General features: G+C 40.1%; 1 protein-coding gene across 2 annotated transcripts; it reads right to left on the reverse strand.

Annotated features, from left to right (window-relative positions):
* Nucleotides 1-4,836: 4,836 nt before the first annotated feature.
* On the reverse strand, nucleotides 4,837-47,101 carry SMIM14 (small integral membrane protein 14). Of its 2 annotated transcripts, XM_074154570.1 has the most exons (6): nucleotides 46,969-47,073; nucleotides 42,421-42,439; nucleotides 31,313-31,423; nucleotides 16,169-16,217; nucleotides 8,630-8,778; nucleotides 4,844-8,037 (listed from the first exon to the last, which is right to left on the reverse strand). In XM_074154570.1, the coding sequence occupies exons 3-6, from the start codon at nucleotides 31,385-31,387 to the stop codon at nucleotides 8,005-8,007; spliced, it is 306 nt and encodes a 101-aa protein (XP_074010671.1). In that variant the 5' UTR covers nucleotides 31,388-31,423; nucleotides 42,421-42,439; nucleotides 46,969-47,073; the 3' UTR covers nucleotides 4,844-8,004. The 2 variants fall into 2 exon arrangements, with proteins under 2 accessions (XP_074010670.1, XP_074010671.1); XM_074154569.1 differs by lacking the exon at nucleotides 42,421-42,439 and having other exon boundaries at nucleotides 4,837-8,037; nucleotides 46,969-47,101.
* Nucleotides 47,102-61,288: the final 14,187 nt, after the last annotated feature.

Raw genomic sequence — 61,288 nt, forward strand, 5'->3', positions numbered from 1 at the left:
TTTCCAGGTACATTCCTATGTGTGTTATTTTTGAATGAAAATTGAGAGAGCTGGGGTTCCATCCATCCAGAATTTTACATTTTAAAGATTACCGTTTGCATAATAATTTACCTGTAAGTAATCGATACGTCCGAGAACACTGCTCACTTACACATCCTGCTAGGAGATTATCTTTTCAGACCCTGATATTGAACAGCTTGAACTGTAATTTGTGGAAGCATCCATGTCCAAGAAAGGTGATTGTCATAATTCATACACACCTGCTCGAGGAGAACAGGCATTTTTAGAGATAGTTGTAAATTGTAGGCTACAGATACACATAGGACAGGGTTAATCATCTGGTCAATAGCCTAGTCCCAGATATATAAAATCTAAACACACTCAAGTTTTGACAATACATTTCCTTAGGTACCTAAAGGCACATCTTCTGCCTCAGTCTAATCTGCCCTGAGAATTTCAGTTGCTTGCCTCGTATCTGAACTTGATCTGATGCTGAAAATGAGCAATCCCTTTGCTATACACTCTCATAGACCTGACCTTAATGTGAAAAGTCTAATGCCAGCAGGATCAAGCAGCATGCAGCCAAAGATTTAAGACTGCTTCATTCAAAAGCCTTGGGCAAGGAAAGTTGTAATGTCTTTTTAATGTAACAGCTCAATGGCTAGAGCACGTACCAGCGTGAGATTGCACCCTGTGTTCTCCTCTCTGTGTGTGGGAAACAGGGGAGAGGGCTCAAGGCGTTTTCTCCACCTTTCCAGAAACCACCGAGCGAAGGGCGATCCGAATGCCGAAGGTGGGTGGATGGGACACTCTTCACACCTCGTGTATGAGCTGTTACATTATGCAAAAGAGAAAATGTGATTTATGAAGGATTTGGGGGGTAGGGGGAAGGGAAGAGAAGAAAGGGCAGGTGAGTGCATGGTAGCATAATCTCTTGGCTGGCACCCTGATGTTGGAGGTGAGAGGACAAGCCAGCATGAAAGAAGTTTTTTTTATCATATCTGTGGAGTGTTTAATATCAGACTAATTCCCCACAAGATTTGGCTGATCATTAACTAAAGGCAGCTGTGTTTGTGTAATCAGTTTGTGACACTGACATCTGACACAGATTTAACAACCACCACTGCCTATCTAGCCTTTCTTTAACTTTTGACACAGCACAACCAGGAGGCAATCCCATGCATAACGGGGAAATCTGAGCTACTCGGCAACACTCCCAGGCTGAGGCACAAAAATGCCCAGAAGACTGGCCTGCAGACCAGTTGGATCAGTATTTGAATCCGTGCTTTGTATTTTACAAGGCTAAGAGGAAGGAAGGAGACGCAGCTAAAGAGATTATGCAGGGATGTGTGGGACTGGGCATGCGTGTTCCTCTGGAAAAGGCTCCAACAGCTGCACAAAGCAAGCCACACACCAGTTTTGGACACGGGCAGCTGAGTGCCTGAGCTCCTACGTGTGCTCAGAGCCAACCATAACAGTTAACTGCACAGAGCCACAGTTACGAGTTGTTACGAGAGACATTTTCTGCCTGGCACATCCCTTCTTATGCCTTCTCCTCACCTCCACCTCTCACCAGAACTTGGACTTTGCTGTTTCATCTGACAGTTTGCCCAGACAGTTTATGATTAATCCAATATGATATTTTTGTTAGCGGCAACCAGCACACCAAACCGCAATTATTGGTAAAATCTGTTTCAAAAACGCAGTGAGTTTCTGGTCAGAGTCAACAGGCCTGTTTGTGTAGAGCCCACAACGTCTAGGCAATAATTTCAGCTGAACTCGTGAACAATATCGCAATATAAATAAAAACCAAAAGCCATGCAGGATTAAAGCAACGTTTAAAAATCAGAGGAAGGCCACCCTGAAAACTCTGATGAGAATTTCCTCTCAAACCTTCTTCTTTTAGTTCCTCCACAACAATGTTTTGTTTTCCAGTATATGACCTTCCTCTAATTAGATTATTTAAATCTCTTAGTATACACAGAAATTATTCACACTTCCTCCCAGGCATAATTACATTTGACGGCCTTATCTATTGTTTAGTAAATACCTCTTTTTTTCTTTTTTCCCTTTTTTTTTTCAAATTTTTTTCTCCTCTCTCTTCTGATGTGCTGGAAACCACACACATTACACCAGACATCAAAGCTGTTCCTTCAGCAGCAGTGCTGTGGGCAGCTGCATCGCTTTGCTGAACATGGAGCACACTAAATCTCCCGCCAGGAGAGCTGTTTCACGTGTAACAGCCATTCTAATAAAACTATAAGGAAGCCTTAAATGCCAAAACCGATGCAATGGAAGTAAGAACAGCCAGATAAGTCACTGCTTGTCATCACATCCCCCTTGGAGAGAAATCATCTTGTAGCATGACTTGTTTGAAGGGTTTTACTCCGCTGAGTTGTCCCATTGCCTTAACAGTTGTTCATTTAAAATAAGGTGAAGACTTGATCCGCTGTTACAGTGTAGCTAAAAGCAAATTTGGCTTAATCTCTTCCCCCCACATACCGAGGCCCGAAAGAAGCATACACCCAGAGGGGGTGTCAGAAACAAGACACATTTGTGATTCAAATTGCCAGCTAATATTTGATGAAGTGGGAAAAATGATTATTTGGATTTTCTATTTCATCTATATGAAACTGTGAATGGAAAACAAGGCTGCATGAAATCCCTAGGAGAGCTGAAGAAACCAGATTTTTACTCACCATCACCAAAGCAACAACAAAGCAGATTTCGATGTGTGACATGCAGTGCTTGGTGTAGTGTCCAGCCCTGCGGGGTCTTCTGCGGATCATTTTCTTCCCAATCATACTCAGTTTATCATTTATCATTTAATCTACAAGTTCTGCTCTAAACTGGGCTCCTACATCTTTTCTAAAATTTACTTTTTATATCAAAGCAGTGACTCTGACCTTTAGAATGTTGTACAATGGTGGGGGGTTTTTTGTTGGTCTGCTTAAGAAACATATTTTCTTGGCTCTGTTACATTCTAAGAGTATTTTTTTGCATCAGAAGATAATAACCTTCAAGAATTTTAAAACAGGTGTAAGTCTGAAAACTACTCTTTCATCATTTATAGCTTGGAGGATGTAATAAAACCCATAAATGCAAGACTTCTTTCTTTTAAAGCTTGCTGCTTATAATCTTTGACTAGAAATTACTACTGTATTTTCAATTAACATTGTATAAAATGTTTTATATCACTTTCCATGCAAGCAAGAGGAGTGAAACCTTTAAAAAGCTGGCTATATATATAGTAAATTAATATTTATTGTCATGTATTGAAATATATTTCTTTCAGACACCCTCTTTGACCAACACTCTTACCTGCGGATGTTAAAAAGGTAGTGTGGAAGTCAGATTCTTCTAGTTATTGTATTTAAATACAATGTGCCTGCTATGGGAGTAGGCAATAATTTTGATACAAGTTCAAGTAATGTAGGTTCAGTCATTCTTCTTGTATGAAAAGAGACAGATCTTCAGCTGACGTCCACTGTAACCCCCTGGAAGCCAATGGAGCTCTGCTGGTTTAGATATGAGGATGGGGTTCACTGTGGGAGAGTCCACTTCTTCCCCCACCCCAAGGCCCACGTCTTTGCAGTGAATTGCACCATAGGCTGTTGGCTGGTACCGAACAGGTAAGAGTAGAAGGAGAAAAGAATGTACGTTGTCCATTTTCGCAGAGAACCCTCTTCATGTTCCTGGAATGTTTTGCTGCAGTGATTTGATGTATTCCTCCCGAACATCCTAGATAGGATACAGCTTTTTTTCAGGCTTTGGGGCATAGTAATCTTCTCCACTTACCTGCTGGTCTTGAACAGCCAGGCCTCATGCAGGTCCATGCAACACAGTTAATTTAAATTTGTAGTAATTTCCTTTCTGCATCACTTTTCATAATAGGTGTGTGCATCCTTAGTGAACATTTTAAAAGTGTACTTTTAAGTAAAGTTTAGCTTAGTTTTAGGGGTTATTTATAACTTCACGTTTGAGTAAAAGGGTAAACCTTGATGAGCAGACATTAATGATCTCTGATTAAGATCATACAGTTTCTAAATTGACTCAAATGCCAAAAGCATTTGTTATTAAATTAGTATTTTATTATTATTACTACTACTACTAAAAATAAATTCAGATTTTACTTCTGATTCTCTGATATCTATTAGCACTATCTCTGGATAGCTGTATATTATTCTAAACCCTAATGTTTCCCTGGTATTTTCCCTTTCTTCCTTGGGTTAACACAGGAATCCCTAACGTGGGATCTCAGCTGCTGCTGAAGCAGTGCTCAGCATTTCATGCTCTGCTGCCGGAGGAAGAGGAGTGCTGCACCCCATGGGAACAGTGAGGAAGCAGCAGGTCTCTACTACTTCTACATGCTGCCTTGGGTCCGCTGGAGTGTCTTCCTTCCTCAGAGCAGCTCTGGGTCCACAACTGCCAAGGACTGGGACTAGAAAACAGACTACAAATCCCAAAGTAGTAGGATTTGATCTAAAATGAAGTAATGTAATTGGCATACTTGGCCTCTGGCATTACTTTTCTTACTGTAGTATTTCTGACTTCCAAGGTTGCACAATCACTTTGAAGAGCAAAAGGCAGAGACATCTGTGTTGGTCATCAAAGTGTCTTAAACCTTGGAAGATGATTATAATTCATTCTGACTTGCCCGAGATACAGCAGACAAATGTCCATTTAAAAAGTTAGAATTTATGTTTTAAAATTTATACAAATGACATGCTATTTTTACTGATACTTACTTTTAGATGATTTCAAATTACCTTAGAAATTGATGGGTTGGTGCAGTCCTATACAGAGACTATACATAAAGACTAAGAGACAAAGACAAAAGGTTACTAATGATTGCTATTTATTTTGTTAAGTCAATAAAAAGTGCATAGTACAAGCCCTTTATCCCAATCCAAGTACTCAGTAAAAGATTACTAGGAAACCGCAAATGGCACAGATGATTTTTTGTTTGGCGTAATTCAGACATTTTAAACCACCGATTTACATTAGGTACATCACATCATCACTCTTCCTTTTTCAATCATGAACATTACAAGGCTAAGTGATCTGCAGACAATACATGAATACATATGATTTCTCATTTCAGAGTATAATAATTGTGTTAAGCAGACTCTAAAAATACTATTGTTTTAACAAAGTTCTAAGCTAAGGTATAATTGTAAACTTCCCTCCACATTTCCCAAGTTGCCACAACTTGCATCTCTTTCTAACCAAGCTTAAAACTCTCATTACAGAATTAATCATATCCTGAAGCTTCACATACCACTAATCTCTTCCACATTTCTTCTCAAAATTTATCATAAACTTCTGTAACCATGACATAATTATTAATTATTTCATCATAAACAACATCACTAAAGGCCAGATTTCTGCCACCCTTACTAAAGCTGCTACTAGTACATTATCTCAGAGTAGTCCCACCAACTTCAGTGCAACTACTTGATGAGTAAGGCACTATTTAACACGAATAAGAGTGGCAAAATACAGTCCTAGAATTAGTTACTTTTGTTTTAATTAAGAGTGGTGATCTGAAGGTTGTATCTTGGAGAGAGTATCTGAATTTAAAAGGCATACATTTTGACATGGGATAGTGGCCTGGCTCTTTAGTAAAACATTTTACAATAAAATATTTCCAATGTTTTTTCTTTTACATAGAAAATTTAAAATAGCAATTTACATGAGGAAAGCATACACGTATAAAATCACTGGGACAATTACTTAGAGGAATTTCAAGCAAAGACAGTTCATTTAAATGTAAAACACAACATTACTCTGAATGAAAAGTTCATTTGCCAAGACTGTTAGAGCTGGGTGCACACGGTGAGTTTTAAAATACACAGATATTTAAGTAAAGCGAGACTGATCCTCACAAGTGAGGAGCATCTGCTGTACATCTCACCATCTTCCAGTAGGATGAGGAGTGGAGCTCTGGCTGAAATGAAGCCTCTCTCTGTTGGCTTTTAAATTGACTGGAAGCCTGTTTTATGTATCCCATAGTGAAGAAGTCTGGCCAAAATTTCTTGGAGAAAAGGTCATTGTAGGAGATTATATATATTTTTTCTTTCATGTTGGTTCGACAAAATGATGCTGTATTACTTGTTCTGTTCAAAACAGTATCCCAAACATAAATGTACACAGAAGGCAAAAAGCAAGCACAGTCAGATTGCTCATCCCAGTGACATCTTTACACAGTGTTTGTGGCCTGTACACCTTTAGACATAATAGGACAAATTCTCTCAGCTTCTCTGCTGCAGCTCCATCGCTTTACATGGCACTGCAGTGATGTCACTGAGAGCACCTGGCCCAATCTTCTTTTTTTTTTTAAATTTTTTATTTTTTACACATGCTCCTATGCCTGGGAGCACACTATTCCACAGAAATTCAAAGGGCAGTTACATCAAATTACAGAAGCCTTTCTTCAGGTCTATGCTGTACCTTTACGAGGAGGCTTAGCTGGCCCACCATTTACCCTGAGGAGGAAAACCCTGCGTCTGTCAACTATGGGATTTGATGTGAAATTTTTGTTAGAGCCTGTTAATACAAACCTTTATGCATCTTAACAGCTAATCCCTTCAGCTCGGTAACTCAAGTCCTCACGGAATAAAGGTTTGTAGAGTAAGGCTTTGAATTCCCATATGTCTGTTCTATTGACCTTTACGGAAAGAAGCTTCATGTTGGTAACATAAAAATGTTCTTTACATTATTCTCATCAATTTTTCAAATTGATCAAGAAAAATATACAGTGTCACTTTTCTGTACATCTTTAAAATGTTCTTAAATTAATGTACATAAAAAAGTCATTCCCATTTGCTACAATGGGAGATGTGCACAGGTATGTGCACAGCCACACATACACACATAAACACACCGCACATACACACAAATATTAGAGGGAAAAGACATGCCATATGTAGTCACCTGCAAGTTTGTTATTCTACAATTACAACCAGTAGATAAGGATGAAATGTTAAGAATTGCTGATAACATACAGGTGAAAAAACCTGAATATCCAGATTATGTTGTATACCAAAAGCTGGTAACCTCAGTAACTTCTTGGTATGATTTCACCCTGTCCAATATACATTGCACCATGGCTAAAAACTTAATACCAATTCTTAAAAGACTCTACCAGGACAGAAAATTCTACCAAGTTCTTCTCACTAAATTTCTCTTTTCATAGAAGTCTGTAAGTAAACAAATCTGGTTTTGGAATACATTTTTTGGACAACATATCAAATAAGATCCATAATTTATTATTGAATGAAATTAAATGAATTTCTTTTTTGGTGGTGTAATCTCTTGTGTAAAGTTCCCAATATAAATTTCAAAGCTTTGACAGTGGCAATTATCACATTCACTTCTTTGCACACGCACACACACACACACATAGTATAATTCTAGTGGACAATCCGTGCTTTTGCCAACAACCCTGAAAACTATGTCAGTGGTCCAAAGACCAGACTAAAAGCTGCTCTGAACCCAGGGCAAATATAAAATAATTTCAATTTTTCACCACATAACTAAGCTAATAGTTGCAACCATAATATAACTCTCAAAAGCATACCGGAGAAAAAATACGGATTAATCTGAAGAAAGGTCAGTAACCTTCCATTATTATAGATGCACAGGGATTTTCTTTTTCTTTCAATGCGTATCAAAAATCACTGCAAAGAAATTAAGATCATTGTAACAGAAAGAGACTGAGTGGAATGTCCACAGTAACAGTAACAATCAAAAAACCCCTGCAACGCCTCATCATTATTGAAATTACAATCTACTAGGAATTGTAATAACATACAAAGCAAAAATTTACTTAAAATTGAAGTCGCTAAAAGCAGTTCATGAAGATAACTGCTGGATGATAATTCTGCTCTATATAAATGAGAAAAGAAAACAGTATTGAATGGAGTTTAGGAGTAATCTGGTCACTTCGTTCATTTGGTCGTGCAAGGTCTTAGCTGCGGAACTTTTCCAATACTGAACGCTCTAGTCCACTGGTGGGGCTGGTGGTTCTTGTCCCTAAGGGGAAGGAAGGAGGAAAAGAAAAAACCAAACCACCACGTAGAGGATTAGAAACAGTGCTTCACGTAAGAGGATTTAGCAATTAAAGAAGAACTCCGAAGAGTTATATTGTGCTTTCTTTTAAAATCTTTCAGTATCTCTTTCAGTATTCAGAGTACATGAGCATCAAAGAACAGTACTGTTTCCTGCATCGATAGGGATTTTTCCACGATCCCACATCTAGGACAAAGATCACCTTCCTAGTTTCATGCTGTAATTTTGTCTACTGACTTTTCTCTAAAAGCTGTGATTTTCCCCTTGTACATAAGAAGGCAGGAGGCAGTTCCAGCCAGGGGCAGCCGGTGTCCAGAGGACATTATGACCCATACTCAGTCACCCATAGTGATTCCATCCCACGGCAGGCCTCACAGTCGGCCTTCGCGATTCTACTCGCACTTTGGTTTTACTCATTTGTGTTGTTAATGGAGTTCCGAGAAAATACAGGGAAAAAATGTAACGGAAAAAATGACTGTAAGATAGTCTGTATTAAACCCAAATACATATAAGCTATTGTAGAGTCTCCCTGCTGGGCACTTTAAGAGGCACTTACGTTATGTGGGCTGGTTGGCTTTCCGGCTGTGTTGGATCCTCTCAGATTACTGGGTCTCAGTAAGAACAAGACAAGTGCAATCACCACCCAGGCCATCATTATCATGGCAAAGCTGATGCCACTGTCACCGGAGGAATTTGGTCCTGGCACTACAAACAAGGAAAACTCAAGTTATAACACAGAGCTCTTTCCCCAAGATGAAAACAAAAATGCAACGTAAGTCTCAGAAAAAAACCTGACATATTTTTCAGTTGAGTTTTCCGATTAGTCTTTCCTTTTGGCTTTGAGATAAGTAATTCTTAGTTAATATTACACTGTTTTTTATCACATTTCTTATCCCTTTAAAAGATAATCTATTTCACAAGATTTCACTGGAATTCTCAGAATTACAAATATTTCTTAGTTCATATTAACTTCTAATAAACTAGAAATGATAAACACATGCTTTGTATTTAACAAATCAAACTTGATTTTTAAGAAATCAAATTTGATGCAAAATACATTTATATGGGAAAAAAACCCCCATCTGTATGTTGGTGTTTGGTTTTTGCCTCAAACAAACAAAAGAATAAGACTAAAGACATGAAAGCTTAGACTCCATCGTTAGGCCCTGCACAGAGAACATGCTAATTCTAGTAAGAAGGGAGCAAACTAATGGTTATAACTTTGTTGTCTACTGTAAGTTACTTATTGAGAGTTTGTGTGAACAAGTGTCAGTGTCAATATGCCAGATCTCCATGACTGATCAGCCAGGTCATTTGGTACTTCTGAATCAGGAAAAACTTATCTGTCAGGAGGGGAAAAAATGCTGACGAGATACATGAAAAAGTGAAGCCCAGGAATACAATATAAAATTTTTACACATGGCTGAGACATCAAAGCAGAGAAATAAAATTGAGAAAATCCCCTCAGACTGGAGACGGCTGGTTAGTCTTTTTGGATCAAGAAACTCTTGTGAATACCTGCATATTTGAAAACAAAAACTTTTATCCCCTGAAACATAATTTCAAATAATCAAATTGTAACTAATGTTGTCAGTGGAAGTGTAAACAAATGTATAGTTAATTACCTATGGTACTCACACGGCTCTTCAATTAATACAGAGCAATTAATACAAAGCCATAATGAATAACCTTCAGAAAGAGAAGAGCTATTCTGTTTTATTACTCAAGTTGACAACTTTAACACTCAGGGAAATTCCAGAGAGACACCCGTATCCATCGGATTTTTCAGTTAACTCATTCGGATCATCTCATTATTCAGTCAAGTCTGGGTTCAGTACGAGTTGGAAGTTGTTCTTATTTAACATTTGCTGGATACCCAGTGAACTGCTGGAGTCAGTTATTCCCTTGAAGGTTAATGCTGATAGCAAAGACCCATCCTCATCACTGTCACACTGGGGTAGCATTTTTAACAGAGGCTCTTCTGTGATTCCGTGAAGCGGTTTCTTCACGACGCAGCTCAGGCACAGCAGAGGGGCACTGCGGGGAAGCTCACAGCTATGCCATCCACAACACTGCTCTTCTGTAAATCAGATTTCATAGGTTGGGGCTGTTGGACTGATGTCCTTTACCAACACCACATGCACTCAAAAATGTCAAAGAAGAAAAAACCACGTATTTCAGAAGTTCGTGCTTCTCAAAGCACAAACACCACCATTTACTTTTATAAGCAAATAAAACTACCATACATCTCTTGCCTTCTAAATGTCCAAAATACATGTATTTCAAAACTCCTAAAGTTACTAATGTAGAGAAATTTTATGATTAGAAGTATACACAATTACAAGTGACAATTCTTTTGGAGATCTGAGTGAATAAAGAGTGTTGTACATGAGGAGAAGGTATAGTGCAAAGACAATAAATGAGAATGCTAAAGCCTCTAATTCATTAAACTCTAACATATAATTGATTCAGAAAGCATATGGCATTGTGCAGGTAGGAGTTTAGACCTGTGGTTGTATTGAGGGAAAATATTATTGTTACCAACATAATATATCAATGTTTTAAATCTTGGATGACCTTTATATATGCAATCCAGTAAACCATCTTATAATTTGGCATGAAAAGATCAACTGCTTTATTTTGGGTCTTCCAGACAACATTAATAGCTACCCTGAGACTACCTTCAGCAGCACATAAGACAGCCTTAGGTACCTACTTCGGCACGTATGTTCAGTAGAACATCAAAAATTCAGATCACCTGTTAGGCTGGGTTCCCCATACAAAGCAGAGAAAGGGGGACTAGTCAGGCTGCCTTCTGGAACTCTTGCTGAACCATAGTGCACTCAGGGTCTGTGGTTAAACAAGAGCTGGGGTAAGTAAATGCTGCTAGGTCAGCTCATGCTACAGGTCAAGGAAGGGAGCAGGAAGAACCACAGAGGGAAACCACAGGCGTTCATGCAAGACACATCTATTTCTATCCAGCCTGCACTGTAATACGGTTTGGATGGAACCAAATGTGCTGAAACATGTTTTAAACTAAAGTTAAGCAAGACAACAGCTTGGCCCCATACTACTTACTCAAAGCATGCCAGATACTCAAACAGCCACAACTCTATTTACACTATTCAAGTACCATTAAACCCACATCTCTCACAGCTGACCATGTGTTTTAATAAGGATGTGAGATATTTCAGAATCTGTTACTTTAATCTCTTAACATAAGGACATGAGGATAAGCAAAATCTCACATAGCTGGGGTGAATCACACTTTTCAAAGCTTTGCATCACAAATCAAGAGAACAGGCAAGAAGCTGTTTCAGCTATGGGGAGCAATAATATGTACAAGATGACAATCTCTTGCTACAAAGACCTCCATCACTGAGATCACAAAATAATCAGGTAAAACCAGCTTATGGATAAAGAACAGTTGAGTGAACCTGAAACCAAGCCGGATGGAATTTATGCTGATGGGCAGAAGAAAAAACTTTATTTTTATAAGTTCACAGCTAGAGTGCTTACGTATAATTGATATTTTTGCAAGTGGGCTTTTGATTCCTTAAAGAATTAAGGGCACCTAAGGATGATATTTTTTAGTATTTCCAGATGGCTAAAAGACTGTCCTGTTCTGACCTCACAGATGAATGTCCCTGCCATCCAATTTGATTGATGGATCTGGTTATTAATCTCCAGTGCCTGGGATAGACACCAACTAGTACGGAATGTAGCAGTACATATTCCCTTGTCACTGAGTGACGCGAAACTTACAGTCTCCGACCCACCTTTCCACACAACACCGAATCCAGCCCAAAGTCTTTATTTTCAGAGTACCTGATCCCCTGGGCTCAGCACACCTATATATCCACGTACTTCTGAATTATGCCTGTTCTGCCAGGTTTGAATTAAACCAGTTCTGCTCCTCTGGTTACCTGGAATTTATTTTACATCACGGTTGAATTATCTCCGTGCAGGAGAAAGCTTTATGAGGGGCTGGTCTGGGACTGCAGGATAAAGTCCCATGGGCGCTAATGACTATGGTGAATCCTATCTGTTGCTCCACATGCTACATACAGTTCTTTGGCTTCTTTTTTCCTATAGAAACAGAGACAAGGTCACAGAAACTAGTCTCCTCTCAGAGAGAAATGGGAAGGGAAAAAAAATAACCCTCTGTGATAGATGTTTGCCACCTCATTTAATGTTCTACTTGAAGGCAGTCAAAGCTACCAAAATCATGAGTTTGGTAAAAATAATTTCTAAAGAGTAAAGGTCAACCACCTCCTGATTGTGCAACTGAAATCTCAAGAACAAAATATTAAAATGAATAAACGCCCTTGTTAAATACTCCTCACATAAACTTAGTTCTCCTCTTAAAGTGCTATTTTGCATTCAGAGTGAGGTTGCACTCTAAAGAAAAAGAGGAAAGATTGCATTTCTTTGACTGTAAAATTATATTCCATGTGGTGCTTTTTGTCTGCCCTCTCATGGTAGAAATATCTCTTTTGAATCTTCAGCTTTTTACTGTTTAACATCTGCATGTGGGAAGGCAGAAGCATGCTCTCTGCCTTGTGCCTTCTTCTTTTCACGGTGTTTTTAGCCTTGCCTGTTCTCTGAAAGAAAGGCAGGAAACCATATTATGATGGGAGGTATCTTACAGATGAATCATCAAAGAAGACAAAGAGCCTGTGGGACCTTTAGCAGATAATCCCTGCAAACTGACACTCTCAAAGGCAAGGATTAGAAAACCGAAGAAAGCCAAAAAGGACTTGAGCGGAGGAAGGGAGAAAGGAATTACCAGAAAAGGGAGGGAAGAGTTGGCAGACATTTCACACCATTAGGTTATGCTGCTGTGACTCCCCTAGATGAGTACAACTCCAGATGAATCACAGATACGCATTGACTTTAAAATGCATAAAAATTTGGAAGCAGAGTAGACAGCATTTGAGACAGTCATCTCTGACCATATTACAAAATAGTAGAGCACCGGGAATAGTGTTGAAAATATGAGTGTGGTAAATCCAGGTCACAACATCTGGGAATTGCTAGAACACAGACAAAAAGCTCAGGCGGTGGCCCGTCATTTCCTTTGACATGGAAGGCTGACTGAAGAGCCATGAGCCATCAGAGCAGCTCAGCACCAGCTGCGGATCCTCCCTGGGCTGGATGAACCGCTGATGTTGCAACTGCAACACACTTCAGAGAAATCTTCCCTGCTCCACTTGCATTAGACAGAACTCAGAAAAGAATTATCGCTCTTATTCCTCATTTCAAGGGAAACTGTAAGATCTTCTGATTTGCTGAGCATAAACAATCGCAACAGAATATTAAATGTGCTGCATATTCAAAACTTGCAGCCTTTTTTTCTCCAAGGCACTCACTGAAATGGAGGGAACAGTCACCAGACTCTGATACATGCTTTACCGTCATAGCAGATATTCTGATGGAGAATCAGCAGAGGAACAGCCATCAAGCAGAGTGCCCAAATGCTCTCTGAAGCGGTGCTCATATCCTCCTGCATGTAGGAGTACAAATCCAAAAGCACTGGTCCTGAATTTGGCAGGAAACTCTCTGCAGGGCAGTCATTACAATATAATGGTGCCAACAACCATAAATAAGAATTTAGAGCTAATAACACAAAAATGCGAATGAGGGAGCCTTGGTGCTACTGCTTTCATCTGGCTCCAACAATCTAAAAAAGATCTGAAATCGAGGGTTGAGAAAACAAAGTGTGCTGAGGAAGAATCAACGCAGGGGTGTTTCTGAGAACCTCCAGCTGGTAGCAACAGCCCAACACATGATGCTGCTGTGACACTGGCTGAACCCAGCCCTGACGCTTCCCAAAACAAAACCACATACATCTCATCAGTTCTTCCACAACCTTGCAACTTAAGAATCTGTGTATGACAACATTCCCAGCTGCGCTTCCAGAAGGAAGACCAAATCCTGGGAATGAGCAAACGGGTGAGAGTGAAACAAGCTTCTTCATGTCAAGGTCCTGAAATAAGGAATCAAAGTCAGCAAGTAACAGGAAATGGAGTTGTGGGACCTAGGGAAGACGAGACCCACCTCAAAAATAAGCTCATCACGGTATAGCTCATCAGAACAGGATGAAGCTATGGACCTAGAGTTGTTTTAATCTGTCTCTGAAAACATCTCCAGAAGCTTCTCCAGGCTCAAATCTGTTTGTTTTTGCCTTTGACTCCTGGGAGTCTTACAGAGCTCATGTTGGCCCAAGCACAGAATCACAGAAGCATCACAAAATAATCTGACAAATAGGCGGTCAGTGTCATTGCATCAGCAGAAAAGTACCTTCGCTGGAACTAAATTTAAGGCAATATAATAACGTAGGAGAGGATTTACTCTATAATTTTTGCTTTGGTTTTTGAAACAAACCACTGGTTTGGAACAATTGCTGCCAAATTGCTTGCATCTGCACAGTTATTGCAAGGATCTCTTTCAGGATGGAAAGCTATTTGCCGCAAACCATTCACATCCCCACTGTACTATAGCTTGATAGCATGAAAGCTGTCCCCACAAGCTTTGTGCCCACACATAACAGAACTTACTCATTTATACAGTCTTTAGCCTAAGAGCTTCATAAATATTGAGGAGCCAAGAGTCCCAAGGCTTGAGTAAGAATGACCTACGATCACTTGGTTTTGACTGCGGACTAAAGCTCAGAAAGTTGCACAGCCTGTCTAATACAGACCATATTCTGCCACCTGTCACCTACCCCTTTCCCTCTCCTACATGCCTGTGATTCTTTTAAAAACCACACAAAGAAGTCTAATGTGTGGGAGACAAAAAAGTCCGCCTTAGGACAGGTGCATTTGGGAGAGGAGGGGTGCTGGAAGTCACAGACACACAGCAGAACTTGGAAAGCCCATAAAGAAAGAGTAAAGCCACCGGCACTGTTATGGCACATGTGTGCCCCACTATTTTTTCAGGGGGTATCTGGGAAAACTCATAGCTTTTTCCTTTCAGCTCAGCATGGCAATGATTCTGGGACCATTTCACACTGGAAGGGCACAGTGCAAGTGTGCTAGATGCTCATCTCTAAACAGGTTTTACTGGGGAGTGAAGAGGGAGGAACATGAGAGTGAATGAAGGCATGCTGTCTCCCCAAAATCCTGGAAACCTTGACTGCACTGCTCCTAGGCCTGTAGAAGACACAGGCACCAGCAGTTCTTGCATCCAGGAACGCTGCTGAGGTGCTCCTTGTTCCCTCCGAGAATTATGGTAGTCCTGATGCAGGCTAATTGTGTGAGTTCATAAGCTCAATCGGTAAAGCAATACAGGAAAAACAGATCCACTTCATTTTTATTTATAAGAATTTGGCAATGTTCCCTCTAGACTATGAAAAGTGTAAACACAGCGCCTCAGGGCAGGCTTACATTACTGCATAACCTCTGCACAGCTACGCTTCCCTGCAGATGCTGGTAACGTTTGACTGTCCTAGTTACATTCACCGTTTGGGAGAGGTTTTTGGATGTATTTCACAGCAAATTTCAAAGAAGTGTACACATCAGTACTCTGCTTCATTAACTACACAGCCGCTGAGTCAAACAGAAATGCAGTCACAGTGTACATCAACTTATCCGTCAGAGCTGGTGCAGAACCTCCTCTCCCTCGTGGTGGAGCAGAGGGTTCACAGGATGTTACGCAGCCCCAGCTGTGAACATGTGCACATGTGGGGGTCTGTGCTGAACACCCAGTCTTCACTGGTTAGTCTGCGATGGCTGTAAGGAGGACAAATAAAGTCCTCTCCAAATTTTCTCCTTAGGGAAAAACTGACATCATCCTATTTGGAGGCTAACGGTAAGATTCAGTAATGTGTGGGGCCCGATCAATGGTCATGCTGGTACCACCAGCCTTCTCACCATCACCGCTTCCATACAATGCTTCCAATGTACAAACAATCATCACAGATTCTCAGGAATTACCTCCCCCACATAGCAATTTCAGTACTGTAGTATTTGAGCCAATGTAATATGTTCCTATAACACTAAATCAACTGCTGCGTTTTAAAGACCAGTCAGACTGTATTTTAATTACTACTGTTTATTTTACTTCCATGCACCTGATCCCAATAATTACTCACATTCCTGAAGGCATTCTGTGTCTGTGCAGTACGACTGGGATTGTCTCAGCTGAAACAGAGGGAAAAAAAAAAGGCATCACACTTAGCAATGAAACTCGGTCAGCTTTTACCAAAATCACGATTTAGTATAACATAGTATAATGAGCACAAGTTCAAGACGATATTACAACTGATCCTTTATGCATCACACTTGGCTTGTGGTGTGTGAGGAATCCCAGGTACGGAGGTAGTTTCTGAATTCTATTTACACAATACCTTTAAATCACGTGACTATAGTGTTATTGCTTCCACACAGGTTTGCAGCTACTGCATGCCTTTTAAAATTCAAGTTAAAAATCTATAGTGATATAGATGTTGTTATATACAGACACGGTCTCCACATGCATTTTGGGATTTATAATGGATAGGTGTTACTATTGTTATCTAGATCAAGTAACATTAAAATACTCTGTGATTACACAGCAATAAATGATCAGACTGTGATAATGGTTATGCACAGAGAAGCGGAATTATAATTTCATATTTAAGCTTAGCACTTAGTATTTTTTCCACCTAGGATCTTTTTTTAAAAGCAGATTTTAATATGTATTTTACTGTTTTTTCTCTTTACTGATGGGTAAAATTTAAAGTGCTTTTAGCAACTGTAACGACCATTTGCATTTACAGACTAGGTAAGCTTGCTAAGTGCAAGAAAAGTCAGCACTGGCTAACCTGCAAATCAGTATAACTATTTTACAGATGACAGAGTCAAAAAAGAAAGACAAATATCACATTCTTTATCAAGCACAGAGAGGTTAAATGGATGGGATTTAATCTGCTGTATTATGGAAATAGATTCTATCCTCTGCTTAGGTAAACTACATGGATCCATAATAAAAGTTTTTAAAAGTACAGAATTGTTAAAAAGCCTTGCTTAGAACTGACATTTGCTTTTTGACAGGTTTCATGTCACAGTAGTGTCACAAATCCCAAGACTTGTCACAACAGGCTAATCTGTTTATTACGGTGTAAACATACAAATGTAAAAGAGAAGAAAAGATGATGTTCCTTATGAAAGAAATATATGAATAATTTCCACAAACCCAATTTCCCCTGGTATTGGCATAACTGATTTGCTGTGTGTAGTCATAATATTATGCAAAGCACATCAAGGAAACAGATGAGCAACTGAAGGAGGAAGACATTTGGAACAGACTAAGCTCCTTCCTTTATCATCATGATTTTCAATGACTGACGCATTTGAGAAATAAAAAAAACGTAACTGGAGATTGAGCACATTCATTCTTTCATTAATATATTAAGATCTGCTATCAAATTTACAGAAGTTCCTTAGGAAGTACCAGGAAGGCTGGATTTAACCTTTCAGCTATTTCTATAGTTAAAAACAGCAGCAGGGGAATTAAAACAAAAGACTTCTTCTTACCTTATTAAAAAATCTATCAAACTATGCATATCTCCTGTCCTTCTTAAATAAAAGTAAAAGCTCGTTTTATTTTCAAACTTTGGAAGATATTCTCAAAGGGAAGGTTTTATGTTAGCAATAGTACCAATTTGGAATATCTGACACCAAGAGATTCTTGAACTGGGAAAACTAGATATCGCTATACCCACATTTTGAAGAGATCAGAAACATAATTATCTTCTGTTTGTATAAGGGCTTAATTCTGGAGGGGGCTTAATTTATAATCTCTACTCTGTAAAACACAGTTTAATGGTATTCTTCAACACAGAATGATGCCCAGAATTAAAATGGGTAATAAGTATATGATCACAAACATCGTACAAGGTCAACAAGCAAATAGTACGTAGTCATCCCTCTGTCCCCAGCCTGGTTGGTTCTCATACAGCACATCCAGTTTGCCCAGGCAGGCAATGCTGCCTTGGGGTGTTCTAGTCACAGTATTAGTTATCTTCCATTCTAAGCGTTACACGCTGTCCAAATGCAACTTTTTTAAACCATACAATTAACATTTCTTTAATAGCCACCTCAAAAAATGGTGCATGTACTTTTTGTTGCCGTTAACATCCTGTTCCTTCACCTGCCTACCAGACAGGCTTCCACTGTTGCTACCACAGAAAACAGATGACAGAGCTCCAGTTTTGACTGACAGGAATATATTAACCACCAGAGAAGTTTGTTTAACAACAGAAAGATATTCTGGCTACAGCTATGCCTTTCTTGAAGAGGGGTCTCAGCGGTGACCATGATCACACCATGCTTTGTCCTTCACTGTCCCCTTGACCATTTCTTCATGAAAAGCCTCCACACTATCTGGAAGTGCCTGTTGATGTAGTAGACTACCTGATTAAGACAAAATAAGTATTAAATGCCTGAGATTTTATGGGCTCAGAGGCTGAACTCAGGTACTTTTATCCTACAAGCATTCTTCATGAATTCTCAAAAGACAGGACAGGCTCGAAGACCTTAGAATGAAAAGTACTGCTAGAAACACCAATGATAGACATATTACAGTAAGCAAGCAGCCTGAAGAAAAAATACCATTAGGAGTTGCTCTACAGATCTCTGCTGAAAAAATGCTCTTATAATTAGATTATATCCTGCCAATAAGGAAAAAAGTCTGTTTATGTATGGAGGAACAATGTATGGAGGAACATTTTCAAAGTACAGAGCCATCTGTACTTTGATAATAAGGCTGTGCTTTCCAGAGGGCTTGGACAACAAATATTCCATTTTTTCTCATGGGGATTTAGAAACAAGGTAGGTTTAGAAACCTCAAAGTGAAGCAGTTGCAAGAGAAAAGTATGAAAACACTGCATTTTTTATAATTTGTATGAAATTCCTCTAAACTGAAAACAACACGTAATCATATAATCATGCAGATTTAAAGATCCCACCTGAAAAAAAACCCAACACCTCACAGTCTCTGCTACATTCATATCCAGCGATACAAATAGTTCTTAGAAACAGTTCTCAGCTATTCCAGGTAATATAAAAATTTCTTATAAAAACTTCTTGTGCCAGAGAAGATTTAGTCAGAACAGGACCCCCCATAGACTCAAATAGGTTTTAAGAAGCCGTAGACCACATGATAAAAAACACACTCAAATATCTTCTGGTGCTCAGTTCACCTCTTGAATACAAGCACATGCAAAATCTCAGTAACCCACAAGCAGAAGCTGTAGGAGGGCTCCGTAAGCCAGGAAGCCGGCAACAAATCTGTTTTTAACAGTTTGGTGACAGTCTGTGTATTGTTCTCTTGGGATGAAACACAGCAGATGACGGAAAACAAGCAGCAGTGAAACCAGGTTTTTCTCAATTAGCTCGGGTGAATGAGTTCCTAACCCTGTAACCCAATACAAATCTGATCCCCTGTGGTCACTCTATTAGTCAACAGGGGAGAAGTGATTCTGGCACATGTATGAAATGCTTACGCAAGTTGAATGGCTGGGAAAGGTAATGCCTTTTGATGAAACAAGAACGTTCCTTCTACCAATTAGCTCTCTCTTGACAGCTACACCCTTAAGGGACATAGCAACTGTTGGAAAAAAATTGAACGTGAGACATTTCAATCACCAGCTAATTGAAAAAAAGCAATTATCAGGGACTCGAAATAAACTGTCCTTTGTACTCAGATTTTGGAGGGGGTATTTGGATGAAAGTTTGTGGAATAGTAGTAAAAAGTGGAAGCAGACTTTCCCTCTTTCCAACAAAACCCTCAAAAAGAGTTTTCAAACACACTCGATGTTTTTCAGGCTGGGAACACTACAGAGTTGATGAAAAAAATCTAAATAGAGAAGTAATTCTTACAGCACATTAACCTGTACATACTTAAAGGCAATATTATTAATGATGGGTTTGGTTTTACTCATATTTCAGAGATCTTTGTGTTGTCAAAAATGTGAATTTAGTGGAAGATTAATAGTTGACTAGCCAATCTGACACCTGCTAAAGTCAGGAACAGCTTTTTCATGTTTTTCAGTATATTCTGGAACAGGCCCTTAAAAAGAACACTGAAATTGAGTGACTGAAACATCAGGGCTTATTCAACAAAAGGACAGAGTGAAAAATGATACAAACCTAAATATTTATAGAAATTATTATTTTCTTCTATTTAAATGAAGAGGATTATAGCTGAATTTTAACATTCTGTGTGCAGTTTGTCATCCAAATCCAATAAATGGCTTAATGCACGTGAGCCAAAAAATGAACTAATTTATCTTTTATTGTCCAAAATGAAGTAAACACAAATTGTAAACAGCACTTAGCTGTAAACAGCTAAAAGGGAGCTAAAAAGGCTCAAAATTATCAGTTTTAATGCTGTGCAAACTTGCAGGCAATATAAGCAAAAAAACCTAATTATAAATGCACATTATTTAAAATACAACTATGAACTTTAATTCACTACAAGTACATTTAAAAACATGGATAGCTTAAGTTAAAATAATTTAAATTAATAATCCGCACACCACAAGAACTCTTGGTCAATATGAGTATTTGGTTGCTATGAAGTCCCTCATAAATTCTTGGAATTGGGATGCACCAGTGGCTGAATTATAGCAAATCAGTGTCCACTTACTGGTATATTTTGAATGTAAACCCAACACAATGTTAAGAAAAAAAGAAATAGAGTTACTTCTAGTGGAAAGAGAGAATCCGGCTTTTCCTCACTCTTTCCCCGTGGCACTTAAATTTAGCATTGCAAAAATAAAAAGAGCACATTTAAAATGGCTCCCCGTTCAAATTTGAAATAGCTCTTCCTTTCTTTCTTTTTTGTTTGTTTTCCAAAACACACAGCTTTTAGCCCCAGTTCACACTAACACAACAGTGTTTAGATCCTGCTCCTTTGACACTATACATAAAGTACACTTTTAACATGCCATCTTGTGGATCAACAGCATCTGCCCTGAAACCTGCCTGTGTCCTGCTGCTGCTCCTACAACAGGCGCCATGTTCCAAGAGGAGTCTGCAGAGTTTTGAGCAATGAGAGCCACTGCTTTTCACAATCCCCAGCTGTCAACAAAACGTGGATGGTCATAGCAAAGGGACACCGCTATCTGCCTCTGGAAATTTTCTTGTGAAGTCACTATATTAAGTCAAGTCTCTATTTTTTCATGTGCAAACCTACTATGGGCACGCAAACATGCCACTGTGTGGTGAGAGCAGGGTGGGAACCTTTACTGCCTGTTGGCTGCTCCACAGAATCCCTGAAGACCCAGTGAAATAGTAAGCCCAGTGAAACAGCTTCACCTAACTAAACAGAGAACTTGTTTTTTCCAGTACAGTGACCTCAGCCACTGGGATGATTTCAGTCTTCCCATGAAAGAAGTGAGGCTACTTTGCATTTACTGCTCGTGACAGATAGCTACTGTGGAGAAGAAAAGTCAGACTTCTGCCTACCTTCACAGTAACTTGTTCTTGTGTCAATTCCCTTGCTTCCCCTTCAGACGAGTTCTCTGAAACTCTTCAGATGAGTTTTCAGAATTTGCTACTCCAGAATTCAACAGGCCCACAAACCCTGTGACTGGTCCTGCAATCTCTGCTCAGATACAATTTTTTTTTTTTTAAATTAAAGTCAATAGCATCTTGCCTGAAAAAAGATTAAGAGTTCCTACCCAGTACGAACACTTTTTCTTTTTAAGAGTTAAGTGTATTATGTAAGAGTTAAAAAAAAAAAAAGACGACACCTACAAATATCAGGAAGATAGCAATGATCAGACAACTCACCCGTTTGCCACTTTTCAGAAGAAATGATGGCATAATCCCTGTCTGAAAGCACTTTCCAACTCCAGAAATGATGCAACCAAGAGGTAACAAAACAAGAAAAACAGGACTAGTGGCAGGAACACAGTGCGATAATTGATGAAATCTAGTATGAATGGCAGATGAGATTGAAGTAAATTATTCATGTAGGAATAATTAAAATAATTGCCTTTTAGAGTAACTTTTGAGACAGCTCAAAGCTGAAATAAGTCCTTGGAAAAGACATGAATGAAAAATTAGCAAGTTCATGAACCAGGCCAGGAAAAGATCTCCATACAAAAAAATGTGATGGAAGAAAGGCCAGAGAGATGTGTGAAAGAAACAGATAAATTAGGTACAAAGATAAGAGAGCAGAAATGGATGGTGGCAATGAAAAGAAAAGGATAGATAAGTAGGCAAGCAAGGACAAATAACTAACTTGATACAGTCATTTATCCCACAAATAAAAGTAAATTTAAAATGGAATCATAAAGACTGTTGATAGAAAATTTTATGCGATAACAAGGGCCCTTGTGAAAATACTTTTTTGCACTTTAGACCAGTTGTAAGCTCGGCTTTTTCTCTCCAATGATGCCAGAAGATGACAACACCATGGCATCCTCCCGGCTGCGTTCTCATGCTTCTGGGTAATGAAATCACTATTTAAGCATTGTTGGCAGCCACGTCTTTTCTGTCCAAAGTATATAAATGATTTAGTAAACAATGTGATAAATAAATTGCTATGGTAGGATAGGCCAGCCCTGAATACAAGCCAGGTTGCAAATTGAATTGTAGCATTATCCGCAGAGTTCAGATTTAAAGATGCAAAAAAAAGACACCTACATGCATTATTCTGCTACAAGCTGGCCAAGAGAACTAAAAGAAAAATAAGGGGAAAAGAAGGGCATACTGATGGAATTGAATTGTCTCTTAAACTACATTAGCTTCTCTTAGAGGAAAAAACAAGGGAAAAGGGAACATTCCCTTCCCCATTCCTACATTTTCTATTAGCACATGCAGAACTAAAATAAAATAAATGGTCGTTCATACGAGGACAGAACAACAGTCTGCAATAAAAATATGAAGTTTGGCCCTGTGAGGTGACAAGTAATTTTCTCTCCCATGGCAAATGAGAGAGGATAGTTGATACTTTTCCGAATAATATTCCTAGATTACAAAGCTATTCTTAAGACCCAGAATCATCAGCCAGTTATGACAGAGGGAGAACATTACTTTCATACTGAAAGATGAAATTTTATGGAGGAAGGTGCAGCAGATAAACAAGTCAGAGGGATCACTGCAAACAGGAGCCCTGATTCGGTCAAGAACTCATTATTGCCTTTATTCCTTCTTTTCTCCTGGGATTGCTTTTTCACATTGGCGTCACATAGATCCCCCTTTTCCACACTCCACTCCTTCCCTCACTTTCCTACAATTGCATGACTTCTATCCTTACTTAATTTTATAATTTTGCTGGCCTTGAGGACCTGGGATATCATTGACATCCTACTTTTAGTGAATGCAAAGCAGAATGAATTAGCAGAACAGGGAGAGTCAAGGAAAAGAAGATGAAGCAGTGTGATAGTCAAGATCATTGCAAGGAGCTCGCAGCACCTCTGACTACGTGAAATACTAGACAATGGATGAGATAGAACATTACAAAACAGAACTACAGAACTACAGAACAGAATTACATCTGAAAACATTCACGAACCACATACACGGATCTCCCAAGAATCCCAAGAGGGCATTAGCAACCATATCTAAAATACAGAAGCAGAATGCACATGGGTTTTTTGACCAAACATTTGAGTATCTTCTGCAAAATGATGCATATTAGCAAATGAAAAGGGTACTCCCACGTAGACAGCCTTGAGGAAAAGGCTTAGAACTAGGAGTTCCAACAGATAAGAACAGTTTGCTCTAAGTGTTGATTACATCCACATGTGGCCTGAGAGAAAAAGCACAATTTTCTCCTTTTTCCTCAAATGAGACAGCTATAACACAGCTCTGAGCACCAAACACAGTTCAGCCATTCATAATACAGGTTATAGCTATTAATTACTTCTGGAATATCAAGCTGACAGAATTTTCAATGCATAATTTTCTACACTGCTTGCAATTCTGTCACACTATGCATGCTTTGAGGCGGTCATGAGGCGTGACTGAAATACTATTATCTTTTATACATATATATATATATATACACACACTGGTTAAGAAGCAGCAGTTTCCAGAGCACTACAAAGCTCAGGAATGGGAAATGCAAAGAATGACAGGCACCTTCAACCTTCAGTTAAGTCCTGATACCTAACCCCTTATATGAAAAAATGGTCTCCATGGGACATAGACCCGAGTGGACACCATTTTTCATGGCTTTTTTTCTTTTTTTTTTAACATTCATTTACCTGTCTAGGAAATAGTCTCCATTTATACTGCTTGATCTAGAACTAGTTTCTAGGTTAAAGACCATTAGCAGTGCATGAGTTCTGTGATAAAGTTTTGGGGCCTTAACTTGTGGAACACCAGCACCCTGAGAACCCAGTGGAGGTAGGGAACTGGAAGTCAGTGGAGCGAGAGTGCTCAGGCACAGGCTCACACCCTGCCACTCCAACCTTGAGTTTTATTGTTTTGGCTCAGTGCCTCAGGAGGTTCATCAAGTCTTTTCCTCTGCATCTCAGAAGGATGGTACCTTCTCTGTCCTAATAAGCAACCTAAGGTTCAGCTGTTGGGAAAGGTCCTTTTTGAACCAGCTTGAACACCAAGAAATTGGGAATTGAAGTAGTAGGTCTATTTCCTGCTCTTGGGGTGGTTGACTAAGAAGGGCTATAGACTAGAAGCAGTAGCAACTGCTATTAAAAAAAAAAAATAATTAGAAGGCAAATGCTGCGGAATATGTGTAAGAAGTCTCCAGGGCAACCTCCGTATTTAGAAGGTCACTTGAAATTATCACGTCTTTGGTATAGTTCTGCTGTGCTTTCAGTAGAAGGCCACGCCAGTCGAGTAACTCACTTTTGCTGGTTGCCTGAGGGACTATTTAACTCGGGCTTAGCTGTGCTGACATCTTGAGAGGTTTTCAACCATTTGCAGCACACAACGCAGATCTATTTTAGTCATCTGTGTTTATTCTGTGCTGTTTGCACAAGGTCTCCCTCAGCCAAGATTCGTGGCTATGCTGGATACTATTTCAGACTATGCCAGTTTATATGCCAGTAAGACTCTAAAATGACCTGGCCAAGAGAATTATGTGGAAACTTGGTTGACAAGAGAGAGTTTGAATGAAATGTGTTGAAATAGTTTAAGAATTCGCAACTTTTGCTATAAAAATCTAGTCAAACCTCAAAATGCAAGGGAGATTAAAATAAAGAACGATTTGCTTTGTATTCCCCAGAGTTTTTGAGACATTCAAGCCTTCTGGTATAGGAACATAACTAGACATGGGCCATTACTTTGCAATTAGCTACAGAAGAACAAAACACAAGGTTGTAATTCCCACAGAGGTATGTAAGGCCATCAAATCTCTACAGTACAGCTGCTGGCAGTTCATCAAAATGGATCCTTATGTATTACAGAATTAGAATTGTTTTGGGCTAAAGAACATATTGTTCATTTTCATAGAAACTAGTATGAGAGAATTCTAAAGTCACGCTTTCTGTAAAGCAAATAACACTGTACCAGAAGGGAAAAAAAAAAAAAAAAAAAAAGTATGTTTACATCATGCAAAGTTACGTGTGTTACTGGCTTGCTTTGACATTTCTAGCCCCTCTAAATAGTCATACACAGGTCTCAGGCTTCATGGAAGATGCTCTACGTGTAATTATCTCCCGCCACCACATACACTGTGTTTTCAGTCTAGTTTCAGACTTGAACTGAGCCTTGGCCTAAGATACTCCATGAATCAGCCATGCTTACTCAGAGAGCATCAAAGTCTGGAGCAGTAACACAGTGCAATCAGATTTATTTTACAGAAAAAGTGGGGACAAAAAGGGAAATAAAAAGGTTTAAATGCAACTTCATTCTTATCCAGAGATTTGCTATCTTCTACCACAACTAAGACAGGAACCATTTCCTCTGGATACCACAGAATGTCCTTCACCATGAGTCTTTCAAACAACTAGCCCCTTGTCTGACAGAGTCCCCCCCATTAAAGTACTTGATGTTGTTTGTTGTTCTTCATTCTTGAACTTTGGCTCTTCTCGTCAAAATAAATTCTGCAGATGGAGGAGATAAAGCCATACAAGCTAACAGATCTGTCATTGTCTTTAAACAACTCTTGTCTATCTGCACAGGATGGAAAGTCTTGTGATGTTTTTCTTCTATGCTTACTTCCTCTTATGAAAGTTCCCAATTATCTGCCATAGCCACAGAGTAAATAGTGAGCCCAATATACAATAGTCAAATTGTTACACAACACCACCAAAGCATAACAGATGTTGCCGTGGGTATTACATACAAGCAATGATATTTATGAAGTCACAGCCAAAGACTTTAGATTTCAATTCTTTCCTAGGAATATTTGGAAATCATAATATTTGCTTATTAGTTACAGTGGTACTTGCTTATTAGTTACAGTGGCCATACTACATGTGAAATTTTCATATTTTGATACCAAGGAGAACCCTGAAAAACCCACTTCAGGAAAATAATAGAACATTAAGCATAAGAGAATTCAATGCCATTGAAGTATGTATATATAGGTTATAAGAACTGTGGGTATGAGTAGTATCTCCCAGTTAACGTAATAAGCAGCAAAAAAAATCTTTTAAAAATATCATGTTCATTAAAGATGTACAGTCCACTGTCTATAAAATCTTCATGGTATTATGAATTAAGAAGCAAAAAAATAAAATAAACCCCTGCTTAGTCAAGCAAAATGAAGAACAGAAAAATAATCAAGCCAGGTTGCTCAGTACGAGTTAGGCTTTTTAAAAACAAAGAGCTTTCTTGTTTGTAATTTTCTGTGGTGTTGCTAATAGCAGAGAGGAAGAAGAGTTTAAATGACAATAGCTTTTTTTTTCATTGTGTAAGCATTAATTGCACTTACAAGATGATTTGAAGTCTGCTTTTCAAGTAGAGATTTAAACTATATGCTATATATAAGAAGTAGAATGTATTCATCCACAAATTATACTTTGAACACCAAATAGATTTTCTAAGAATTTAAAAGCAAACACATCAATTAAATTAGAAATTAAAAGCAACACTTTGGGAATTAAAACAAGAACTTCAGGTTGTAGCATCAGACTTTTTGACCTCCCTCTGACCTTGGTGTAGCAGCGTCATTCAAATTTCCCATACAGTTAACTCTAACAGGAATCCTGTGGATTGAAAATGTATTTTTAACTCTACCTGTAATAGTCGTAATTGAATACATCATGCCTTCTTCATTAGCAGAAGCCTTAATCAGTGTGGTTCTATATAGGTATAAACAAGTTAGTCTGTAAAAATTAGTTTCCTTTAACCCAAATGCAAGTTATTAATGTCTATATCAATCATGGTTTTTTTTCCACAATGTCATTACTGACAAAAAAAAAAAGCACATCTCCACACTTGGGCATCTCTCTATAATTGCATTGTTATTCTGTTAAATTTGATCTTAACTCCGAGCTTCTGGATTTACAATGCTCAGCCCAGAGAGAATTACAACCACCTTGTTATACAATTTGCTCCCAAATCCTGACAAGTACTCCCAGCTGTACTGGTGTGGTTTCTATCTAGGTTAAAAAGAATCAACAACTAAATAGGTATAGGGAACCATTCTGCGTATACAGCACGTTTGGATATTTTTCACACCACCAAACTGAACAACTATGGATTGCCCAGCTTTCTTGTATCACAGTGGTTTTGGAGTGAAGGTTTTGAGGATCCAACTTTTAGATATAGTGGGCACCCAGTCTCCACTGACACTTGTGGGGTTCAGCAACTTTGAGAACCAATGTCCAAGGGTTCCTTTTAAAGCAAATAGTAAAATTCCTCTTTGCTTATGTTGTGTAAGATTGAGTGACAAAACAGCAGCTTAGAAAGGAAACTCTTATTGAAGCATAGAAGTTACAGATGTAATAATGAAGGTTTAGTAAGTCTCCTGCTATAATCACGCAACAGGTTACTTGAGGATAGTCTGGCTGCCGACTGAGACTTTTGAGACTTTTCCTTTCTAGATTCTGCTGAATTACCCCTGCTAGTGATTTGCTCTTATAAATATTTAGGAGTGTCTGGTTTCCTTTTTAGTATAGATGAAATCTGGCATTTCCCCCTTACTCCTCACAGTTTCCAGTGCTAACTGGCATGGCCTTTTTGGAAGCCGGGCACTGAGCAATAAACTCCATTCCTGCAGCTACACAGGAACACCATTAGAATAGCCTTGGTGACTGCCCAAGAGGGTGCACCTACAATGTTCTCTGCTTGCATTCACAATGCAGGAACTGGTGTGCCTCCAGATGATACCTTTACACCCACCTTACGCTGCATGGAGCAGCCCAGTAACAAAATCTCACAGACCTTTGTGGCACTTCTGACTTTGGACACAACTCACCTACATTGTTCATACCTAGATTCCTCCAGCCACAATACAAAGAGAACCGGCTGACTGATGCCATTGCCTGTCAGTATCTTCTAGCAAAAAATGAAAAGATACAAACTGCTGAATGGGTGTCGAAAGTCTGAACCATATTGATTCAGATTTGCATCTGACAAAGCTCAGATGACAGAACAGCCAACGTGCATCCTCCTTTCTCCCTCCCAACTATCTGATGCTTGGTCCTGGGGGTTCCTTTGTCACCACTGTAGCATGTGTCCGGAAGCCTCAAGGTCCAGAATCAACACAGCTGTGGGATATGGCACAAATGTGATGTTGAGGACAAGAGGAAAATCCTTCTTGGGAAAGAAAATGCGTATGAGCATCCATATTGGAATATCAGGGAGAGCTCAGAATATTTTAAAATTGTGCCTTTAACTGGGAAGCATGAACTGGGATGGCTGGGCCCTGCAATAAAGGCTCCACAGAAGCCTCAATTTTCTACGCCCTTGTGCCAACAGCATTGACCTTTAAACAGTGCATAAGTAGACTGAGGGATGCGACTACACCCCTGTACTCAGCACTTTAAACCTGTATCTGGAATGCTGCATCCAGTCTCAGGCTCCCCTACACAAGACATATTTACAGACTGAAGTGAATTCAGCAGAGGGTCACCAGGGGCTGTGGCGACCTTATAAGTGAGAGGCTGAGGGAGCTGGGCTTGTTCAGCCCAAAGAAGAGATAGTTATGGGTGGATCTAACAGCAGCCCCCCAGTACTTACAAGGAGGTTACTGAGAAGAGGATAGAGACAGGGTCTTCACAGCGCTGTATGGCAGACGGTACGATACATTCAACTAAAACAGTGGATGGAAAAAAATTCTCTACCACAATGACTGTCAAGCACTGAAGCAGGTTGCCCTAAGAGACTGTGGAATTGCTATCCTTGAAGGTTTTCAAGACTCAGCTGGAATAAAAGCCCTGAATGACCTGGTCTGAATTCACTGTTGACCCTGCTTTGAGCAGGAGGTCGGCCTAGATGACCTCCTGAAATACCTTCCATCCTGAACAATTCTGAAAACACCAGCAAATGGGCACACAGCCCTTTCATTTCTTGCACCTCCATCCCCCACACAAGCCTGTTGCCTGTTCAGCAACAAGACAGTGAGTCAACCTCTAATGACTTGTGCGACTCAACAGAGCACTGGCTGCACCACGCTTGGGAATGACCAAAGGAAAGCGATGCCAGGCCCATAAAGCACATGGAATTGGCTAAGCAGACACGCTCTACTTGTCTAGTGTCATTTTGGACTTTGGTGCAGCTGGCCACTACACAGATCTGGGCTGTTTGGCAACTCCGACTTTGATGCTTAGCCCAAGGGTCTCGTGGTCTGTGAAATAAGAAGTGCTTGTCATTTCCTCTTGTTCTCATGGGGGATTGTTTTGCCTTCTGGCGCAGCCACTGATGTAGCCCTACCACCGAGAGAGCCTGGTCTGGGGTGTTTTGGCTCCCATTGTGGCCTGTGTGTTTTTGAGGAGGGATTCTGTGTGCACAGGCCCAGGGGCACAATGTGAGAACCCAAGGGCGCAGGTTCTGCAGTACTGCGTTATGGACATGGGTGGTGAAATCTGCTTACTCTGAGCAGAGTAGTTCTGGAAAATGGGGTCATCCAAGCTCCTTGAGAGCACACACAGGTATGGCATCTGCATGGCTTTTAGGTTATTCCCCAGCATTTCAGATGAGAGAGTGTACCAATGCACTCCAAGCCAAGAAAGTGTGGACACTCAGGATTTTATGTTGAGGGTGAAGCAGGGCTACATTAGTGCAACCCACACATTTGCAAGAACAAGCTATATATAGTTCTTGCAAAGTGCTGTTCAAAACAAGTTTGTTCTTTTGTGGATGTATGCACGTGGAAGTGGTTTTATTTTAAGGGCAATCAAACAAATTGATTCCTTATTCCCAGGCAGACATTATTTGGGGACTTACACATTAGACCTACTCTTATCACAGGCTAGTGGATGCCACATTTTCCTGATAACCTTCCTAAAATACTGAAAAATAATCTCCTGAAGAAGGGCCTGATCTTAGAGAGGATGCTCTTCACACATCCTGCCTTCAGCAGTTGACGTATTCAGTAACTTAAAAGGAAATTAATTTAGACCCTAAGAAAGAAAATGATACAAAACCAAATTTATGAAAATCAAAGGGAAGTACATCAAATGAAGCTGATGTACAATGTAATCTTAAAAAACAGTTTAACCAAATTAGAGTTGTAATCAAGTTCACCTAATTGCTCACAGTTCACAATTGTTAGTGTTATTTTTAAAAATATATACTTTTACTTGGGAAAAAAAATAGCACTTTGTAACTTTTTCTTCAATGGATAGTGAACAAAATTCCATACAGAAGCAACGAATCCTTGCTATTTTACAGGTCACAGTTACAGCAACGTAAAATAACTTGTTTGAAGTTGCTCAACCATATCAATGACATAGCAAGAAACAGAACTCAGAACTCAAAAATCACTGGATTCTCAACTTCAGAATTTTTTAAAGGTTAGTTTTAAAAAATGTAGACATTGTTATCTTTCCATATGAGCACGTGGACCTTCATATGTGTGGTATCACTTTGAACTCAAAGAGTTTGCAGAGTAGCTTCTTCTGGTTTAAGGGCACTAAAGAAAGGGCTACAAAGAAACACTTCAATAGAAACACTGTCGATGCTGTCAAAATGCAGCCCTGGGAAACAAACGGAAAGCTATCGTTTGTATTAACTATTCAAAAGCTCATCAGAAAGTCAGATACACAGACTCTAACTGTACACGGAAATGAATAAGCAGAATCAAAAGCATCAGTAATTGCAAATCTGCATGAGTTGAAGTAATGTCTGAATAACCACCCTTCCAAATATCTTCATGTTATCCTTACCAGATTAATCAGTCTTCTCATTGCATGTTCATGTGAGCAAATGCATTCACAAGGATCAAATCCACCTTCTGCCATGGTTCTCTGGATAAACCTGAACTTGTCTGTGAACACCTAAGAAGAATAAGAATAAAAAGGACAATGAACTCTTTTTCAGCTGACCTTATTTTCCAGAGACTCACACATCACGTTTCAGTTCATTTAATGCCAGGGTGAAAAAGCAAAACAAAGCAGGGTAATCCTATTATTCCTTTGGCAGCATGAATGAAGAAGCCTGGTATGTACAGTCACATTTTGATGTTGCTGAAAGCAGTGCCTCACACAGGCTTCCTTAGAGAGCAAAATAATTTTTTTGCAAGAATTTGTGTGTCTCCCCTGGGTTTTCCCACATACCACTGTGAAATACATCCTAACAAACAAGAACCACAAAGATTAAATTCTGGTCTCTCGTCTGCATAGTGGGACTCTTAACTGTATGAATACAATTTGAAAAGTCAGGGGAACTTGTACTCCTAAACCCCTAACAAACTGCTGGCATTCTCCCTCTGGATCAATGTACTGGAAAATAATTTAAAACATGGTAACTTCTTTGCTACAGGGAGTAACAATCATCCTTATTGTATAATGAAAGCAAGCAGCAGGGGTGCAAAAGTGGATATACTTGGAAGCACTTTAAAAATGGAGCCACACACACTAATTTTAGATCAAAGAAATAGGTCATTCACTTAGCAATACTGAAAGTTCAAAGGAGCTGAAACGGACATAGTGGGGAATCAATTCCAGGTTATTCACCTGCTAAAACCATTTACACCAGACATGTCAAGCATCTCTTTACTATTTACCAATAGCTTTCCCAGTGACTTAATTGATGGTCAAATAGGGTAGCAGATTGCAAGCCATTTCTACCCTGGTGGACAAATCAGGGATTGATTTCTCTCAAATGAGCACTCTTACGATGTATTAGATCAGCTCTGCATAATGATACTTGCAAAATATTTTTGTTAACTTGGCATCAATAAAGCCGGATTCAGATTGTGTTTGTGTTGCATGCGCTGGGGCCCTAGTGTCAGATAACTGGCAAGCCTAACAAATGCAGCAGCACAGAGCAGATACATCCTCTCAATTTCCTAAAACAAGTACTTTATGAAGGTGCCAGCCATTTGGCAAGGGTGTGCTGAATCAACAGATGTGCCCTGCAGTCATCACCTATAAAAACTTACAGCCTTGATCACACATAAGCATTTTAATGTTTTAACCTCACTAGGAGAAAGAGGAATAAACCATATGGCTTTAAGATATCTTCACTCAACAGTACGTATCACCACAATAGTTCTTCCCTCTTGGGGGAAGAAAGAGAAGGAAAAAAGAAAGCGCATTTCAGGAGTCCTTCCTCTGTCAATGCCTACCACTCTTCTTTATTATCCTCTGCCACAGTGGAGAGAGCCAGACAGTAAAAGAAGGTAAGAGATATCTGTATGTTTATTATGGAGTCTGAGCATCAGTGCCCTTAATCTGCTAGGGTCTCCACTTCTTTAAAAAAAAATTAAAACTGAAGAAAACCAAACAAAAAAATATTGAAGGAGTAGAGGAAAAGCCTTTTTGCCTAGACACTAATAAAAAGTAACTAGGCAATGCACTGAGAAGACAGAAAATGACTTGGTTATGCAGTATAGAAGTACCTTTTGCATAGAAAAAAAAAAAACTTGAATACTGAGTTCTTCAATGAAGAGGTGATCAAGAACCAATGACTGGAAGCAGTAATCAACCAAATTCAAACGGGAAGCAAGGCCTAGTTTTTCACCATTAGAATAACTGACCAGTGCAACAAACTGCCAAAGAAGGGGTGAATTTCCCATCTCTCAATGACTTCAGATGTGCTTCAGCCACATACAGGTGACTGAGTAAAGTACAGAAGCACACAAGCTTATATATAATTTTCTCCAATAAACAGGAGATCAGAGCAGATGATCTAATGGTTCTTTCTGAGAGTTAATTATAAAGTTACTACACTAACTTTTATGAAATTATCTCAGAACTGCACAACAGCAACAGAAGACTTCTTTTTATCTACATGAGCTCCCTGGATGACACGCCACGTCAACCTTTCTAAAACACAAGGAACAGGTAAAAGCACTGATTGCGAAATAGTGCAAAATGGTTTCTCTGGACATAATGCCAACATCCAAAGGAAGGCATTTGAACCACTAACATTGCAAAACAATATTTAATTGTAACTTGAAAGAAATTAGGAGTCAGCAACACACAGTAATGTCACAGCAATAAATAGAGGAGTGTTAATCTATATATGACTACAAGAAATCAAAACATCAGACAAAAGTCATCACCAATGAAACAAGACTAACATTCTTTGTAGAGTATACAACTGAAAAAGATTAGACAATAAATGGGGAAGATTAATCTGTCATGTAACATCATGAATTTAAGTGAAGGTGCGCTAGAAGGAATTTACCCCAAGGCATTTGAATTGTACATGAAGAATTACCTTAATGAGCTAAAATAAAGCAGAACACATGTCACCATGTAAAATGTCATCCAAGCTTTCAACAAAAGATCCCTTACAAGCTTTCTCACCTTCACATGATGCTGAAAGGAATCATCCTTTATCTTTCCTTCCTCCAAGCCTATAACAAGCTCTTTCATCAGCAAAGGACCAAAGACAGACCACCTATTTTAGGAACAGTACTAGGTTTTTCCTCTGATAAAAATGCTAAACTTGGGGTATTTCATTATTTTAAAAACAAGTGCAGGTAACTAATTCCCCTTTATGCATTTTTTTTTTTTGCTGGGCACTGGAGGAAACAGATTTTGTATGTGGCTGACCAGTTATAAAGAAGAGAGAATCGCTCTACACTATATCATGATTTTCACTTGTAAAATGACACTTATATCTCTATTCCTCATTAAAACATTTTTGGCTTAATAATTGTATTATTTGTAACACACTTTGAATGCATAAAGTACTAAATACCAAATAAGCTTTGTAATCAGATCCTGAAGTTTATTAATGTTTTGTGAGCCTGTGTAAGATTTGGTAATAAAAGACTAGTATATATCATGGAGCAGGATTCCTTGGCTCCACTGCAGGCTCTTAGGCAGCCCGTTCATATCAAAATCCTGTTCCAGAATTGCAGTGTGCTTCCTGCCTCCCTCCCGGTACTTGCAATTGTCTGATCTCACGTCAGGGGCTAACTTGTTCTGCCCAGCTCTGACCTCTTCGCTGTGAGTCACACCAGCCCTCCACCTTTTGCAAATACAGTTCTCCTACATACAATCTATCACAGAGAAAGGGAGGATGGGCTCCATTCTTTTCCTCATGACCTGGAGAAAGGAAAAAAAAGCTTGTAGTTATGTTCTATTTTACTTTACTTATTTTTCTGTATGTTTTCCTGTTTATCGTTACCTTCTTTTTCTTGGAATTTATAGAGTAACTGGTAAGACCATAGTAAGCGGTAATGCTATGACGTCAAATACCTCCAAGTACTCTGAAAGAGTTACTTTTACTCTACGTCAAATGACTGTATTTTGGTTTGGCCATATTACTGCTAGCACAGTATTTAATTCACAGGGTTTACAAACAGGTGGAAGATACATTTGGTAAATATGCCAAAGCTCTCACTGATAACTGCTGAGAAGGTATATATTATGGCCTCTAGACTAAGAAAACTGATAGCGAGCATAATAACAGAGAGAAGTAGTAAGCGTGGACAAATATGTACCATCAAAGAGACAGTATGAGCTTTCCAGTGTAAGGAGGCCCACAGAGGCAATCTTAAAAAGTACTACTGATATTAAAATACTGTAGTCAGAGCCAGAATTACTGTAATTTTGGAGCAAAGTGAAGGATGATCTCTGATGATTTAAGACAAAAATAAAAGCCCACGATTACCTTTTGACTTGAGCATCTATTTGAAATTGTAGGTAATGAAGCCATATTGAAAAATATTTCTAGTCTCTCATGATTTAAAAACTAGCATTCTCAGTTATAGTAATTATTGTAAATTGTTTCTTCTTTTATTATCTTCCCCAATCCCAGCCCTACAGCTGTGTATTATATTTTATACATCCCACTATCAAAAAAAAGCAATCTTTATTGCTACAATCTGATTCGTTTTTTGTACCTGGAGACCCTTGTGTATTTTAAATTATTGCAATGACTATACATTATTTCCCAACTCAGCAACACCTCTCCTGTGTAAATAGCATGCAGCTGGTGAGCTCTAGGAGAGAGAAATTATACGCTGACTCTCTCAACCCTAATCATTACAAAACTGAGGTCCTTTCTAGCATGAAGGCAAACAAGTTTTGTCAATTCTCCATGTGCTGGATGCCCTCCAATGTGACTCCAATAAAATGCTGATTAACAAGATCGTCAAAGTGCACATATTGGTGATCTCTGCTCCTTGGTATAAAGGAGTGTGTAAAAATATTTATAATCCTAGTATTCAAAAAACCACTCACTCTGTATGATACATAAATCAGAGTCACTGCAGATTTATCATGGACTAAACCTGGCATCTTCAGCATCAAAACTCTAAGCCCATTAATTCTTAACTTTCCTGGTTCCAGACACTTTTAAAATGTAGACTGTCACACACGATACATACAAAGGCTGAAGATTTCCTCTGCTAAGAACTATTTTTGCTGTGTTGCTATTTTCTTGGAGATTGAAGGTAAGAAATCCTTGGGAGCAAAATACCTCACAGTACAGCAGACAAGTAACAGAATCTTTCCACATTACTTTAAAGAGAAACAAAACCCTATTCAGCTCCTTGTTAATGTTTTTCAGCCAACTGCAATAACTCAAAGCACAATCATCAAATATCTCTAACAAGCCACAAAGTTAATTTTGCTTCTGAGTTCAGTTTGAGAGAAGTGTGGCAGAACAAATGAAAATACGTATAAAATTTAAAATAAAAACGTAGGAAGAAAGCAAATGACTTGTTATGCCTCTGCAGGCATTCTGAGAAATGATAAAGGGCTAAAATAGCAAGAGCCATACACAAAGCATGAACAACTCCCTGCATCAAAGATAAAATGTTCACTTTTATCTTACTGTCAGAGGCAGAAACCTTGTCTCCTATACTGTTTCACAATCTCCTAAAGGATCTAGGTTTCCATAAAAAGGATTTGTTCTCCTGCCTTTTTACCTGCACCTAAGCCATCTTAGTATCCATGTTTTCTTACAATGCTTGACCCTTTCTGTAATTATTTTCTTCACAGCATGCCCCAAGTTTGGTTCTTCTGTATCATCTTACCCGTCTCCAAATGACCTCTTCTAGCATGTAAGACATCATGTGTACGTTGGCCTTGTGTAGCATAAAACCCTTGCAATCCTGCACATGAAGTCCTGTCCCAGAGAAACCACCAGGCACAGAGGCTGTGTGACCATACCACCCATTAACCCATGAGGTGAAAATTTGTTGCAGTTAAACCCAGAAGAGATTATTGTGATCAGCTCCTCATAAAGCTCCTGATCATTGCTTTATAGGACTCTTTCTTCTCCTCCTTGGTCACTGTGTCCTCCTGGGGTACCATCAGCACTCCGGGGGCAACTGGCACCTCAGCTGAATCATTACCGGGCACTTCAAAATGCCTCTGGTACAAGTGGTTACTCCGAAATCCGTTTCTGATCCTGCCTCTTCTAGGGACTGGACTCACTGAACCCTGCTTAGTCACACAAAGTCCAATTCAGCATCAATTAAGCATACATATAGAATTAGAATAATAGATAAAGGTATCTTCAGTAGGGCAATATTGCTTACCAGTCACCAACCAACCAAGGGGAGCCTAAACATTCAAATCCAGTGAATCCCAGCCAAACTCAGATTTTTCTGTCTTTGTTATATAACGCATTTTCCTGTTGATTTCCATCTTCTACAATATTTGTACTTCATGCACATCCACCCTCCCACAGACTCCTGTGTGTTTTGTTAGTCTTTTGATGAACTACCTACATCCAACTCACTAGTCTGTCATTTAACTTCTTATTATTTCAGTTATACAGCTAAACTTTGTAAGTAAGACAGGCCAGGGAATTTTATCCATTAATTTCTGCTTCAGGGTTCTCTTCAGACTGGGTTAGAGCACAGAGGGGAAAAATAATAAGCATGGATTTGAGGTTTCTCTCTTAAATAAAAACAAACCACAGAGATGTATAGATAGGACTGGCTGATTTTAACCGCAAAGATCTTTACGAAATTCTGTTTTTTTCAATTGCTACTATCAGAAATGCAGCACGTTTCCTATCACCAGAGCAATATAAAGGAGGAACAAGGCAGAAATGATAACAAAGCCATTAAAAAAGCAAAGGGAATAACTAAACACAGGATAAAACTACGGGACAGTGTAAGAAAACAAAAGCATTTGTAGTTGAATAGGGAAGAAAGATCACAAAAAGAACTACAAAAATAGGGAGAAAATAAAGAGAAAAATAAGCAGTACTTTAAAATAAATAACTGCTGTTCTGCCTGAAGATAACGGATGCATAATCCCAAGGAAACAGGGGAGGACAAGGCGCTAAATTAAAATTAATCCAGAAGCCAAGGGGCTGGCATAAGTATCCAGTAGAGGTGGTCTGCATTTTTTATGCAAGAGTTTTAAATTGTCAGGGTTATAGAACTGGCAAAAAAAAACCTCAGGGATTTCTAAGGAAACTTCCTTTACAAAGCAACTTCCTCTGTTCAAACAAGGCTAAAAATAGGTACTGTAAAAAAGAAGACTCTTGTATATAAATCGATACTAATTAAAACATTCCAAGGATGTGTTCACCTCTATTATTGTAATTTAGATAATTCAAGTAAATATACCCTCGCAGAACTTAAGTCTGAAACACCGCAATATTATACTTGGCTTTTTTATAATGGTAATTTTTAATCCCTTTTACTGGCAATGCAAGTGAAGCTCACTCCCATCATCTCTTCCACACTTACAGCTCCATCCTGCCTTTACTGAAACAAATACCAGCATTCCCATTGGCTTCACTGGACCAGGATCTAGTAGCTCTGCAAGGTCAAAGATCTCTAGAGGACTATTGATGATCTTTTTCTACCAGGCCTCTTCCTGGGCATTAATATGAGTTTTCAGGACAAAAGAAAACCAACTGGCTGACTGGGCAACAAAAGCAAAACAGCAGGATATAACTGTGGGTCCTGCCAGGAGGAGCGCTGCCACAGTAAAGTGTGGCTCCAAATACAGCTTTCTACAACTAATTGTCCCAGTTCAGATCATCCATTTAGCTTTTCTAGGGAAAAGAGCTGCAATGATTTTGATGGCTGATACAATACCCAAAGAGAGTTCCTAGACACAGCAACACTTTCAGAATATAAAGCAATCCCCTCCACTCTCTTTCCGTATAATTCCAGGAGGCCGGGCAGGGGGAAGCAGCTGATTTTGTACTTGAAAGCATCAGCACGTCTCCCTGGAGTTCCAGCTGTAGCCTAATGAGTTGGCAAGTCTATTTTTGCACTGCAACTTTTCTCAGGATAATTACCAAGATCCAAGATGAACTTTTCAATGCAGATTAAGCTAAGCCAGTTCCTTTCCTCATGGAAAAGTCAGTGCTTAACCACACGCACAGATGTATGCAACTGGTGCTGTTCTTGTTGGTTTCAACAGAGACATCAAGACCAGTAGGAGCTCCACAGGAGAACTGCTCACCCAGCTGCATCTTGCTCAAGGCATACTAGGGGGTAACTTTGCTACCGTCTCACAAATCATTTGGTATGTATGGGGATTATTAATTAATTTTCCAGTGTCATCCATCTGGTGCTTCTTACAAATGCTAATTTAATACAAACCAACTCCTTAAAAATCGAAGCAAAACCAAAGAAACTAAGAAATGTTAAGCCAGCCACTGAAGGATACTACAGTGACATCCCAAAATCAGGGAAGGAGCTTTTGAGCAGGGACAGGCTCAGAACTAAGAACTAAGTGCTAAAGATCTTTCAGATGTTTTTTGTTCTGATGGTCTCACAAGACTACTGGAGCACTGGTACACCCCTTGTCCCCACAGCAAGAGTCCACCACTGTGTGACCACCATAACATAGTGATCATTGCTGGGCCATTAGCGTTTTCACCCCAATGTGGACATTTGGACTTGCTCTGAGTGGGTCAGGAAATTCTTCTGGCGACTCTGCCAATAGCGCTACCACCTATAGCACTGAAGCAGGAGCCAGAGCATGAAAACTTAAAAGACTTATAATTATGGTCAAAGCCCTTTCACAGCTTATCTCACTGAAGTATGTGAAAAAGTTCACACCGCTTTAAAGGGTGGTAGCATCTAGTAGGAACCTGGTAGGAGAATTACTATTTTTGGACAAGGCTAACCAAGGTCACAGGTATGCTGAAGTGCATCAGTTCAACACAGAATGGTCTATCAGGGAAATACAGAAGATGATACAGATGCTTCTTTCAGTTTAATTAAGGCTTGTCAGTGTCAAGTACAACTCTCAGAGGACGAGAACGCACACATTAAAACCCTCCACTGTTCCAGTACTATTTCCCACCTTCCTTTTCATGGCCAGTCCCCAATATGTGAAGAGAGAGAGAGATTTCAGGCTTTCAGGCTGCGAGGCTGATGTCAATGATCAAAACTGAATTCCCCAAGGGAGCTAAATAAGACCCACTAAGATTAAAAAAAGCTATTTACTTATTCCCATGCAGGTGGCTTAACATTTCTTCTGGGCAAAACACTTGAAAAGGAGCTAATTATGCACATCCAGTCATGGACCAAAAAAGCAGTCCAGCTATTTTAGAATTCATTTACTGATATTTGATACAGAATGTTATTGCCAAACTCCAGCTGTCAGCATTTGGTCACCCTTTTGTTAAAGTGATGACATTTTTCTGAAAGAAATCTCTTGGAATATGAAAGCTAATTAGGAGAAGATGTCAATGACACAGAACATTGTCCAAGAATTATACCCTCTTTCTGCTAAGTAAATGCTTCAGCTTCACTTTACTATTTATTTCTAGTGCAGGAGACTGTGACAATGGTCTAGGACAACAAAATTATTCTTACTGCACTGAGTTACTAATGGCTATTTAATCACTTTGTTTGACATATGTTAATGTAAAAGGATGGGCTATCCTCTGTAAAATTACTAACACATTGTATTTCAACCAGTTTACAGAGCAAACTGGGAGCCCTCTCCTGTGGTCTTCAGTAAGGCAAGAACTCTCATTGACTTTAACAGGATTTTCTGCTCAAGTGGTAAGTAGAAGAGCCAGCTCCTAGGCAAATTTGCTTACTCTCCTGCTTTTGGTTAGTGTCTCCGGCACTACAGACTGCCCCGCTGCTTGTGTCGACATTCTTCTTCCCATTCCCCAGTAACAATTGCCAGTCTCCTAAATTCAGCAGCCCTGCAGCTGTACGAGTGATGCACTACTGCTGGAAGCAACACATATTGAATCTGAAACCCCTGCCCAGGGCACTTCTACACCATCACCGAGAGGACACCCATGCTGTGCTGTGCCAACGAGGGCTACAGGCTTGTCTTGCAATGTTTTGGCAGGCCCGATTCTGAATAAGTGGCTACACACGAGAGAGCATCCGGCTTTCCAGGGAGCGGACTTTTTCAGGGAAGCAAGAGTAAAGGGTACTCCCTGCAGATGGAAAATGGCAGAGGTGAGCATCTTGCACCAGCCTCCCCGCGGGAGCAGAACAGGGAAACCGACTTTACTGTCCATTATCTCACCCAAGAGATGTTTTGCACTTAACTTTCGGGCTTCATAATACAAACCTAATCATTTGTTTTAAAAGATTAAGTATGGGAAAAGAATACGTTCCTATAACAAACCATGTAACCTATCCATAAAGCATTTCTGCTCTTGTTAAAAGATTTATGAATCAAGATTATGATTAATATGTTCAAATGTACCAAAGCAACTTGAGAGCTCAAAGCAGATCCAACTTTAAAGCTCACCCAGTGAGGCTCAGGACTCAAACTAATGAGCTAATTACCGTGGTGTAACAGAGCCACTGCACGGCAGCTGAGCTGTGGCAACGGTCCCCGCACACGCTCTTAGCCCATGGGAACTGTGAGCAAATGCGGCTTTGCTTAGGCTGTGTCCTGACCGTGACAGTCTCCAAGAGAAAAAAGTTAAGCTGAGACACTTCAGAGCTGCCCTGAGCATCCAGGCAGTTACCGCAGCTCAGGTGGCCTGCAGTAACTCATTATCTCAAAGTGATTTTTTTGGAGGGCCAATCATTCAGATATTTTCAGACATTTAATCTCTTTGCAGAAATAAAGAGGAAAAAAAAAATCCTCTAATTCACTCCTTTATAAAAATGTAATTTCAAAACAAATAAAAATGAAAGTTTTTCCACCGTATTGAGCCAGCAAGTACAGCCCTGAACCATGAGCTATGAAGTTTTTTGAGACTCGTTTATTAAGAGTACAATTGTTTAGATTACAAAATACCTTACTAAATCCTTAAAACTGTAAAAATACACTATTCCTTAATGTTACTCCAATCACATACAAACACAAAATTATACTGAAATTCTTTTGAATATTTTCATTATTTTTTTTCTCCAGGGATGACATATGTTTCTAATAACTTGCCACTGAGCAAACAGATTTAGCAGGGTAGCAGCATGCTGAGAAAGATAGCAGGATTTTCAATTTTCAGATGAAAGCAGCTCTATTCCCTGGCAGCCCTACTCCTAACCCCTTTAGGCCAGATCAAATTTTATCTGAAGCTAGCGGTTGCCTGTCTTTGACTTCAAGGGAAGTTGAATCAGGTTTTCTACATACCTGCAGTAAACAATTTGAAGCTTATCAATTAGAATATTTTTAATCAGTACTTATACCAGAGGGAATCTGTAGCAATTAACAGGATTTCTGGGCTTGGTTATTTACATATGTTTAGCTAAAAGGCGACCCAGTTTTTACTAGAGAATAACATCCATCTAATTCAGCAGACTCAAAGACTAGTTTAGATTATCAAAAGGAAAGTGGTATGCAAATTGTAAGTCTCCCCTGCACCTACTAGCAACAGTTTTTTAAACCTCTTACATTAATTTGCACAAGGAAAATCTATGGTACTATTTCAGGAGATCAAGATTAGTTTGCAACACGCATCTCACCTTTGGCTCCACAGTTTTCCTGCAAAAAAAAAAGGAATTTTTCATCTTTAGACACTTTTGTTCTACATACTAACTTGCAACTAAAGCATTCGACAATCTCCATGGCTCAAGAAAAGTCTATATATACGAATATTTCTATATTTCTTGGAGCTCTTTGATAAAAGCTTTATCTTATATTTTCAAATCAGGGTGCTTAATGACAGATGCCACCTGATGAGTCTCACCTAGATATGAAAGTGATGAGCCCATGACAACACCATAACCACTTGCACAGGAATTCTTGTTAAACTAAGGCCACTCACACCAGGAAGCTTTGTTTCACACTTGATTTAGTCCAACTATGTGAAGAGCTAAACCCCAAATTTTCTTCACATCTTCATGTAATTTCATTCCGACAGCTGTTTTTTCCCTAAACTAACTTTTTAATACATGAAGACTGACATAAACTATTTCATCAAGTTCTCTAAAGATACCGCCTTGCTAAAAATAAAGCTTTTATGATCAACCAACAGGAAATATACAAACATATACATGTGAAGAAATGAACAAAAAAGACCAAAGCTTTATTACTAGACCTCTGTATTTGACAAAGATTCGACAAACAAAGCATTGCAGCTGCTTACATCATGTAAATGATTGGTGCTACATTTTCGTACAGCTTTTCTGCTCCTTCTGATAAAAATCTATTCTTTCCTAAGAGAGCTCAGTGCTTTGGAACTGACATTTGTCTAGCAGTTTTGTAAAGTAAGAATGAAACTATATTTAGCTCCAGAAAGCCATGGTTTTTAATGCATGCAAAGCTGCAGAAGAATCAGAACTAATCTTAATGAGGAAAACTTTTATCAAGTGTAATTCTATCTGTTCGCACCCAAATGGGACTAATTTGTTCCATTATCTGTAAAAATACCAGCTAGACACTTTGACTAAAGCCTCTGAAGCGTATTTGTTCAATTAACAACCATGCAAATGTACAACCACTCAATCATGCCAGCGGCTGCTCCCCAAGCATCTTCAAATCTTTCACGAAAAGCCATATCAATCATCACTAAGGGACCTTTTCCTTGCCCCAGCCAATACCATGGAATAGGTGACAGGATGGAAAGAGGAGGGTAGGACCGTACATCTTCACTGTACTGCAAAGTCCAGCAGAAATCAGACTAACACTGCTAACAGACTGATCCTTCTTGCATCCCTGACTATATTCCTTCATAACGAGGAGCTAAGAAGTCTTTCTTCAAATGAGGCTCCTTGGGAACTGGGGAAGCTAGCTGTTGGTGAGTCAAGGCATACAAGCTGAAGGAACTATACCGGGAAAATAATTCCTTTTATTCCTTTTTCTTTTTTTTTCTTTTCTTTTTTTTACCTGAACAAGGACTGCAAGATTTGGCTCTGGGGTATAACCTTACCAAGTTTTCTTAGCTTCCACTGTACTTATAGGGGACTTGAGAGCACTTGGATCTTCCAAGAAGTACTCAGCATCTTTATATATCAATAAATTGATTCTATAACCTAGGAAGTCAAAATAGAAAGCATCAAGTGCAATAGCATCTATGCAAATGCATCTATGCAAAGCAGGCTCACAGGCTCTCTGATTTGCTTCCCAAGCAGAATATGAGCAGATGACATCAATTTTTCTACATATAAATGCATCTGCCAAAATATTTTTGTATTTGTTGTGATGAGTAATCTGATAAATGTTCAAAATATACAGAGTAAGAATCTGATACTTGGCAGTGTCAGGGCACTGTACACCTTCTCCATTCAAACGCACTTGTAAGAAGAGAAAGAGGGTGTTGCTACTTTCATTGTACTGGCCCTGTGAAGACTCGTGACACTGTTGGGTCAAATTCTGCTATGACTAACTTCGGCAAAAGTAAAATTTGGTCTTTAAGAATGTACGTCAAGTACCTAAAATATCTAGGAGGGAAATTTCTGAAACATGAACATAGACTTTGTTTTACTACACATCTGTTATGCAAATAATGTTCACACATCGCTAATTCTGAAGTCTAAACATATGAAAGTAGAAAATGAGAAGTTAATAACAAAAGAAGAAGTCAGTTAGAAACTAACTTTCTCTAAAACCAAATACCAGCCTTTTGAAAGCAGGCACAACAGTTACAAAGTGATTAAAATTTTGAAATTGTTTTTATGTATACTACTTCTTTAACAACGAGTGTATTATTCTTATTTTTCCTTTAAAACAAGGGAAGAACACAGGCTGCAGAATGTTGTCTATTAAATTGGGCCATGCACTTCGAACTTAATGGACTTGATTGCGGTTTGGGTAAGGTACTGCAAAACCATCACGATGTGCATGGTATAAGGAGTTTCATAGAACCGTGTTCATTATATTTGTATCTATAGTCAGCAAAATGACATGCAGCTAGGCTAAAATAAGATCTGTCCAGAGCTACAGAATGGCTACTACCACCATCTCAGTTCTAAAGTAGACCCTCCTGGCTTATGGTCCTGGGTCAGGGATGTCCCTCCCTACCATGAAGCACAAGCGACACTACTTTGTGGAACGACCAATAACACATCCAGTACAGCTTTGCACTTGTTTAGCACCTTATAAAAAATAATCTTAAACCACTTAAAATACAGAACTCCGTATCACTCTGGAGTTAGGCAAAAACTGTAAATGTCCTATTTTACAAAAAAGGGCAAAAATAACCAAAGAGATTGGACTCACTTACCTCAGTGGCAGGGGAAGGAACAGCGCTCAGGACTGAACTAATGTACTGCTAACATTACAATCACTTTTATTCTGCCAACCACTTCTACCATTTCAAGCCACACTGTCAAGTGACAGGGTCACTTTTTTAAACCAGTGATCAACAACAATAGCCTGACTTTTCGTCTCAACAGGGCACAAGAATTAGATGGAATTATCAAGCATTTAATGTCTCTCGCCCTATATAGGAAGAAATCAAAAGTAATTTATTTTTTGTTTTATTTTTTTTCTCATTTTGATTTTTTTGAGCTGATGTCTGCTTTAGGAAAATAACAGAAATGAGTAAAGGGGGATAGCAACTCTAACAGCTAAGCATGTAAAGACTCCTAAGACGTAAGACGTACTTATGCTTATAAGGATCTAAAGGGTGGGTTGAAGGAGGAGGGAGCCAGACTCTTTTTAGTTGTTGCCAGTGAGAGGACGAGGGGCAACGGGCACAAGCTGGAACATAGGAGGTTCCACTCAAATATGAGAAAAAACTTCTTCACAGTGAGGGTGACAGAGCCCTGGAACAGGCTGCCCAGGGAGGTTGTGGAGTCCCCTTCTTTGGAGATTTTCAAGACCCGCCTGGATGCAGTCCTGAGTGATGTGCTCTAACATGCTCTGGGCAATCCTGCTTCAGCAGGGGAGTTGGACTAGATGATCTTTATGGTCCCTTCCAACTCTAAAAATTCAGTGAAATTCAGTAACCCGCTGCGTACCTTCCCCAGCAGGCACACTAATAGCATTAATAAGCTATTGAGACCAAAAAAGTTAGATGTCCTCACCTCTAAATACTGGAGATGGTTTTCAAGACTTGTCTATATGTATAGACATGGATGCTCAGCCACTATACAACACAAACAGTCCCTCCACCAATAAATCTATAATCTGAAAGACAATCCTGAAGACTTGACTAGACAAACAGGTGTTTGCCAGGAAACAAAAGTTTTTTGATGCAGGTCACGCACCACATTCACACGGGATGGTTAGCCAAGGCCTCAGAACTGCCATGGAAGGCAGTGGCTGAGCTGCAGGGCAGGACATGTAGGGAACCCTGCACGGTGACAGCTGTGGAAGAATGACCATGGGCGATAGATTGTGGTCTCCAAGGCCAGTATACCCCTTCCCCACTGTAATCTGCTACGAATCACATCTTGGAGCACACATATGAAGAGTTCCTGGCAGGAATCCTATCTTTGATAAATTAATGGCAGCGTGAGAGATTATCTTTCATGAGACATTGTTCAATTTCTCCCACTTGAGTTGCACACGCTGTCCCAAAAGCGGGGAGCAGCCTGGGAGCACACACCCTGGTGTCAGCACGCAAATTCCAGCTCCTTTAAAGAGAGAAAACCGAAACCCTTTGGCTCAAAGTATCAGACCGAGAGCCTTTAAGAAAAAAAAAAAAAAAAAAGACAGAAGGCTGACACTTTGCGCTAAAAACCCCGACAACCAGAAAACACCCGAATCGGACCAGCTTGTAAAGGAGACGAGGGGACGTTTCAGAGGTCCGAAATCGAAGAGCGCTGCCTGACACCGAGGGGAACGGCTCCGGCTCTCCCGCTGTTTACCTTCCCGGGAAACCGCCGAAGACCCCGCCAGCGGGGACAGGTCTCGGCACTTCAACAGGCTCGAAGTGACCCCGCAGCCCCCACCGGGGGCTCGGCGGCCGGGCGGAGGGAGAGAGGGAGGGAGGGAGGGAAAGAGGGAGGTACGGGCGGGGGGTGTCCGCCGAAACCTGCCCGGCTCCGCCCGCCGCCGGCCCGCTCCCTCCCCTCCCCTTCCCCGCCGCGGCGCCCCCCGCCCGCCGTCTCCCCCCCGCTGCTCACCGTGCGCTGGCCGCCGTGGCGGGGGGCTGCGGCCGGGAGGGGGTCAGGGGCGGCCGGGCTGGGCTGAGGCGGCCCCGCGGCTCGGCCCCGCTGCTTCGGGCCGGCTCACACGTCAGCCCGCGCCACGAGACCCGGATCTGCCGGCTCCCGGCGGCGGCGACGGCGGCGGCGGGGCCGGGGCGGTGCCGCCTAGCGGCTCCCGCCTCCCGCGCCCGCCCCTCCGCCGCCCGGCCCGGCCCGGCCCGGCCCTCTGGGCGGCTGGCGGGGGAGACAGCCGGCCCCCGGCCTCCGTCGCCCGGCTGAGGCAGCTCTAGGCCGGCGGCCTCCTCGAGCAACGCCTCGGCCTCCAAGATGAAGTCCCGGTAAAGGCAGCGCCGAGGAGACGCGAAGGGAAGCGGCTCCTCCGGGGCCGGGCCGGTCCCGTCCTGCCGCAGCCCCCGCCGTCCGGGAATAGGGCCACCTCGGCGGCTTGGCCACCAGCCACCGCCTGCCAAGCGTGAGGGAATTCACAGGGTAGTTTCTCAGCTAGAGATCTAAAGGCTGGTTAGGAGCTCCCGACTCAAGAGGCTTCCCTGCAATTAAAGCACCCCTCAGAATACGCGTTTAGATGCTGTGGAATGAAGTTGGAAAGGAAAGTTTCAGATCATGGTTGCTCACGTCAGCCATCTGGGTTTACCTGTGGGGTGTCACGCTCCCATATGGGAAGACGGACCACATCCTGTCCTGGGAACAGTGACAGCATGCCATAATGCAATGGGGATCACGCAGGGAAGCAAATCTTGTCCTCCGATATTTCCAAAGGTGGCTTACCTCCTCCAAGCCAGCAAGTGAGGAAGATGATACAATTACAGTGAGCATGGAAGTTTAGATAGAAGTTGTGAATTCTCACAAGCTAGTACCTCCTCATGGCACCAGGGCCTCATACAATCTGATACGGCCCACATATGGGGACAACCTTGGCTGTTCTCACCACTCTTTGCTGTTGTCATGGGGCTTTCAAACCTCCTTTCATGGCTATAGTTTTCTTCTCAAAGTTTTTCTGGAGCCTTGGGTGTCAAGCCTGCATTGTTCTGCCAAGTCCCAGTTGGCATTGCCAGTTGGCAGCCTTGCACGTCCAGGCATTGTTGGTGTGCAGAGCCACCTCTCCCTGCAGGACATGGCTAGGCTAACTCCGCTCATTTAGAGCTGGCTCTGGACATAACGTTCCACTTCCCAAGAGGTGGCAGGCAGGGTACCTGTGTCTAGCCCGTGCCACACAGTCCTGACTTGCTGTGGATCTTGCCTCTCCTTTCCCATGTTTCAGCCCTTTCTCTTGTGTTAGTGCCCAACTAAGTGGCACTGACACAAAGCCAGGCCACCACACAAAAAAGCTAAGCTATGCAGAACTTGTGTAATGTTGTCTTCCTCAAACATGGGAACTGAATCTCTGATAAGGCACTGAGGATGCTGAAATTGATCTTTAATTTGGAAATATTTTCAAGACCCGCCTGGATGCAGTCCTGAGTAACATGCTCTGACATGCTCTGGGCAATCCTGCTTCAGCAGGGGAGTTGGACTAGATGATCTTTATGGTCCCTTCCAACTCTAAAAATTCAGTGAAATTCAGTGAAATATGAAGCTACATCCCTATAACTGGGAGAACATGTTTCTTGACAGTCCGTCCAGGAGTTTAGAGTGCAACCAGAACCATGAAAATTAGCAACATCAAGATACACTTGACTGGAAGTATACTTTGGCTGTCCTGGCCAAACACAAAACTATCCCAGACAACAGTGTCGGAGGGTGGTCATAAGCAGAATGATCAACTGTAGCTGCATCCTTCCTCCCACCTCTCCCTCAGCCATCCTCCTAAACCTGCATCAGGGAACCAGCCATCCTAGAAGCAGAGACAGCTTCCCAACACCATTGAGCAGTCTTGCCTATCTGTCTGCCTTTCCACCCTTGGCACCTAGGGCTAGAAAATGGATCCGAGATCCCGAAATCCCCAAACCAGACACAGCTTACCATACTAGTCCTGGCTCAAACAAGAGAGGAGAGCAACGGCAACCACACAATATTGGAGAGGAAGGTTCCTCCTGTCGGGTGGAGGCAAGAACACTGAACACTTCTATTTTCTTGGGTAAAGACAGAGCCTGCTGTTGCTAAAAGGATAGCAAGCATACTTGGGGCAACTGTTGCAATTGGAAGAAGAGTCTCATAGTGATTGATTCTTGGAGAATTGAATTTGTATAATCCTAGAACTGGAAGGGCAAGACTAAGTGAGCTAGACAGGCAGTCTCAAATGCCTTGTCAGAAATAATATGAACCTGCAAAGAGTCTGTAAAGGAGAGTCAGGAGCTGATGGAGATGATGACTGAGTGATCTGCAAGAAAGCAGTATGCAATGATGGCACTTACAGCTAGAGTTGTGATGTCCTCCTCTCTTACTTTGAATCAAATGCAGCCTCCTCAAAACTCGGTGCATCGCATCTTTCTGGCTCATTTCTCACATCGACCCATCCAGGAACTCACATCGTGTCTGGTAATCTCTTGAAACTGTCCCTTGATGAGGTGTACAAGCAGCACTATCTGGCCAGCCCGCTGGCCCTCTGGGTGAGACACATGCACTCACACCAAGCAGCTCCCCCTCCCTACTCTTGTTTCTCCCCCCGCCCCCATGTTATTGCTGCAAAGTTCTGCATATCTGTAAATAGTTTTACATAACTGGTGTCAGTAAAAAGCTGAGCTTTTTTTCCAATTTCTGCATTATTTGCACTGCCCTTTTGACAGTAAAATAGCAATTTTTCTGATTATTATTTTCTGATTATTTTCCTTTGTTCAACATATATGTTTCCATTTGCATTCTTGGAAATATGTAAAGCTGACGGGCCTAATGAAGGATGGATTCAAGAAAGGGTGATCCTCATGGATGAAACTTCAGAGTATGATCTGTCAAGGAAGAAGGGCAGGCAATAGGAACTAGAGAAAACAGAGACCAGGAACAAGAGAAACAATGCGTAAGCTTATTACTTGCAAATCAGCAAGTACATATCTATAAGCAGAAAGTAGCTAGGTATTTTGCATAAAACATTCCACCAGAGCATCCCTCAGAATTTGGCCCTCCTGGTTCCCACGGGCAAATGAACAAGCCATAGCAGGCACTGATTCTATCTCAGCTTCCCACTCCCAGGCTCCAGCCATCTGCTCCCCTTACACTCACAAATTTAGTGCACGATAGAGCAGTAAAATGAGATCCTGATATGGAGGCTGTTTTCAGACTCACCCTATGAAGTCTCCTTTCTGGCAGTCAAACTGATGAAAACAGTGATGATGACTTAGGCTTCTTTATGAACAAAGGCATGAGATGCATTCAACATCAGCTAGTAACAAGGACAGAATAGTAAATCCATTGATTTTGGCACACTAAAAAGAATTGTGCTGCCCACTGCCAAGCTAAAACTATGAAAACAACTCAGCTTGAAGTGCAGAAGATGGTAATGTTCCTTTCACCAACAGCCCTGTACAACGGAGGAGGGTGGGAGTTGAGCAAAACTTACTATGACATTCTCTACATCTGCCATCTGAAAGTAGCGTAGATTGGGCACTTTGTAAAGCAACAGGCAGATGTCACATTCCACATCACAGTGCTAGCTCTCAGCTTTTCTACCCTGATAGGCAATGGGAAAGCAGGAGTCATGGTGGTGATCTAACTTGCCAAATAATGGATGAGCTTGTTTACAGATACCCAAGAACATTGCTTTTCCCATTCCAAAGTTCTCTTTCTGCTGATGTTCTCATCTTTGCTGCACAACTCAAGCCACTAGGCATTGTATCGTTCACATCCACATACTCTGTGGAGTGGAAATCCTTCATCTGCAATTCATGCAATTTCATCAGATCTGAGAAATGACCTAGATATGGGGCAAATCCTCTTCATGTAATTCCTCTGTCTGCTCCCTCTTTTCTTGTGTGCAGTCCATCATGAGTAGATAATTCTATTCCCGGAAGGAATCTACATGAAACTCTACTGCAAATTTTGATACTGAAGAGCCACTTGGAAGACGTCTGCAGCATGGTCTGAAAACGGCATCCAGGAACTGGAAAGGAAAAGATTATAAAGTACCCTTGCAGTAGCAAAGTAGAAGTGGCCTTCCGGCAGCAACACCAGGTTTTTGGAAAGAGGGATCTAAATATGGAAAAATAGGCCAATTCCTCAAAAAAGTTGCTCACAAACATTCCTAGAATTCAGCTGGGCTGGCACGTCACAAAGCACTGCAGAATTGCAAAGCACTTTGGGCTACTTAGGCAGCAAGCCTGTGAATTAGCAGGCACAAAGACTATATTGTATACTTCGGTTAATTTAACAGAAATTTAGTCATGTGATCACCACTAAACCAAATTTATACTGCCAGACTTTCTGTCAATGTACAGATACGAGCTTAATGAACATCCAACCACAGCCTAAGCTGTCAGGATTCACAGAAAAGATATGGCTCGGTGGAAAGAAGAAACTCCACCGAAATTGTTGAAGGATCTATGGAGGGCTTTTGTGCTCCTGAAGCATCAACACAGTAACACAGACTTTGACATAAATTAGCTACAGTCCAGGGAAATGATCACAAAGGATTACTGCAATGCTGCCAGATCACAGCTGCCCAAAGAAGTTTTCCAAACTAGGAAATCGAGGAAGGAAATCTGAAGTTGAGGGGATGACAAGGATTATTTTACACCTAACTAGAATATCAACTGGTAACTTACAGTAACTATGAAATGCAAGCAGGCCAACTGGGACACTTACAAGATAAAGCTTGCAAAAAACATTTAAAAATAGAGGATTAAGATCTGAGCCACTGAATTGTTAACAGTAACACTCCCTGGTAAAGATATACCATCCGAACTAGGCTGAAATGGATGCACAGAATTAGAACAGTAAGTCCTCAGTAACCACGTAAGTTAATGAGACATAGTCCACTAAATTTCATTGTGATTGATAATTACACAATCAGTGTTAGGAAAATATTTTGCAAATACTTTGGGAAATCCCCTATAAAAGTGCGGTCTAAATGAACCAACACTGGTATAACCTTAACAAATTGTTTTTCCTCTGAGGCAGAAACCATAATAGCAGCTGCATGATTGTGGTGGCTTTCTTGCAAAGAAAAGATGAGAAACAGCGTGAACTGCTTCTTAAGCAACTGTAGTTCACAGCCATAAGCTATCTGCAGCCATAAACTTACCAGCAGCTAACATTGCTATATTCATTTGAAAATTGCTGCCACTTGGGAACACATTTCATGTCACCCTCTCTCTGTGTTTGGAGCCATTTCAGCATCCAGTCTGAAACTGCCTCTGAACATGAGTCAGAGCCCTCAACTGTTACAGTTCTCACAGACTTGAAATAAAAATGAATCCCTGTTCATTTTCCAAGTGAACATCTAATAGAAGAAGCTGTATCTAATAGACGAACCACAGGCACAAAATGCAAGCCAGTACATTTGATGAATGTTAGTGCAGAAGAAAATGTGAGAAGGAGATGAAAATAAGATCCCGAAGGATTTTTTGGGAACACTTTACTACATCTAACTAAGAAGCAGCAAAGAGTCAAACTTTTCTGGTCAGGGAATTACTCTGATCTGAAATGGATATATGCAGTTTTGCAGCTGGTATTAAGCACTGAAATTTAAGAGTATCCATCCATTAAAAATCCAAGGCATTATTTACCAAGAAAAAAAGAGAGAACAAAGAGAGAAGACCTTTCACACACCACTGAGAAGGTGTATCAAAAGGCCAGTCAGTCCTTGGAGATCAGTATTCCATCACATAAAATGTGACACCATCTCTGTATGGACTACAGAGAACTAAATCAAATCATTGGAAAAGAATCTAATCTGTTATCGCTGTAAGTGATACTCTGGTTTCTGTAGCACATTCAACCATGCTTTTCACTTTGGATCTTAGAACATGAGTATTGACAGTTGAACTAAAAATGACTGCTTTCTCAGCTGGCCAAGATCTGTGTGAACATAATGCAAGGGTTTTAGCTTGTGCATATTTGCTGTTTGAGGATGTGGTGTGATGCAGCTGGATGTTTGCTGCCGTGTGCCAAACCTGTTGAACAGCAGCTGTAAACCCTACAAGTGATTTGGTATTAGATAGAAAACTAGGATTTACAGAACTTGATAAAACTGTCAGGTCAGGAAAAAAAAAAGAATTCTGTAGTATTCAGCTCACACTTCACAGTTTATAAGTTTTGCAAAAACACTGCCCAGATTAAAGGAAACCATTTCAGTGTTCAGAAGTGTGAATTTAGATTTTTGGTGTTTAAATGGGTTCTTGTGGTTACTTTGTGTTAAGCTACTAAGGTCAAAATTGGACGTAGATGTTGTCTCTAAAACTGGAGGTAATTACTGAAAAAAAGATGGAAAGATTTGAAGTGAGTGCCATATTACAGTAGAAGTCCAACTCTGCAGAGAAACTACTGAGGGAGCCAGTCTTCTCAGTGGTGGCCAGTGACAGGGCAAGAGCACGGGGCACAAACTGAAACACATGACATTCCAGCTGAACATAACATCTTTACCCTGATGGTGGTTGAGCACTGACAGAGCTTGGCCAGAAAGGCAGTGGTGTCTCCAACCTTTAAGATATTCAAAACCCAAATGGACATGGTCCTGCTGGGCAACCTGCTCTAACAGGGGGGTGGAGTAGGTGATCTCAAGAGGTCCCTTCCAACCTTGACCATGCCGTGGTTCTGTGATACTGTGTGACTTGGGAGGGAACCCAGGAGGAGGTACATCTGCAGAGCACTTTCACCACAATTTCAGAGGGAGTAAAATTATTTGGGATGGGTGATATTAAAATAGAGGGATAGTAAGAGACCTAGAAATATCTGTGCAGGAAGACACTATATATATATACACTATTCATATGTTAATATCTTTTATGTCTGCTGTATGTTTGGGAAAGGGACCAAAAGTGTAATGTCACAACATTCCTAGGAGCAAGAGTTAGGATCTGCAAAATCCTGAGAGACAATCATAGAGCATGACTGGATATCTCCCAGTAGGACTAACCTCTAATCGGGGAAAGAAAGATACAGCCTAGAATACTGCCTTTTGAAAGGTGACAACTTCTAATTTACCATGCGATCTTTTTGCACTCCGTCAGGACGACGGGAAAGCTGTAACGGGGAATTTTATGAGACGGGTTATACTTCACTGAAACTGCTATAATTGCTACCCTGCATTTGAGAAAAATGTACAAGACAAGAAACTCCTTACATCTAAACTAGATCTTCCACCTAAACATAGGCATATGCTACTACTGAAAAGAAAGACATGCAGAAGAGTAGGGATTTTCTACATACTGTTCTGTGGAACATTGTGTGTCTGACAGATATCCAAAGACCAGAGAAATTGCTTACTTCTGCTGTGTTCAGGGCAACTGTACATTACTCAATACATTAACAGAACACCATTTGAGCCTTGTTTGTTTAACGTGATTTTATCCTCAATGCTCTCCTCTAATAATTTGCCATATCCTATGTTCCTGCTAGCCATGTGGCCACATTAAAACAATCAGGTTAGGAAAACAAGATCAGCTTCTCTTAATTTGTATTCTTGAATTGGTCCTTACTGGTTTCTACGACTTCAAATGCAGATCAATTAACTTTTTACATAACTGTGGCCTAACAGTGACCAGTGCTTTAGACTTAATGATTTAGCCTTAAATTAGTATTCTACTGTAGTTGTAAGATCAATAGAAGCATGCTTTTTCCTGATACAAAATTGTTCTAGTCTCCAAAATGCAGATATTTTAAGATGGTATCAACAGCAATACAGCTTCATAAATTACCCATCTGTCATGGTTGAGCTCTTTCTGGATGATCTCTGACAAACTTCAGTATTTTGTGAATTTTTCTTGCAGACAGTTCCAAAAGACTTCCATCAGTAGTGGATTTGGTGCCCATCATGACAGATTATACTGTAGATTACCAAGATGGACATCATTAGAAATAAGTTCAAATTCTAGTTAGAATTTTCAAAAAGCCTCAGAATCCTGAAATTGCTAGATCAAGCAATAATAGCTGCATTCAAGAACTCCAGATTTCTTTTTTATTAAAAGGAATGATATTTTCCTACCTTTCAGGATCCCTAAAAAATCTTGTGCTTTACAGAACAGACAGACCATTCATAACAATTGACGATGCAAAGTATACTAGAATATGTTCTCTCTGTGGTTTGGCTTCTAGTAGATTTCTGATTTTACTGCATATATTCTTGTATTATACCATGGTTATTCATACATCTTTACTCCATATTCTCTTATAGCTTGAGACTTTTTTTGAGTTGGGACCATGTGTACTGTATAACACTATCGCCTGCAGGAGTTTGTCTCCCATTTTGCATCTACGTCTTTGCCGCCTGCATTGATGGCTCTGTATCTTAGGTTACATATATGAAGAGGAAAAGGTGTCCAGTCACATCCTTTTCTCCTGAGAAGACACGGCAGTGATGTACGACCACTTTGTACACAATGATGTACGACACTTTGTACAGATAAGCAGTTAGCTTATCTACACTGTCAGGAATATGAAAATATTTTAGCAATTAAAGACCTCTACCAATTCTGTGCAATTAGGCTGTGACTGTATTTACTTTTCCTCCAACAGAAAGTGGGTTTTATTTTTTATTTATTCTAGATTTCCATATTCATTCAATTAATGTCTCACAAGAATTTGCAGTTCCAGTTCTAATTCTAAACTCAACTCTCCTAATTAGAGACTCTAACTCAACCCCCAAGCAATCATTCAAAAATATTAATGCCGTTTTATCTTCTCCCGTACTTACTTGCTGCATTTAGGTACTTTCCTGGCTACCACTGCACTGAACAACAAATTTAAGCTTCCAGATTCAAGGTCCTATATACTTCAGTCCTGATGACATTTATGAAATGGAGGTTTTCTGAGCATCAGCCTGAATCTGATTTCAACCCCTATAGTTATTAAAATAGCAGGGATTGTTATTGAGTCACAAATCCTATGGACACGAGCAGAAGATGATGTCCAGCTGGTCAGGAAAAGCTGTCCAGCTGCTCTTTTAAGGCAGCTCTAAGTCCCTTTTGTACCTATCTATGAAAGGAAGACGGCCATATTTAATTAAATAAAGTTACATAGATTTGATAATGTACTATAAGTTATTACATTAATAGATGGTAATACAAAATGCTTAAAATGGTACAAATACTTCACTCAGGGTAGAAAATGTTTCTGAGTGGAAAACAATATACCAGCAATGTAGCGTGGTGACTATATGCTTTATATTCTTGGCCAAATCCTCTCTTCCTTTATAACTCTAATACTTATAAAATTAATAATAATAGCTATGTTCAGTTGTGAAATGTATTTCTGTATTCCCAGCTTGCTTTCATTTTGAAAGGACCCTCAAAAAGATTGCTATCTGCTTTTTGTAATAGGAAGAAAGGCGCATAGCTTTACACCTTTTCCTTTACAAGAAATGCTTTGAGTTCCCTGCTTTACACCTCTTCCTTTATAAGAAATGCTTTTAGTTCCCTGTGGTCAGCTTGTCAGTCTGCTGATGCTAAATTTTTCAAGGTAGATGCCCACTTATTAGGAATATTAGTAACTTGGGACCTCCTGAAGAATTACAAGAACTACCTTGCAGTTGAACCTGCAAGGCTGCTTTTTTTTTTTTTGTCTTTCATGAACCCACAAGAAATGGCCCCCAGACCCTGAGGTGTATGTACCACCAGTTGAAAATCACTCCTTCCTAAACAAGCGGAAGTATAAAAAAAATTACCTTTGCTAACAGACTTAAAAGCATTGGCGCTACCAAAAACATCAGGTTCAGATGTAACATTAATTTAGAAGACATTGCCAGGCCACGAAATTAATGAAAAGCTCAGGGTGTCCTGTCAATTTCTAATAAAAGCCCTTAACAAGTGAAGAACAATAGGGTATTATTATTAAACTGCCAAAAAATTCTGCACATGCATTATTTAATGAAAACTTTGCTAAATCTTGTTTAAGCCATAGATTGATTGTTGTAAAATCAATAGCTGAATTAATTTCTTATCTAACTCCACTAAGGTGAATTGCATCCTAGGAATTCAAACCGAATGACTTCACATGACTCTGATGTTTGGTTAGTACACTCACTGCCTTTTTATGCATATATATATATATATATAAGCCACTAATGACATGAAAAACACAATTTGGAACGGGCAGACATCACGAGCGAATACCGCCTCTCCCTACCGGGAACACCAAACAATTTCTGTCCTACCGTTTTAAACATTGCTGCCAGCAAAACTCCTACGAGTTCTTCCTCAACAGCTTTAAAGGAAAGACTGGACAAGGCAGCAGCGGTGCCGTGAGGTCTTTGTAAGGCAAAGAGCTCCCCAAGAGGGATCCGTCTCACCCGAAGAAGGAAGCGTCTGCCCTGTTCCACCCAGGAGAGGGCACTCTTACACCTGGCCACGCCACCGGACGTGGACACGTCTAGGAGGAACAGGAAAGTTAAGATGACAACTTAAAACTCGGTCAACTTGCACAACCAGTTAGTTATTTTTATGATAATGCTAATCTTCGGAATGAGTTGAGTCATCCAGACGCTGCCACAACAGGAACACAATATGACAGACAATAAACGTGCAGGCTAAATTTATTTTCGTAGCCTCCAAAATGTGCTAAATGATATGCAGATAAAAAAGACAACTTTTGGCATGTAGGCCTCCCTGTTAAAAGCTGGGATGACAGAAAAAGAGCTGTAGGTGTAAGTTTGGTGGAAAATGAGGGTTAAATTTAAAAATAACCTAGTTTTATGAATATAATCTGTTGCTGATTTTTTTTTAAATACAGCATTATTACAAATGAGCATATGAACATTTAAATGCAAAGTGCATACCATCTAATACCAGTACAGCCTGTAAAGTTAATCCTCGTATGGATGCCTCATGAAATAAACAAAATAAGAATTAAAAATATGTTACAGGTTCAACCCCTGATTCTAAAGTGTTTGAAATCAATATACAGATCTCTTGAGACAGCTCTCCTCTCCAATAAGAAATCCTCCAGCAACAATGAGAGAAGATCAAACCTGACATTTTTTATTTTCCTAAACTAGAGAGGCCACAATGAGGAGGAGAGAAGATTAGTTATGCAAGAGAGGAACAGAATGTTGCATGCTGGAAAGTTATAGTTTCAAAAACAGCATTTTCTTCTAATCACAAGGAACAATCTGAATTCCAAATTCTGAGTAATTCTACTAGAAAAATATCCTATTGAAATGAACAGAATAAAATTAGGAAAATAGGAAATGAGAAAAAGATCACCAAGAATCTTAACTTGAAGAACAGAAATTTAATCATAGTTAGTGATGTCATAAGCACCTTGGAGTCCCCAGGCAGTACGCTGGGGCTGGGGGGCACCCATACTCTCAGAGAGATGAACCACGCACACGGTGACTGTACTGTATGTACAGCAAATGAGTCCAACAGGCACAATTTGTGTGTGAACAATAGCCACTTTTCCATTAAAATGTGGGGAACTGTTTCCTATATATAAGTTGTAGGATAGAGAATATTTCCCATATTACATGGGAAATGATACTACGATTAGGATGTTTGGTTACCCTAGCATCGGCTAATGAATATTGACAGCCTTTCCATACTGAGAGCTTGGGCTGAGGTCTTACCACCACTGATCTTACTTTACAGGTACCAATCCTATAAACTTTCCTCTTGCAGTAATCTTACCTACTTTGAACTTCATTTAATACACCCTATTTCCTGCTCCCGCTTCCAGAAGTATTTCAAAGCAATATGCCAAGCATACTAAACCATGCGTGGATACCCAGAATTGTATCTTCCACTCTATTAGTTATGAGCAACACCAACGGGCAAAAGTACAGACCAATTTGCAGCCAGTTTGTGAAAGCTGCTGTTGAAAGAACTGTTTGGTATAAAGCGAAATTGATGATGGGATCGATGAAAGAACTATCTGCTGAAATCAGATATGCTACAAGATTTTGTAATTCAAAAAGTGAGCTATGTTCAACAGACTGCAGTTTTCCATTTTGTGTATGGATTTTTCTAAGGGTGAAAGACTAATGACAACCTATTTCAGAGAATAGACACAGGACTATATTATCAACATACTATAAAATATATTGTGAAGTCAGACACAGTAGTCACTGAAATCACACAAAGAGGCTATGTTCTCATTTTTCCTAAGCATTTTCTTATTTCACAGAAAAAAAAAAAACCCCACAACAAAACCAAGCAAACGCTAAACCAAACCAAGCCACCTATTCAAAGACTGTTTGTCTATGGTCCTGTTCTGGCATAAACCCCTGTAGAGTCTTCTGTAAAATAGTAAACTACAGTAAAGCATAAAACAGTATAGGAAGTATACAATGATAACCCCAGCATGCTGATTACATAAGAAGGTACTGATTTTTACGTAGTATTTTAATCCAGGCAAAACTCGCCACCACTCTGTTCACTCTCTGTTGGCTTTTCCCCCAAAAAGCCTTTCTATATATATCTTTTACCAAAGAGAAAATTAACACAATATATGGTGAATATGAAACAGCTGTGAGATAAGTGAAAGACGCCTATTTAAGGACAAGGGAAAGGAGCAGGGTATACTAAAGAAAAGAGATGTAGTAATTCATATTAATTTGATTTGCTTTTTGTAGTAGCAGACTCTGACATTTGTAATCCAAATGAGCACACGAAAATGAACCTAGATACAAACCAGGCAAAATCATTGCCCTTTACTGTGGATCTTATTGGACATCTACTACCTATAACACACAAGCATACTCACAGGAACACAAAGGATTCTGACACTTGATAAAGGTCATGTTTTCTACTCCATTCAGAGCAAAATCTGCGTATTAGAAGCTCAGCTCCTTTGTATTAGATCTCTGAAAAGACATGAGGTATTTAACCTAGAGATGTACTACTTTTATAATTTTTGTCTATAGTACTCAATAGGAGCTCAGTGCACCTTAAACCTAGCTTTCATCTATGAGCTCTAAGAGGCAGAGAAGAGTTATTACCCTTATTTTCCAGGTGAGAGCCTAGGGCAGAGAGAAGCCACAGCCTACCTTCTCAAAAGGAACTTAAGACACATCAGTGGGACTTAGAATCTGTCTCAATTATTCTGAAGATGAAGGCCCAAGATCACAGGGGAAGTCATTATAAAGAAATCAGGCCTAATGCAAAATGATCCTTCTCAAAAAGGTACTAAAAACCTCAGCTGAAAAACTGCATTGTATATTGCATTAAAACCAAGTTTCAGTCTGAAGACCTAATTTGATGAACAGATGCACATGGTACCACACGCTTGCAGGAAAATGGACTTTTTCCAGTCAAACCACAGAGGAAGAGCAAACATACAGAGAAAAAAAACTATATGCATCTGTATATAGTTGCCAGATTTATTTTTATCGGTTGGGCCTATATTTTCTTACTATGTATATAAGTCAAAATGCTGTGTATACTAATGGAGATAAATAAACAGCGCTTGCAGATGACAGCCATATCAGAAGTAGACATTTGTTGAGATAAATGCCCATGTTGTACATTGTCCTCTACTGCACCATTAAGAGGAGGGACTATAAAAATATTTCTATAGACCTTAATGTCTTGAAAGCCTCTAGTTCCTAAGTAAACAACAGTTGGAAATGCCACCTGATGTTGCCCTCTGAAAATCTATCTACGCTTTTCCATACCATACCGCATTTTGCGCACCTCAGGCTAGCAGGGATGGTTACTGCCACCCTATTTCAATTTTCTAGACAGAGCAACATCTGTGGCTTTTCTGATAAAATGTAACAGTCCATTAGACAGGGCTGATGTTCAGCTTTTTAAGTCTACTTTTAAAATCTTGTAGCAGAATCCATAAAAAGCAACAGTTCCTTACGCTGCCTCCTCAGAGTTGTCTGCTCCTGGGCCTGCCAGGCCTGGAAGTTCCCCCTCTCCCGACCCGTCTGGTGTGAGGAGGAGGCAGCAGCGTCTCCAAGGGAAGGCCCAAGGTGGGAAGACGGTGATGAGCTGGACCAGGGGAGAGATGTGTAAGGAACTGCCGTTTTCTCCAGAAAAAAAATAACAGATGGGAACTGCTACACGGGCAGGTAGAGCAGATTCTCAAGGCATGTTGAAAGCCCTCTCTAGTTATTTTCACTCAGGGACTTCATCAGAAGCCATGTCAGCTGCTCCTCTAGCCAGCTGCTTCCTCAGGGACACCTCAGACTCTTCCCCTGTTACATCTCACCCCCTCGGCCCAACTCTCCGCAAGGCACCCCTTCACCAGG

Source organism: Numenius arquata, chromosome 10 (genome assembly GCF_964106895.1).
Source record: "Numenius arquata chromosome 10, bNumArq3.hap1.1, whole genome shotgun sequence".
Lineage (NCBI taxonomy): Eukaryota > Metazoa > Chordata > Aves > Charadriiformes > Scolopacidae > Numenius > Numenius arquata.

Bases quoted from the DNA above. Each gene is read 5' to 3' on its own strand.
- SMIM14 (XM_074154569.1), bottom strand. From the start codon at position 31,387: ATGGCAGAAGGTGGATTTGATCCTTGTGAATGCATTTGCTCACATGAA. The intron at 16,218-31,312 runs GTAAGGATAACA...CCTCTGTTTCAG, and splicing joins TGAGAAGACTGATTAATCTG to CTGAGACAATCCCAGTCGTA. The intron at 8,779-16,168 runs GTGAGTAATTAT...CCTTGTTTGTAG, and splicing joins CACAGAATGCCTTCAGGAAT to TGCCAGGACCAAATTCCTCC.